Here is a 72,089-nt window from a genome sequence, read left to right on the forward strand (position 1 = left end):
ATATGGGACAAAATCTCAGGACCCAGGGATCATGACTTGAGCCAAAAGCAGACACTCAATTACTGAGCCAACCAGGTTCCCCTAAGTAAAATCTTTTTTAAAAAAGAAAAAGCCAGCAATTTTATCAGAGCATTAAATATATAGTGATGAATTGGAATAAGCTTTACCTCACAAATAGTATCTCTGGATTCAGTTACATTAAAGTGAAAATCGGGTGTGTAATTTTGGTTTAATACAGAGAAGTGATAGAAAATGCACTCTCATGTTAGCAGAAACTTGAGTCTCCCATTATTTCAGTGAATAGATTCTGGAAAATATTTTCCTACTCATCTAACCCAGAAAACCAACAAGTGCAACAATTCAAATGAATTAATCAGGATACGTTTTGGGGTATCCAACCCTCTATCTCCCAGGCCATTCTGAGTCAGTCATCAAACCAAGGAGCAGCCCTAAAGCTGAAGCAGTGTCCAGAGTGAGAAAGACATGGCCCTCTCGTATTGACCGGCAACCAGAGACTAAGGGAAAGGTTGTAAGACAGGACTGACTCATTGTGAAAATGTGGTAAAGGAAATACTGTTTCATTATATTATATTCTAGTGACTACATAGTTTGTAAAACCTATGTATTCAACTGGATAAGAATTATGTTGCCTTAAAATTTCTCTTCCTTATGATATATATTCTACTATCTTATTTTAATGGCTCTAAAGAACGTGATCTCATAACTCTGTGTTTAAATGTAGTTAAACAACACGATAAAAATGGAAAACAAAACTAAACAAATAAAAACAAAATAAGAAATAAAAAAGAAAAATACACTAAAAAAATGATGTGAGTACATGAAGGGAAAGGCCTATGTTATTACCTTAGCTATCCCAGCCCCCAAAGGGCCTAACCTAATGATTGGAACATATTAGGACTTCGAAACCTCTTTATTAAATTTAATGCAAATATTCAAAATAAAGTTAAAATCTGACTGGCTATTTCTGGAAAAGTTCCAAACTTAAGCATTTAGTTGTCTTTACATGTAACAAAAAATTAATCTGTTTATGGAATCTTGGTGACTCCAAGAAATCCAATGAATCTCTCAAGGAGCCGCAGATTACCTTAAAAGGATTGTCATCAGAGCCGTGCCATAGGTAGTCATTGTCGTTGATGCTTTCTTGCTTGGAATTGTTTCTGATGAAATGCAAGCTCATCCACCCTGCGTGACTAAAGGTATTAAAAGCAATGAAGAATATGGACAAGGCAAGCCATGATTAATTGCTTAGTAGGATGAAGTTAATCCAAAATGTATATGAATCTTAATTTAATGCTCATTATTAAAAAAGAGGATCTCTGATGTTTCAACATACCTTTGAAACCATTACCTTCCTAAAAATTTCCACTCATGAACTCTCAACTCATGACCAGCAATAATTCTAGAGAAATTAAACAGTCTAAATCCATTGGTTATAAACTTTCTCAGATTGTTACATTTATCTGGCATGAACAGTTTCAAAGAGCTCTAATTATATTGCTGTTTTTTATTTTGAGTTACCTATAAATTGATAGGTTAAAATATTTTTTTTGCTTCTCCTGAGCACACAAAACAAAACAAAACAAAACAAAAAAACACATTCCCATATATAAATCAAAATATCAGAGACCCTTGAGCCCAGAAGTTCCAGGGCAAAGCTGACCATCACTACAGAGTCAAGGTTGTGACAATAGTTTCTGACAAAACTGGGGATTATTTGAGGATAGAACTGGTAAAATTTGTAGCAAAGTTAATGACCTGGGTTGGCAGAAGACAGAAGACATTTTCAATCTAATTGTATTATTCAGGATAAGATAGGCTATATTGTAATAACAAGATGACCCCTGAACCCTTGTCTTCTTGCACTGGGGGAGCAGCTCCCCTGCCACAGCCCCTCACCCCCTGAAAATGGACAGTGGAATACAAAGTTTGCCTCTACTCCTTTCTTCGTCAGGAGTACCTCTCAGCTCTTGATCTGAAAACTGTCTGCAGTGGTGCTAAAACCATGGGAGACACTGACAGATGAGAGCCTCAGCGGCTTGACAGCTGCAAATCTCCTGACCTCATTTATTTCTAGCCACAGCTTCTGAACCAACACCATTTCAAGGAACATGGGCGCAGCAGCCAAGGGCATTGGGATGGGGCAGCCATGCATGGTAGGGGTGGCTGGCTTTGGGGCTGGAATTGGGACTATGTTTGGGAGCCTCATCATTTGCTACGCCGGGAACTCCTCTCTGAAGCAATAGCTAAAACGTCTAGAATGGCGTAGGATGTTACCCTCTTGGAGGCCATGGGGATTTTTGCCTGATGGTGGCCTTTCTCGTCCTCTTCACCACATGACAGAGCCATCTCCACCTCCCATGGGTCTTTCTCCTGTGTCTTGTCTGTTCCATATGTTCCATTTCCTATACCATCCCCAGGCAGCCTAGGGATAGTGATTGGCTCAGGCTTAACAGAAGAAAGACAAATAAATACTGTATTTTTAAGGAAAAAAAATCACTCCTGAAATCTCACCAGCTTAATATGTAAAAGTTGATTTCTTGTTCACCCAAGTCAGATATAATTTGGTAGCTTACTAGAGTCGAGTCCTTCCCAGGGATACCACAAATATTCAGGCTCTTTCTTTTTTTTTTTTTTTTTTTTTTTTTTTTTTTTTTTTTTTTTTTTTTTTTTTATTCAGGCTCTTTCTATCTTGTAGCTCCAACCATTGAAAATTCTTGGTTTCTAGGGTAGCTGGGTCAGGATGAAAGAGAGCTGGGTATTGTCTGGACTTTTCATTGATGAGACTCCAAAGTGGCATGTATACTGAAGCATAGACCATAGAATTTGTCAAATGTTGCATATGCTTTCCTGCATATCCCAGTCTCCATGTAGGCTACTTTTGGCCAGTGGGCTACAGAAATAGTATGTCAGCTCTGGATTGAAGCATGTAAGAGCCAGAGTGTGGGGTTTTTCAAGCTCTTTTTCCTTCTGTCATGTGACTGCAGTCCCAAATGGTAGAACTTTTTTCTTTCTCTTCCTTTCTCTCTTTCTTTCTTTCTTTCTTTCTTTCTTTCTTTCTTTCTTTCTTTCTTTCTTTCTTTCTTTCTTTTCTTTCTTTCTTTCTTTCTTTCTTTCTTTCTTTCTTTCTTTCTTTCTTTTTTCTTTCTTTCTTTTCTTTCTTCTTTCTTTCTTTCTTTCTTTCTTTCTTTCTTTCTTTCTTTCTTTTCTTTCTATATGATCCTCAAGTCATTGTTTGGAAGGGAGCTGCCCTAGGGAGCTCCTGGTCCCATAGATGGCTCTGTGCCTGCAAGAGAAGAGTCAAATTGCATATGCTAAATTTTGAGATTTGGAGTTTGTTTCTACAACATAACCCAGCCTATCTTTATTGATGCCCCAAGGAAGATGAGCACTTCAGAACCAAATCTTCGAATGGAGGGGGTTCTGTGGAGCTGTTTTCTAGAAACCTACTATTGCTAAAATGTGAGTACTATAACTCAAAGTAATAACATCACATAAACAGGGATAAACATTATGTGACTAGAAATGTGTCTATCCACTTTAGAAATTGCTATACATTTTAAATATAAAAAAGAGCTCTTTCTCCCAAGAACATATTTTATCTTACTCCTAATCATTTTTCCCCACTTTTCCTTCAGGATCTATAAAAATCTAGGTAACATTTTTAACTGATGGCCAATAGATATTTTCATAGAGGACCTGAGTGGCTATTTCCTCATGGAAAAGAATAATAAACCTTCACACACCCAGATCTTTTTATTAAAATAAGTCTTCCAATTGCCTTTCCTGACACACCAAAAATAAGTTCAAGCATAATTTTTAATGGAGCGTGATGTAGATTATAGAACTGTCGACTCATAATCTCATTCCCTATAGAAAAAGACCCTGTTAGTGTTTCTTAATGTATTGGCTTCAGGTGGGTTTTCAAATATACAGCAGCAGAAAGGTCCTGACCCTCTCTAACATTGGAAACATTCATGTTAGGTATTCCTAGGACAAATAAGGCTATAAAACTGTTTTTAATAACTGCAGATTTTAGTTTAAACATAAATTGCACATAGTTTGCAGTTACTTAATGAGACACAGACATCCTCGCCTCCGGAGAGTCAAACTTCATGATTTTCAAATATACATTCAGAGAAACCATCTATAATTTTGCTTTGAGCTTTGGATGCTTTGGTTTCAGTCAAGATCTATGAAGTCAGGTTTATGACTAAGAAAGCCACTTTTCCCCCTCTCATGAAATGGATGGTTAGCTCCAGCCGAGCATAGATTAACAGAGAGAATTGCTAAATTGCCAAATACTTTCCTTTTTGAGCCAATAGAAGAAAAAAACAGTATTCAAGGGTTACTCCAAGTTTATAGAACTGTCAAAAGCCTAGGGATTTTCAATGCCCAAAGCAATATAAGAGAGAAGACTTAAAGACATCTTTTATAGAAGAATATGGAAAACAATTATGTTACAAAGTGATGATAATAAAAATATTTCTCTCCCTGGTTGTGCTTCTTTAATAATTACTTTTAAACGTATTAGTCTTTTGGACATCTTCTCCTTTGTAATGGTCCAGGAAAAAAATGACAGGTCAATATTAAGAACCTCTTCCATTTTTCACATCCCCGAGAATTTATTTGTCTCCATAATATGGGGGCTTGGCTGTGCAGTCTGGACCAATGCGTGAGAAATGAAGCAATGAGAACAGGAAGCTGAAACCAACCTGACTGCTTTTTACTGCTAAGGGCCAGGAGTTATTTGTAGAAAAGGAAGTTATTTGTAGAAAGGACTTGCAGGCACAAGAGAGGTGAGAAATCGGGCTGGGTTGAAAGAAGAGATTTAAGAATATTTGAGAAACTGAGGGAGAAGATTAGGACTGAGTTGTCGAGCAATGATGAGTGAGTCTCTGCAGCAATGGGTGGGAAGGCAGAAAAGATTTTTCATGTTGGGCAACATGGTATGAATGGAAGTCTTCTCTTGGAGAGAAACCAATAAAGATTAAAGAATCTCTCTTTCTCTCGGGGCGTCTGGGTGCCTCAGTTGGTTTAGCTTCTGACCTTTGGTTTTGGCTCATGTCTTGATCTCAGAGTCATGAGATCAAGCCCCAAGTAGGGTGCTGTGCTGGGTGTGGAGCCTGCTTAAGATTCTTTCTTGCCCTCTTCATCTGCCCCCTCCTAAATCAATCAATCAATCAATCAATCAATCTCTCAATAAGAGATGATTTTTCTAAAGGTAATAAAATGTTGAAATAGGCCAAAGAATGATCATCTTTAAAGGTTATTCTGACTTATAAAAAGATATTTTAATTTTCTATAAAAATATAGTGAAGCACACATCACCATGCTCTACCAAGCCAATAGGAAAACACCACAGAGTAATGGATGGACATGATCACTCATTAGTGAAATTACCAAAATACCAGGGATAAGGATATGAATTTCAGTGAGGAATACTTCCATGTATGAGGAAGATAAAATTTGTCTAACAGGAGCCTTAGCAATAGAGAAACACTTTTCTTACATAATAAGAGGTCTGAAAATGGGCCTCTCTTGGCATTTGTTACTTTCCTTACCTTTCTCTCATGATTGAAGAGTGTCCCTGGCTCTTTACAGTGGCAGGTCCTTGAGATGAGAGTAAGTCAAGCTTAGTCCTTAGAGCTTATGGCAAAGGAAGAGAATGTATGGAATGTGGAGTGGCCTCAAGCCTTCAAGTAGAAAGGCTTCTGTGTAGTTCAGTATTACCTACTTCAAGTTTGGTTTCTAGGGGTATCCCACAGAGAGCAATATTTTTGGATTTTTATGATTTTCCTGTGAATATTCTCACTATTCAGATATTGGCAATTAGCCTTGTTAATACCAGGTCAAATACCAGGTCGAAAACCAGTCAGGGAACAAGAATGTATCTGGGCCCTGAGGGATAACTTATTCCTTCCATGCACTCTGTTCCCCAAATAAAAAGGTTTTCACAAACCAATATTGATATAAACTGTTTGTCATATATCAGTGCCATTAAAAAAATCAGGCTCTTTGATTCTCAGAATGAATGCCTCTTAGATAATAATAGAGAGGGAAGTCACCGCCTCTTGGTTTCTAACACCAAGAAATTTATTGGCAATATGAACTAGCTAGTATATTTTATGATTCTAAGATCTTTAACAACATAAAAAACCCAAAAAGTTCCATAGGCTCAGATTGAGCTTAATTTGGATCATGACTCAAATCTTTTGTATTTCTACCTAGATGATGGAGATCTGAAAGCCCAAGGGGTTTCCAACAAAACAGAGTGAAATCAACATAACCCATGCCACTTACTAATTAAATATGCTTTCAGGCATGTTTGCAACAAGGCAACAGATTATAGCTTCCAACATCTTTTCTTTGGTGCACAGCACTCTTTTCTATGCACTGTTCTAATAGAATTGCTTTGATCTGTCCCTGTTCAATAGAAACAAGGATCTTTCATCAGAGATATTAAGGTCTTGACCCATGGTGAGGAAGTGTTCATTGCAGGAGTATGTATTTTTGTCTTCATTACTGTGTGGCATTTATTACAACATCTCTTATTTAGAATTGGCTTGAAGTTAGACCTTAATTACTTCCAGATACACTCCTATGGATGTTTTGCACCTGAGTTCACTTGTCTCTTTTGAAGTGGAAGAGCTGGGAGTACCTGGATGAATAAATTTGGCATCAACAGAAAGTTAAGTTTTTTCAGGTGGCTCATTGGATGGAAAGAAAAGAATACAACTGTTGAAAAGGTATTTTTATTACACAACACACAAATATTTGTATTAACTTGAAGAACAAGTTTGATAAAACACACCCCAAAGGGAGATTAATAATGTACAGATAGCCTATTCTTCCTACTAATTCTAGCACAATAAAGAATGTTTTCAACTTCCTTATCATTACAGGGGATATTCAAGAAACAGTTTTGGTGCTATATTGATAAAATCTAAAGACAGAAATAAATGATATTATCTAAAGGCGATAAAAATAGGAATAAATCATATACAAAGAGGTGTTCTACTGACATAACTCAATCAAATAAAATCTGTTCTCTAAAAAAGTACATAATCTTTTATTTATTTTTGATAATGATGATAATAATAATGGCTACTTTTTAATTAATGGCTTAATAAATATCTGGTGACAAACAGATTTTATTTATAAATAATTTTTAAACTACTTTATTGAGGTATGATTGACATATAAAAATGATATATAGTTAATGCATACAACTGGTTTTGTGGAGATAAATATACATCCCAGTATACAGTGATGAAAGCATCACTGCCATCTATGGCATACACATATCCATCACCACCAAAACTTTCCTTATATATATTTTTTAATTTTACATTAGCCCATTTAATCCTCATACCAACCCTAAGCAGTCAGTAGGTAGTGGTGTGCTGTCATCACTTTACAAATGTGCGCTGAAGGGAATAATCATTGCCTGAGGTCAAACTGATTGGATGTTATAGAACTAGGAATGGAATACAGATTTTTAATACTGCAAAGATGATTTATTTAATTATTATTAAAATCATTGTTGTTATTGGCTTCTCAAGCTTTAGAATATATCTAAAGAAAATAGTGAAAAAGGATAAAATAATTATGTATATGAATCTGCTTATTGCAGCATTATTTAGAATAGGGAAATTTTCAATTAAACTCTGTGAAGCATGCATCAATAAGTAAAAATGCTTATGGTAGGATGGTAAGTGAAAAAAAAAACCTCATTGTACAAAGTATAGCTGATCCATAGCAATTAGTAATAATTCTACTTCTCTGGATAGAGATTGAGAGATACATAAGTAAAAGAAAAAATATTTCTGAAGGTGAGGTGTTTATAAGATTTAAGCATTTTAAGGTATCACAAAGTGCTTTCACTGTCTTGTATGTAGACCATGGAGCAAAAATAAAGACTCTTCATTTTAAAAATATGGTAATGAAAAAAAAATTAAAAAATAAAAATACAGGGATCCCTGGGTGGCTCAGCGGTTTAGTGCCTGTCTTTGGCTCAGGGCGAGATCCTGGAGACCCGGGATCAAATCCCATATCAGGGTCCTGGCATGGAGCCTGCTTCTCCCTCTGCCTGTGTCTCTGCCTCTTTCTCTGTGTGTCTTTCATGAATGACATGTGTCTTTAACAAATAAATAAAATCTTTAAAAAATAAAAATAAATAAAAATAGGAGATGCTCAGTCAAATGTGAATTTCAGAGAAACAACATTTAAAAAAAAATACAGTAATGACTTTTTATTTATAAATTCAAATTAAAGCAAAAGTTATGAAACAAAACAAGCCCCTCTCCTTTATCCTCTCCCTAGTGTCATGTTCCTTGTGGATTATCTTCTAAATTCCTAATGGTGGGAAACTCATAAACTGTGAGTTGCAATTTTAGAGCAGTGTTTTGGAAAGGGGCACTATAAAATGGGGTGGATTGCCCAAATAACACACTGAAGTGAGCAAGAGAAAGCATCCACATCCTGAGAACTTACAGAAACATCAAGATGGGATAGGCGAATATACACAACTTCTGAAAAATAGAAGAACCCTTGAAGGAACCAGATAAATAGCAAGAAAAGGAGGACCAAGGCCTTGGAAAGAAGAGAGAATACATATTTTCATTACCACTTGGCTAATTCATAAGCAGCAATGGAGAAGCTAAGATACCAAGCAGGTATCTTGTCTAAATATCTTTTGGGACTGATAGAGAAGAGAGATGAGATACAGTTCAGGTACCCTTAAAGAAGAGAGCTCTGGTAAATTACCCAGGTTTTAGCTTAAATTTTTCTTCCCAAGAGCTATTTCTGAGAAATTGAGGTGAACAGAAAAGTTATCAGTCCTCAGAGAGTCTGAAATTCAGCTTTCAATCATCTCAATCCTTGTTTGAAATGAGATGGTCTTCTACCCTAATTGCCTGCTCAGAGCAAAATAAACCCACCATGGAGGAGCTAATATTATCAAGAGGCTTAAATTGTCACCTAAATGTTTCATACTAAATTTCCAGAATTTAATAAATATTACCAGATATGCCAGGATCCAAGACCAAATAACTAAAAACCAAAAGAAAAAAGCCAGGCAATAGAGAGACACAGATGTTTTGGATTTTGGAATTTAAAATAGGTGAGAATAATAGTCTAAGAATCTAGATGGCATGAAAGAGGAATGGATAAAGAATATGTGGTCTATGTATACAATGGAATATTACTCAGCTATTAGAAACGACAAATACTCACCATTTGCTTCGACATGGATGGAACTGGAGGGTATTATGCTGAGTGAAATAACTCAATCGGAGAAGGACAAACATTATATGGTCTCATTCATTTGGGGAATATAAAAAATAGTGAAAGGGAATAAAGGAGAAAGGAGAGAAAATGAGGGAAAATATCAATGAGGGTGACAAAACATGAGAGACACCTAACTCTGGGAAACGAACAAGGGGTAGTGGAAAGGAAGGTGGGCTGGGGGTTGGGGTGACTGGGTGACAGGCACTGAGCGGGGGGCGCTTGGCGGGATGAGCATTGGGTGTTATGCTATATGTTGGCAAATTGAACTCCAATTTAAAAAAATAAAGATTGAATTCATCTGCAAAAAAAAATTAGATGGCAGATATTTTCAATAGAATACTAGAAACTAGAAAAAGAATCAAATGAATATCATAGAACAGAAAAAAATAGCTGAGATTAAGAAATCAATAATAGTTTAATAAGAGATTTTTACAAATGAAGAAAAGAGACAGGAACTGGGAAACAGGCCAAAAGAAAATATCCTAAGGGAGTAAAAATGGATAAAAAATATAAAAAATTGTGTAGAAAACATATGTAAGTGATGTGATGAAAAAGTCAAGTATATGTGAAATTACAGTCCCAGAAGAGGAGTGGGAAGATTGTTGCAATATTTGAGGAGATAGTAGGAAATAACTTATCAAAACTCTTCCATGAATTAGAAAAAGAAGGCATACATTTCAACTCATTTTATGAGGCTAGTCTAATTTTGATATCAAAACTCAAGAAGAAAGGTTACATGAAATGAACACAGACCCATCTCTTTTCTGAATATGTATGCAAAAATCCCAACCAAAACATAGACAAATTGAATACAGAGATATAAAAAAGATTATCTCTATCATAACCAATTTGGGGTTTTCCAGGAATCTAACAAAATAATGTCATGCACTGAATTAACAAGATGGAAAAGAAAAATGATCTGAAATAGATGCAAATACAATTTTATAGACTTTAACACATTTGTGACACACAAAACCTTTCAACAAAGTAGAAGTAGAAGGGAATTTATTTAATATAACAAAGTTTATGTGCTAAAACACTACAGCAACCAAACATAAGGGTAAAATATAGAAAATTTTCCCTGAAATGAATGAGACACAGAACAACGATGTCCAATATCACTACTGTTATTTAACATTGTCAGAGGTTCCAAGTAAATAAATGAAAGGCATATAAATTGCAAAGGAAGAGACAAAACATTATAATATGCAGCTGACATGATAGTGTACATTGGAATTTTCCCCCTTAAAAAAAAACTATGGTCACCTATTATGATTTGTAAATGTATTTTGCAGTGTTATTGAATATAAGATTAGTATTCTAATATTAATACATTCCTATTGGCCAATAAAATATATTGAAAATAAAGATAAAAACAAGCACATGTTACACTAAAATTTTGGGAGTGTTATCAAAGGTGAATCACACAATTGTTGAAAGAGTGGCACAATATAAATCACACACAGAAAAAAGTAAGGAACACAATACATCTTGAGACATAATTTTTTTTACAACATAGGAAACATTGTATTAACTAAGCCTTTGGTATGTTTTGGGCACTGTTTCTGACTTAAAAATAATATGAATAAAAAGTATGAAGTGAAGTAAAGAGCATTGGGGTAAAGGAAAGATGTAACCAATTTCTGCAACTAGACACATTAGTAACAAAGATGAAAAAACAAAGACCCTGGGGCACCTGGGTAGCTCAGTCGGTTGGGCATCTGACTCTTGACCTTAGGGTCATGAGTTCAGGTCCCATGCTGGGTTTTGCATTGGCATCCACGCTGTGTGTGTAGTCTACTTAAAAAGAAAAAAATTAAAGACCTTCAACTAGAGAATCATTTTATTTCATAAGGTGGAATTCAAGGGAGCCTATAATTATATAGATATAAGTAAAAACTTAAGGTAATCTTTGTTTTGTTCATGGATATAGCCTTTGTCTCTGGTATAACACCTAGCATGTAATAGTGCTCAAAGAATATCTGAGCTGCTCAGAATCTTATAAATTTTTAAACATTTGACTCAAATTAGATAAAAATAACAGGCACAAATAATAGATTTTATTTTGAGCCACACCAAATTTTAGGTGCCTTACCCATACTAACTCTTTTAAATCTGTTAACCTTATAAAGTAGGTGCTAATTTTATTCCCTTTTTATAGGTGAGAAAACAGAAACATTAAGCAACCTGCCCACGGTCACACCTGTACACGCTTCCTAGTAAGAAGCATAGGAGCTGGGGAGCTGGGATTTGTACTTAAGCCAGCTGCCTTTGAGCAATGTGATCTTAAGCAGTGTGCTGCACAGCCCCCGTAGGATTTGAAGAATTATCTAATCTAAATTCAAGCTTTACTTGAGATCTCAAAGCATTGTTGACACAGTTTGTTAGATTAGATCCTCATTCTTCTGATTCCCAGTCTCACATTCCTGCCCACTCTGTATTACACCCCCAGTCCTTTAAAGGAGACTTACGAGCCAATCATGGGAAAGAGGAAGAGGGAAGGATGATTAGAAATGTTTGTGCAGTTTTAAATAAATAATAGAATTAATAGGGTGATATTTCACTTTTTTTAAGAGATATAGAGAAAGAGAGTGGACATGTGAGCTGGGGAAGAGGGGGAGAGGGAGAGGGAGATAATCTTAAGCCAAGTGAGGAGTCCAACTCATGGCTCCATCTCATGATCCTGAGATCATGACCTGATCCAAAATCTTGCTTAACCAACTGAACTACCAGGCACCCCAATATTTCACTATTTTTAAGGAATTAGTCATTCAGCCTATTGGACATGATATGGGTCAGATTAAGCAAAAATTGTTGAGCAAAATCAAAATGGTAAAAATTTGGACATAACATGTTAAAATGAGAATAAGAACCCACGTCTAATAAATAAAATCAAAGTGTCAGAGTTGCCAATATAGATTATAGTATCTTTAAGATAAGTTCATGATGAGGGATCCCTGGGTGGCGCAGCGGTTTGGCGCCTGCCTTTGGCCCAGGGCGCGATCCTGGAGACCCGGGATCGAATCCCACGTCGGGCTCCCGGTGCATGGAGCCTGCTTCTCTCCCTCTGCCTATGTCTCTGCCTCTCTCTCTCTCTGTGACTATAATAAATAAATAAAAATTAAAAAAAAAAAAAAAAAAAGATAAGTTCATGATGAAATAATGAGTCCTGGCAAATCACTATATAAATACACACACAAAAATCTTATGAATCATAACTTCATTTAAACAGAGCTCGTGGGGGCACCTGGGTGGCTCAGTCAGTTAAGCGTCTGTCTTTAGCTCTAGTTATGATCTCCTGGTCCTGGAATTGAGCCCCGTGTTGGGCTCCCTGCTCAGCGTGGAATCTACTTCTCCCTCCTCTTCCCTCTGTCCCTCCCCACCACTCATTCTCTCTCTCAAATAAATAAAATAAAATAAAATATTTTTAAAAATAAACAAAACTTATGCTTCTGGTTTATGTTTCTTAAACATTAAAATGTGTTTCCTGTGCGAATTCTAAAAATTAAATGAAATTATTTAACAACTCGACTTCCATTTTGAGAACACAGTGTTATTATATAGGATCCACCTTAGCTTTTGAGTAACATACACTGATGATAATCTTGATTACTAAAAGATATGGATCGAGAACATCTTTCCTTAGCCCCCAAAATTCAATCACAAGGCATTTTGTGTTAGACGTTGTAGTAAATGCAGAATCAGTATCATTCACGAAGCCCTAGTTGAGATGGATTTGGTTTATTGTTCCCTACTCAGCTGCTTGAAATCTTAGCTTCTGTCAATTTCCCATTATTCTAGATGGGTGACAAGACCACTGACTGCCTCTGGTTCCCAGAACATTCTGCTGTAGGTCAAGCCAGCCAGAGCAGAGCAGAGCACAGGCTCTCTTTAGACTTAACATAAAGATCACATGTTCCTTGAGTGACATCAGTGGCTTTAACACATGGCGAAATTGGGCAAGATTTTGTTCTCATATGCAGAGCATGAGGATGAGATAAAGAAAATTTCTATTTGAAGAGAAAATAATCCCTATACTTGACACGTACCATGGGCTGGGTGAATAGCTGACTGAAGGAGTAATTTAGGAGAAGCTCTAATTACATGGGAAATGTAACAGTCAAGAGATTAAAGCTGATGTGTAAACTTAACCACTTCTTAGTCATGTGAGCCTTATTCTTCTACCTTCTCTGAGCAGTGATTCTTTCACCTGTAAATATGGTTAATAAAACCGAGTAGGAATATGATTTTTGAGAATTAAGATAATGTCTGGTAAGAGCCTATACACAGCAGATGATAAACCTTTTTGAGGTAAATCTTGAAAACATTATGTTACACTTTAAAAAGTTGGGTTTATAGGTCATATGGATTTTTCTCTTCCTGCTTTTTAATTTTTCTATTTTTCTCTGAGTTTTTGTGGATGGTAAGGATATGTACCAAACAGGAACACCTAGGTGGTTTAGTCAGTTAAGTGTCTACCTTCGGCTCAGGTCATGATCCCGGGGTCCTGGGATTGAGCCCTGCATCAGGCTCCCTGCTCAGTGGGGATCCTGCTTCTTCTTCTCCCTCTGTCCCTGCTCCTGCCCCTGCTCATGCTATTTCAAATAAACAAATACTTTAAAAAAAAAAAAAAAAGGATATGTACCAAATACAACATAAATACAAATAACCAAGCAAATGGAGTTTATGAGAAAAGAAGGTAAATGGTGCTAAACATTTGATACCATAAGAATGCTGTGATACACAAATGCTAATGATTTACCATTGATCAGTATTATAGCTGACTTGCTGTTAAAAAATTGTGATATGTACTATAAGCTGCCTTATGTTACTCATTTCTAAATCTCAATTTGGCCTATTGACATATTTGCTAATCAAAATCCACGTTTTTATTTTGATAGAAGTTACCACTGAGGTACCCGTCCTCCCCCAAAAGGAAATTTGCACCCACGGAGACGTGCCACAGTGACAGGTGACAGTTCCCCCTACTGGCCAGAAGTGTAGAGGACAGTATGCGTATTGTATCCTACCTCTGAAAGCATTAAGAACTTATCTCGAAGGTATATAGGTGGGACAGTATCTAGATGTACACACATACATATGGACACATACAAAAAACACCATTTGTTCGCATTTTCATTCCTGCTCCATGTATATAAGCTTGACAAATGCAGAGCATATGGTAAGTAAGTTGATACAATTGAAAGGCATCTTTTTTGTGTGAATACCAGGAGTACAATCCAGGTGGGCTAATTTACTAATAACCACATAAATCTGTGTTTCAAGCACTAAGACTAGATTTTAATTTTGACCAAGTATGACATACTCAGGAATCCATGTCCGCATTAAGTTTAAGCACAACTAATTTTTTTTCATGTTCTTTATGATTTTCTAACTATTCTAGACTATTTTTTTAATGTATTGAGCTTTTCACTGATGTTTCAATGGATGTCTCTGCTGGGCGAGGTAGTGTGCTAAGTGCTGAGGCTGGAGCAATGAACCAACCAAGCAAAATCTCTTCCTTCATGGAGATTAGATTCTAGTGGGGAGAAATAAATGTTCACATTAATGCACACTAACCTCCAAAGTCTTCAATGTATAACACATGTCAAATAAGTAAAAGCGAGTTTTAATTATTCCTTTAATGAAACTTGGAAATGTGAGTTTTAATTCTACCATTGCTTAGATGCTATAGTTGACCTGTTCCTTAGGAAATTGATAGATCTAGTTTTCTGCTGATGTTTTTAAATACGTTAAAAAATGCTAATATATATATATATATTTTTAAAGATTTTATTTATTTATTCATTAGAGACACACAGAGAGAGAGAGAGAGAGAGAGGCAGAGACACAGGCAGAGGGAGAAACAGGCTCCATGCAGGGAGCCCGACGGGGGACTCGATCCCAAGTCTTCAGGATCAGGCTCTGGGCTGAAGGAGGCGCTAAACCACTGAGCCACCCGGGCTGCCCTTTATAGCTTTATTTTTAAGCCACTCAGATTAGATTTTTTGCAGCTGAAAGGTTACCTTTCTAAGGCTACTATGTGAGCATATTAATTAATTAATATTAATTAAGTCAAGAACTGGCCACAGCACACTGTTATGTTACCATTGAATTGGAGGCTGGTGTTGATTACCCTTGGGCCAAAAAGTAACTTGCAGCCCGCAAGAGAGTACACGGGAGGTCTGAGATCCAGAGATCCCAGTTGCTCTTCTGTTTCGTGACAACAGCTCCATGAGAAATGGGTGACCTTAACAGTTGCTGTGTCTCTCTACCAAAAGGGGTTTGTGGTGATCTCATCCTATAGCATGTGCCCATGCAGTAAGGAGTAGAACTCATGCAGTTTTTAAGGATGCTCCAAACTTTTCTCATCTCTACAGATGACCATGAGAGGAAAATAAAGATACTAAAGAGACTTTTTGTTTGTTTTAAAGATTTTTATTTATTTATTCATGAGACACACACACACACACACACACACACGCGCACACACACACACACACACAGAGAGAGGCAGAGGGAGAAGCAGGCTCCATGCAGGGAGCCTGACTTGGGACTCGATCTCGGGATTCCAGGATCACACCCTGGGCTGAAGGAGGTGCTAAACCGCTGAGCCACCTGGGTTGCCCATAAAGAGATTTTTTTTAAAGATTTTATTTTTATTTATTCATGAGACACACACACACACACAGAGGCAGAGACACAGGCAGAGGGAGAGCAGGCTCCATACAGGGAGCCTGACACGGGACTAGATCCCAGGTCTCCAGGATCACACCCTGGGCTGAAGGCAGGCACTAAGCCGCTGGGGCTGCCCCCATAAAGAGATTTTTTGAAGCATATCATAGCCAAGTAATACACAAAAGAACCAACTGGCAAGATACAGCGAAAGTAATGTTGGGATGTAAACTGTTGGCCAGGTAATTCCATATAAAATACCACAGAGATAATTACAACCAGCACGGGAGAATAAACAGCTCCCTTTTAATATTAAATTTCATTATTCCAAAAAAAAAATAAATTTCATTATTCCTGTGTTTTCCACACATTCTCTTCTTCTGCTATTTTCATTCTCAGTTGGGAAGAGAGATGGTTCAAAACACTTAGCAGCAAACTTTTTTAAGTAAAGTAAAATATGCAGTGGATAAATGCTAGCTCCTTCTCGGCCTTCAAGATTCTTACCCTGGGGCTAAAGAGAAATGTCTCGTATGACCACCATGCCTTTATCCCAACCGCTTTTTCTCCTTTGCAGAAAACTACTGTTTCAATCAAGTACTTATATTCTTAAAAGTCTGCAACTGCATCTGCAGGTAATTTATAGAATTCCATATTGTTTTGAGTGTCATGATACTTGGTCTACTGGAAGAGGAAACAAAGAAGCTTCCACAGCTGGAAGTCACTTTTGAAACTTCTTCACTCTCTGAGATAGTCCCATGCTCTAAAACACAGGACTCACCCCAGATACACCTGTGGGAAGAATTGGGGTAGGCAAACAAGTGCCACAAAGATACCTGTGGGAAGAATTAGGGTAGGCTCAAATCAAGGTGTCCACAGAGTGGCATTCCTTCTAGAGGCTCTAGGGGAGAATTTGTGTCCTGCCCTTTTAAGCTTCTAGAGATTCCCAACTGCCTTGGTTTCTGATCTTCTCCCTCCCACTTCGAAGCCAGCAACATCACATCTTTCTGTGTCACATCCCTGTCCCTGACTCTCCTCTGTCTCCCTCTTTCACTTTTAAGGACCTTTGTGATTACATTAGGCTCACCCATGGAATCCAGGAGAATCCCCTTAATTGAAGATCAGCTGGTTAGCCACCTTCATTCTATCTATAATTTAGTCCCCCTTTGACAAGTGAAAGAACTCACAGGTTTTGGGGGTTTAGGACACCTGGTGGGACAACAGCTTTGGGATGCCACTATTCTGCCCACTACAGAGATAGTAGGTGAGAAGTACTTAAGCAAATTCAATAGTGTAAGGTCAGTTTATAAATCCACAGAGCAAACTTGAGTTAAAACCTTCAACCTCAAGTCACCTAGGTGGCTCAATGGTTGAGCATCTACCTTTGGCTCAGGTTGTGATCCCGGGGTCCTGGGATCGAGTCCCACATTGGGTTCCCCCCACAGGGAGCCTACTTCTCCCTCTGCCTGTGTCTCTGCCTCTCTCTTTGTGTCTCTCATGAATAAATAAATAAATCTTAAAAAACAAAACAAAAAAGAACCCTTCAACATCATCTCCAGATAATGAGGTGATGATTTAACAGCTCATTTTGCCTATTGCAAATCTGATGTTACATCTGAATCAATCATGTCAATGTTAATAATCACTCCATTTATACTCCAGCATGCAGACATGACATTAATATTAATCCCAAATAATTCACTTTAAAACTTCTTTAAACCAAACCATATTTGATTTTAAAGTATCTATTTTTCTATCATTTACAAAGATAATAAAAGTATTTGAATAGTGAAAAACCTTATTCTGCCCTTCTTTCACCTTCCAAAGTAAGTAGGCTCTGATGAAGGAAACAGTTAACTTATAGAAGAAGAGAAAACTCTCCTTCACCAAGCAAACAAACAAACAAACAAACAAAATGAGAACTAGGAGAGAGAAAAGGTAGGTTTTAAAAAAGTGTACTTTACTATTCATGGTTTGAGCCTGGCAGAGTTTCAGTTAGAAGCTTGTATCAGATCCTTGGTAGGCCATGGCTCAAAGTTTTATTTGCAGTTTTTGTGAATAATAACCCCTCATTTTTTCAACCGCCATTAATGAAGCAAAGTGCTAGCTCCTAGTATTATAAAGAGGAATGAAATGTGGTATAAGCCTAAGGATGTATAACTTCAGTGCTGTAATGGAAATGTGTTAAGAAAGATATTTATGGATTATTAAGGAAGCACTAAGAAAGGGGATCTAACACAGCTTGGAGAAGAAAAACAAAAATAGATTTAGGAATAACTTCCTAGCACGTAGATGCCTGAGGTAAGGACCAGCACATAAGCAAGTATGAGTCAGGCTTTAGGATAGAAGTAGAGCAGCCAAACTAGACTCCAGGAAAACCATGAACTGAAGAACAGAAAGTGATGGAGCACTCCAAGCTTCTCTTCCTCAGCATGGCCAACTTCTTCTCATTCTACAAGATTCACTTCAAAAACCACCTCCTCTGAGAAATCTTCCCTGACCAGCCTTACTGAACCACAACTCCCCAGTAATTCATGATCACAGCAACCTATTTACTGCTTTACCGGTATTTATTACAATCTTTACTTATGTTAATCCATATGTTTAGGTTTTTACTTCTCTTCTTCCTTACTAGAATGTAAACTATCAGGCACTATCACCACTGCATTTTTCTAGAATTTTTCATTAACGAAATATCCACAGTGATTTTTAATAATAATTTATTGGAAGGTTTCTTTTTTCCCCCAGTCTTCCTCTTATTTCAGCTGCTGATGAACTGCAAGAAATCATAGTGGAGCTGGAAAAAGTCCAGGAAAATTTGAAACTTGTACATGGTCATCCAAATGCAACAGTGTCCCCAGGGAAGATAATATCCTGGGATTTGTTTGTCAAGGCAGAACAAGAGAGAATAAATAGGCTTGGAAACATAATCCTTTCTCATAGCTTTAGAATAACTAAAATCATATTTAGCATTGTTAATCTGGTCACCCTCTGAGTAAATATCCTTCTGATATTTGTATTTGGAGGCAGGTTAAAAAATTGAAACCATCATATTACTCTACATTCATGAGGAATATATTTGAAGGCATTTATTTCATGGATACACAAATGAATATATGCCAACTTCTTTTACAGATCTATTTCTGTCCCTCTAAAAGGTCTTTAAAAAAATCACTTCACAATGTTGTGTTGAGATATAGGTTCTAGCTGTTAGGTAAAGCACATTCTCAAGAGACTTGTTAAATTTTGTATCACGGCTTGCGAATCTTCAAAACCCTATCTTTAAAATGTAAGATCTATTATTTCTGACTTTTGTAGGAAGTAGTCAGACATGTATTTTCCTATTTAGACTTCTACTGAATCACTGGCTATAACCAAGACAAAAACCTATCTTGGGTCACAATGATTTAGACCTGACTTAAGGTCACTAACAGCTGAGGAAAAAATACTTTGAAACAAATAAGATAACAAAATGATCATCATCTTCATAAAGGCTTTGAGTAGTATTTTAAAAGCAAAAACTTTGAAATCTAAAATAATTTTATACATATATGACTAGATAGGTGGATATAAAATATTATGTGTATTTGTGTGATTTGTGTGTGTGCTCTATTTTTTTGTGTTAAGAAAGAATTATTATGTTACTTTATAGATACTCTTTCTTCAACCATCCCCTCTTAACGTACACACATCATACATTCTTTTTTTTTTTTTTTTTTTTTTGAGAGAGAGAGAGAGAGAGAGAGGGAGAGAACACACATGCACATGACCAGGGGAGGGGGAGGCAAAGAGAGGGGAGAGACAGAGCACAGAGCCTGACATGGAACTCGATCCCACAACCCTGAGATTATGACCTGAGGCAAATTGAGAGTTGCATGCTTAACTGATTGAGCCACCCAGGTGCCCTTACAAATACACATTCTTTTTTTTTTTTTTTTTTAAAGATTTATTTATTCATGAGAAACACAGAGAGAAAGGCAGAGACATAGGCAGAGGGAGAAGCAGGCTCCCGGCGGGGAGCCTGATGTGGATCTCGATCCTGGATCCTGGGATCAGGCCCTGAGCCGAAGGCAAATGCTCAACCACTGAGCCACCCAGGTGTCCCCAGATACACATTCTTAAATAAGTAATCTGCTGTTTTGGACTTTTAAATGGCTGACACCCCTTCCACACTGAGTTATGGCCAGTGAAACTGGCTAAGGAAAGCAAAACCCAAACTCAGAGATGATATGGGGTTACTCCAGCTCATGCTGACTCAGTTTATGATCCTCTGCTTATCTCACTCAGGCTTCATGTTCCATGTTTTCAATGCTTGCTTTTACTGGAAGAGACCAATCCTGAAGCAACTCCACACATGGGTGGCCACCTTTAGCCACCAATCCTATCATGTCTTTCTTGTTGGTCTTTGGCTTCTCACTTGGCTCTTAGAATGTTCATCCTCTGAGGGTAAAAAAACTACCCTAGCCTGAGCCACTCTTTTGTCACAAGTTGAGCTAATACCTGTCCATGTTCCCCATCCCCTTCAGACCCCACACCAGTTTTCCCTAAAACATACTCACACACACATGCTTTCTTAGGCGGGAAATAAGGATTTAGTTTTCCAGGACAATATTTTTTCTTTTCTTTTCTTTTTTTTTTTTTTAAGGATTTTATTTATTCATTCATGAGAAACACAGAGAGAGAGAGAGGCAGAGACACAGGCAGAGGGAGAAGCAGGCTCCATGCAGGGAGCCTGATGTGGGACTCGATCCCAGAACCCTAGGATCACATCCTGGGCTGAAGGCAGGCCCCAAACCACTGAGCCACCCAGGGATCCCCTTATTTTCTTTCCTGTAGCTGGTAGCTCAGAGTCAGACACACAGAAGTTACACAAAACACACCTGGTGAAGACTCAGCCATCACGTACGAAGAGGCATACAACCACAACATTTAAAGGTAAGACAAACTGTTCCCTCTGTCTAGTTTCACATGAGAGATATCCTCTCTCATTTTTTTTATCTAGAAAAAATTAGTAAAATTACTCTAAGACACATATACCTCAAACAGATTTTTTAAATTTAAAGCCAAAAAACCCCACAAAACAAACAACCAAAAAACACCAGAAAATTCCCTTTTTATTTTAATATGATGCTTAGTTCAAAGACAGAGGACTCATTGGCAAGAAACAGGGAAAGAAGAAAGAAAGAAAGAAAGAATTATTTCTATTTCTGGTTAGCCCAGACAAAATCAGAATGATGGAGGTGGCCAAGCCAGAGGCAGTCACCTCCTTCATCAGGATTACCCTATAAGAGTCTAGAAAAACTGGAGGACATTATAGTTGCACTTTTTCCCCTCATCAGAGCCTTTTCCTTTCAATTACCAGTATTACAACTGATCTTCAATTACTAATAGAATTACTGATTTTCAGGGGTGCAGTGTGATCATCCACTGTCTCACATAATGCATTAATTCTCTGGCTAATTTGCATTTTTATTTATTTTTTAAAAGATTTTATTTATTTATTTATTTATGTATTTATGTATTTATTTATTTAAGAGAGAGAGAGATTGAGAGAGAGAGAGAGAGCATGAGCAGGTGCGGGGGGAGAGGAAGAAGCAGATTTCTCACCAGCCCTCAACAAGGAAGCCCCATGTAGCTGGATTCCAGGACTCAGATCATGACCTGAACCTAAGGCAGATGCTTAACTGACTGAACCACCCAGGCGCCCGTATATTTGCATTTTTAAAATTCACTCCAGTATAATAAACATCTAACCTCCTCTTATGATATGACCTCAGATTTACTTCACTGTTTACAAAATTCTTGTCTGTAAGTAGTATCCTTGTTGTCTTAACTGTTCTGTTCCATACACCTCATGTGATAGTGGATGAATCCTGGCAGAGACCACCATAGATATTATGGAGAAAGAATGTTTCCAGTCCTGGAACTGTCAATACTTATCTCTGATACAAGAGAGAACAGGAAAAAAACTTTAATAGAGGAAAAGGTATTGTGAAAACAACCACATTATAACTGAATAGTATTTCCAAAAATGTGTAGAATATCCTCAAAATTCATCTTGAAATGAATTAAATAGTTCTCTGTTTTTTCAATTTCATAGCAGCTGATAAATTACCATAGATTCCATAGGAAATATTTCAAGATGACTTGCAAGTTAACGAGTCACTATAAGCTAAGTTCAAAGCTCAAGAGGCCCATGAAAATGTTCTGAGAAACACTTAACTTTTGACTTTACAAACCTTAGAAGAGAATTAATTTTACGACAAGAATTACATTAAAGTGTGCAATTATAAATACAAATGTTATTTTAACTTACTTTTATCCCCCCAATCCCATAACTCTTACTCCACACTTCTTTTAAAGTACTGATTTTCATAGCATCATAGCAAATTAAACATGAGAACAGTTGGCTAAAATCATTTAAACTTACCAGAACAAAATATTAACTGTACATGTAAAGTGTGACTTAGAGAATATATAAAAAAATATGGCTCCCACTGGCTATAAAAATAATTACTGAAAATATTCCCGCTGTAGAACTTTTAAGAATCTATGCCTCTAAAGCTTATAATGATATAGTGATGTTTCTCTGACATTTAGATCATTAATTAAACATAATTAATTGTGTTTCTTTATGGGAGAATAATTTTATTTTTAGAAGACAAGTGGATAACTCAGAGGTAGAGGTGGTGTATATTTTACTTTCATAATATTTGTAGATAGCCACAATCCAGGGAAAGAACACAATGGAAAATGTCTTAGGATTATGATGGAAGACGATACAAAGATGCCTCGTGGACACTGGGTTGCAGCAGCTGGAAGTCTAGAGGGGCAAATATTTGAAAATCCTAGAAAACCTAGCCCTCCAGGGCACAGTTTGCATAATGCTCTCATTCTGTTCCAGGAACAATGAGGAGTCAATGTGACGTATAGCTAGTGAATGATGAGCTGGCGTCCCTCAACTTCTCATCTGATGCTTTTTGAGTATATTTTACTTCAGCGCATCTCTTCAGAATAGACAGATATTGCGATGAGACATTTAACAGATGTACAGGCAGCCCTATATTGCCTTCCCTAACGTAAATTTAATTTATGGCAAGAAAAATGGATCAAGTTTGCATGCTTTTCTTATCTTTTATAGGAGAAAAGCACAGCTAATATAATGTATTTATTTGAAAGGGGGACACCTGGGTGGCTCAGAGGTTGAGCATCTGCCTTTGGCTCAGGGCATGATCCTGGGGTCCTGGGATTGAGTCCTGCATTGGGCTCTGAACATAGAGCCTGCTTCTCCCTCTTCCTGTGCCTCTGCCTTCCTCTCTGTGTCTCTCATGAATAAATATATAAAAATCTCTAAAAAAAAAAAAAAAGAATAGATTTTAAAGGATGCTCAGTAACTTGGTACAAGGTGACATGGTGATATTTTAATATACACTTTTTCCTGTGTTCTTTTCCATCATCAAGACTGTAGTTAATGTGTGTAGCACAGTTGATTAGAACATGGGGCTAATCATAGGTTTGATTTCTGTGTGGGCTGCATGGTATACATCCCTCACTGGGCCTTTAATTAAAGCAACTAATTATGTTTCAAATGCTAAGGGCAAGAAAATGTTGATGGATTGGTATCTTAAATCTTGACAGCCTACTAAAAACAGATGTGGAGTTATAATGGCCCCTATCAACTTTATCTATAAAGTTTAAAGTATCCTATTGTTAATATCAATGTCTTAATAAACATGTAGATGTCATGATTCTGTTTCAAGTTTTATACCTGTTTTACCTTTCCACTGGTTAAAGGTTAAAGTTGAGCAGGTTAGTGCCAGGTTAATGATGAAGTTTGCTCTCAAACGTTAGTGTACATAACTCTGATTACCTAAGTATAGGAGTGGTAAGGTCTTAGATGGATAATTTAAGTGGTTGGAGCATAGTGAACATCCACTGGCAAAAAATGAAACATTTAATGAAAGATCTAAAACAGCAGGTTTTATTTTATCTTAAAATAAAACAATGGAATACTTTGTTAAAATGTGATATGTCTATATGCATTTTCACAAATCATATCATAACAGACAATGCAGGCAGTGTTAGCGTACAAACCTTTTTTCAGCCTCAAAAAGAGATAGCATTAAATCTGAGAAACGATTTTAACTATTTCCAAACTTTAAACAATAATTTGCTAAAAAAAAGAAGTCAGGAAATCAAAGTTATGTTACAACAGTGCAGAACTAAACCAGAACAAAACACAATTCCCTCAAGTTACATGGGATGAGTTGGTGTTTCTACAGCACAGGGAGATGCAAAGACGAGGGTGTAGCAAAAAACATGGTCCCAGCTCGCTTGTTTGAATTTATTTTAAAATTTGGAAACTGGGACACCGGGGTGGCTCAGCGCTTGAGCGCCTTCCTTAGACCCGTCATGATCCTGGAGTCCCGGGGTTGAGTCCCACATCGGGCTCCCTGCATGGAGCCTGCTTCTCCCTCTGCCTGTGTCTCTGCCTCTGTCTCTCCATGTTTCTCATGAACAAATAAATAAATTCTTTAAAAAATAAAATAAAATTTGGAAACCAACATTTAACTGTTATGTCAGTATAAAGCACAGTTAGCCAGTGTCATACGCATATCTGATCCAATGACTCTCCTGACTCGAATTCTTATAATTTCCCAGCCTATTAACCATTTACATGTTGCCCAAAGAAGGATGCCTGGGTAGCTCAGTCCATTAAGCTGCTGGCTCTTGATTTTGGGTCAAGTCATGGTCTCTGGCTCCCCACTGAGCAGGGAGCTTGCTCCTTGCTCCAGGACTCTTTCTCTCTCTCTCCCTCTGCCCCTCCCTCTGTTCACATGCTCACTCTCTCAAATTATTAAATAAATCTTTAAAAAAAATAAAAAATAAACTTTGTCCACAGATCTAATGGTGTAAGAGAATCTGAATAGTGGCTAAGGAGAAAGTTCAAAGCTTCTGTCAAAAATGATCTAATTAGTTTTAGCCAGTCCACATTATATACTGTGAAATCTCAGCTGCTCAGCAAAGAATCCATTAACTGTTCACAAAATGATGCAGAGATGTTTGAGCACACACACAAAAAAAGGGTAATAGTAGGTTGGCAAACATTCAGTTTCATGAAGATTTTGGAAGGATGTACTAGAGGATCATGAAAAATACTTTGAAGAGTTATGAATTTCTGAGGCATAATTCTTGAATTTTATTTTTTATCTCATTCACTAGTTAATGAAATTATTGCCTTCAAGGTAGAGTCGTAGTTTTTAATGAAACCTACCTCATTGGAGATTTGCATAAAGAAGACAATTTCATGAAATATCTGAAAGCAAAGCAAGGAGAGGAATAATAGTGTGAGACCTCAGTTATATTCCTCTGCCTTTTTATATGCGTGACCAAGTTTCCTACAAATATCTTACTTGATTTTCATTTTCTGTGAATACTTTTCAAGGTCGTGATTTTATCTTTAAAAATCCAACAACTTAAACTCATGGCTAGTAAAGGAATACCCTATCCTAATAAATCCAAAGATATGAAACTATTGTTTTCTAAGGAATAATGGGGTCCCAAACTTTTAAAGCAGCCTTACTTAATGTCATAAGTTACCTGTTACTCTGAATGCATCAGTTCCAGTATTAAAATGTACTGTTAGGATCCTCAAAGTCTTTGTAGCTTTCTAATCTGTATTGTTGATGAGTTTGTGGCCCATTCTTTCAAAAATCTTATGATAACTGAAATTCACTTGAATCCTCAAGACCTAGAGAAATTAACACTAGATTGCATTAGAAATGGCAAACTCCCTAAATTAATTATTGTCGGTACCCAACAATTGCTGACAAGTGAGATAATTTGTGACCTTCCTTCTGCACTTTCCAAATCTGTAATAGGTGTTCTGACTCTATGTGGGCTATAATGTAAAATAGATTTTTCCTAAAATTACAAGTTATTTAATGAATAAAACTGATTTTAAGTAAATTAACAAATATTTATTGAATGTTTTACTATGTACCAGATGCTGTTTAGTTAATCAGCTTTATAATGGTATAATTTCAATGAACTAATGAACACCAAAATGAACTCTTCATGAAGATCAACTTTTTTTCTACTAAAATGACCCCTTTGAGTGTATCACTCAATGAGTTTTAACAAATGTATATATCCGTGTAACAAACACCATGATCAATTTACAAACATTTCATTACTCGAAAATAAACATTCCTTATTTCCACTCCCTCCTCTAGACACCATTGATCTTTTCTAGAATTTCATGTAATTGGAATTAGTAGATACTATTTTATACTTGGATTTTCCATTTTTACTTCAGCATAATAATTTTGAGAATCACCCATATTTTTGTATTTCAGAAGGTCATTCCTTTCTATTGCTGAATATTCCTGCTGTATGGATAGACCAGAATTTGTTTTCTCATTCACCTGTTGTTAGGCTATTGTGAACAAGCGTTATGAATATTTATGAATACATCTTTGTAGAGACATATGTTCTTACTCCTTTTGAGCAAATATCTATGAGTAGAATTGCTGGGTCATATGAGAAACTTGTGCTTAACTTCCAAATGCAATTTTAAACTAAAAATGCTATTGTAAGAAAAAAAGAATAGGTTTTTTTCTCTCATCAAACTGACATGCAAACCTAATTGGATTTACATTAAAAAATCATAGAGCCTTGGTTTTCAAAAATTGAACTGAAATACAAGGTATTTTCTATTGCTTTATAACAAATTACTACAAATTCAATGTCTTAAAACCACATGCATTTAACATCTGTCTCTGTGATTCATGAGTCTGGGTATAACTTAATTGGCTCTCTGTTCAGGATCCCACAACGTTGTAATCAAAATGTTGGTCAGGTAGTGGTATTTCTAGAGTTTGGGATCCTCTTCCTAGTTCACACCCAAGAAATCAGGGGTCCTTATGGTTGGAAGACTGAAGTTCTTATTTTCTTGCTAGCTATATCAAGGAGCTGAGCTCAACTGCGAGATGTGGATCAGTTCCCATGTGGTCCTCTCAGAGACCTTTCACAATACAGACCTCACTTCCTGGAGGCTAGTATGATAATCTTTGACTTCGAGGAGGGCCACAGTCCATCTTTTAGAGGGCTCACCTAATTAGGCCGGGCCCATGCAAGATAGTCTCCCCTTAACTTAATTCAAAGTCAACCGATTATGGACCTTAATTATATCTGAAAAACTCCTTTTGCTATAAAATGTAACATAATCATGGAAGTAGTACCTCATATTCACGATCTTACCTATACTCAAGGATAGGAGGATATACAGGGCATATATTAAGGGTCAGGTACCTGGGGTGTTATCTTAGAATTCTGTCTATACTCAAGGCAATACCTTGGATTTATTCAAGCTTATTGACTTTATCTTCATACCTCTCTTAATTTGGAAGGTTATTTTTCTGAGCAAAAGAGAGGAGTAATTTTGCCACACAGGGGAAAGACTTGAATTTCCAATGCCTTAGAAAAATCATGCCACATGTTTTTTTGTTCGGTTTATAGTGTCTACTTTAATCATTTTAAAACAAGCACTTTAAGAAAAAAATCTCGTTTTTTGAATCTGAGTAATTTTCTGGCTAGAATAATAGTTTTTTTGAGATTAATTTCTTTGATTTTGGATGCCTTTGTCTCCTTTGAGTTATCATCTGAAAGCTGAAAGCTGTTTAAATGAGTATAAGTCTACTCTTAGATATATCTCACATTAATAGCACTGTTCTTCTTTAGAATGGGACAAATATCAAGATACCACTCACAGCAGATGGCCCATAAAGCTGCAGAAGAAATAGCAGAGGAGCTAAAGGAAAATTAGAAGGCTAAACCAATAAAGAATGCTCCCTCTCAAAATTAAATGTAAACCAGGTGAAATTCTTCTTAATTTGGAAGAGAATGAGATGGTGTAGTATAGATAGAATTGATAATAACATCTGGATAAACATATACAGAAAACTCAAAAGTGTGTCGAAATCCATCTCCATCAGACACAAGAGACACAATTTATTCCAATCAAATTCTGCAGATTTGTCGAGATTTGGGAATTGTCTTTTTAATCTGTTCAACTAATCCTAAGTGCTGTGCCATGTCTTAATTTTAGATTTTTGGACTACAACATTGAACTCTTCAACACTGAATTAAATGCTACTTTATAACTTTCTGTGCTAAATTTATAAGGGGGAAGGATATGTATTTCTTTTCCTAGCATTCATTTTTAAAGAAACTTTTGTTGATTGATTAATTTATGGGCGTAGGGGCTTAGGGAGAGAGAGAGAGAGAGAGAGAGAGAGAGAGAGAGAGAATCTCAAGCAGACTCCACACTGAACTTGAAGCCCAACACAGGGCTGGATCCCAGTACCCAGAGACCATGACCTGAGCCAAAATCAAGTCTGACTCTTAACTGACTGAGCTATCCAATCGCCCTCTAAAAAAACCTTTAATGTATTTTAATGAAGTTGCCATTTCTTTTTTATTTTATTGGAAAATATTTCATCTTATCCCAAGGAGAAAATATAAAGTCAGAACTTCAAATTAATGCATTTCTAGAAAATTCCATTTTCTATATTAATAAAAGAAAATAATTTTACAAATTACTGAACAAAATATTTCACAAAGAAAGCATTTATGTTTGATTTTACAATATTCTTAAATTATATTACTATGATCGAATCTCCCTGGTTAAAAAAATACAATTAAAACAGCAATAGAAGACTACAAATTTGTTTAACCTTTTGGAAAGTCAACTATAAAATAAATTAGCCAAGGCTAAAAGAATCCACTATGGTGAAGTGATAAGAAAATTGGCTTCCCCATTCTGCAGACCTGTTCCATAGGACTCCCTGCATTATCCTGTCTTTTCTAATCTCTGGAACGTCATCAGAAAGGCGCTTTCTCCACTTTATAAATCTGATCCAAGCTTAGGCAAAGAAAAACAAGTTTTCTAATATTTATTTTTATCCTTTCTGAAGACTATGAAGTATAGTAAATGGGCAAACTGAGCCATCATAATAAAGTTAAACAAAAGAAAACAAAATGAAGGAACCAGCAACACCTGAAATCAAAGAAAGATTATCCAACTGAACTGGCAAGGTCTTAGAGGATCATCAAGGGTATGTCAATGCGTGGTTGAAATTTAATTTGATTTATCAAATTTATCAACTATCCCAATTGTCAAATATTGAGAAATTATAATATATAAATTTATATATTTGTACATATATAATTACAAACTGCATTAAAAACATTATAAAAATAGGTAATAATGGTTTTTCTACTCAACTATACATAATGCATTTTATGCCCTGTATTGAAACAGGAAATACTGATTAAATGTTTTCAAATATCTTTTTTTAAGAAAAATATTGGAATGTCAAAGATGGAAATACTAACACTGTTTATTTGCAAATATTTTCATGTTTTCTAAATATTTAACTGGAAAGGAGTTAAACCCCTACCTTGTATAAACCCCGTTCTCTGCACTCTAAGGCCATAGAGGTAAATGAGAACACAGACGGTGTCCTCAGTCAGAGTTGTAATAATAACAGAAAACATTTATTGCATATTTATTTACTGCATGAGAAGGTGCTCTGCCAAAGAGTTTAGGTGCCTGTGTATCATTCAGTCCTCATGACAGTACTGTGAGTTATGTGATGTTAGGACTGCCTTTTTCAAAGTCAGAATACAGAGACATGGAAGACTGTGCTGGCTCACAGCTAGCTCGTGGGAAATCGGGATTCAGTGGGGTCCAGGCGGGGAAATACTAAACCTTCATATTAAGTATTAATATTTAATATATAAAACAATGCCTTTCTGAATCCAGTTAGCCATAAGGCATCATTTTCAAGGTGAAGACACACCATCTGACATGGACCTCTTCTTTCCCCATCAACAACCTGTCCACATGTCATCAAAAGGCATGTTTTAGATAAATGTACACGATTGTGCATGAGAATTATGTTAAAGAAGTTAGAGTATTTCTAGTAGACAAATGAGAATAAAGAGAATTAATAGAAAAGCAACAAGAGGTAGGAAAGAGAAGATAAATGAAACTTTTGGGGAAAGAATCAGGTTTGGGGTTTTGGTTTATTAGAATTTGGGGCACTGTAAGCTAAGAGCCAGCAGGTGGCGCTAGAGCACGCATATTCCAACATCCAAAAAGGTTGGCCTGGTCCCCTTAGTCCCACTCACAAAAACCAAACAAAAGCAAGAAAAACTCCACAACTGATCAAATACTGGGAGTTGAAGCACTGAGTATATGTTAGTGATACCAGCTGTAAACTATATTTTCAACCATTTTATGAAAAAAGGGACTATTTGAAATGAGGTGCTGTTGTGAGGAAATGTTGGAATGCCAACATGCACAGTAATATTTTATCCAGTTTTCTTCCTTTCTGGTTCCTTTTCAGTATTCACCAGAGACGTTTTCCGTGGCCACTTCCTAAGTACAAAGTCACTTGCAGCTTCCTGGATCCACTTAATAAATGCAATGCCAGGAGGCTAAAAATGCTCACGTCCCCCAATTATTTCTCAGACAGAAATAAAGATTGAGAAAATAAAATCTCTGTCTAATATGATTTTAATTAAGAGCACACTGACAAGTAAAAAAAAAAAAAAAGAAAAAGAACTTTGAAATTCTCAACCAATTAACACAGTCCTACTTTCCCAAGAAACTAAAGACCTGACAAAACTTATAGCCATTTCTTTCCTGGTCCAGGTTTGTCTCCAACAAACATATATTCATTGAAGTGTCATCTGTTTGTGACCCATGATGCTTCTGAGTAGACTTTCTGGTTTGTTGAGGAATGATCGCTTGCCATTTTCAGTACAACAGTATCTTTAATTTAATTATATATGAATATTTGACAAAGCATTTATAAAAAGGAAATTCATTGATTTCTTATCAAAAGCAACATTCATCTGCTTATTATTCCTGTAAGATCTTTCCACCATAGTCCCACCTGCTCATAGAGGCAAGAGATGATTTCATTTCTTTAACACACTAAAGGATACTGCTAATACAAAGGGTTTGGAACAATTGCAATAGAGTATGAAGCATCTGCATATTCAGCATGTCGTAATTTTTAAATAAATGAGTGATGACATTTGTAATCTAAGTTTCCTTCCTCCTTCTGGCTTCAGATTTCAGGAATAAAAAAAAATATGATTGTAATGATTATAGTTCAGGCCACTGATGGATGCTTACGGCACTTCCTTAACACACCCACAAATTGGACAGTGTGTTAGTGATGGATCTTGCCCTCCTTTACCAGCCATTTCAGGTTTTGAGGGGAGGATACTCTTGCAAAAGTTGTGGAAGAGTATAACTGAGAGATTAGTTTTTTCTTTGCTTTTAAAAAAGGATTTAATTTATTTATTCAGGAGAGACACACAGAGAGAGGCAGACACATAGGCACAGGGAGAAGCAGGCTCCCTGGGGAGAGCCTCATGTAGGACTCAATCCCAGGACCCTGGGATCACGCCCTGAACCAAAGCCAGATGCTCAACTGCTGAGCCACCCAGGTGTCCCCAAAGCTTTCAGTATAAGCCTGTATGAGCTTAAATAAGGCATCTTAGAGGTAACCAAATGGGTGCAAATTCAAAGGGCTTCTCCCCAGACACCTTATTTTTCATAAGATGGGTGCTCACTGACACCAAAATAGATTCAGGCTGAATGGAAGTTTATTTTAAACATCAATACTCTCTCTGAGATTTGAACTAAGATTTATATTTTACTTCTAGTTTAGTTTCTCATGCTGAGTTTTTCTTCCCTTAAAATTATTAATCTAGCTAACTTTCTATCTCCGCAAAGGAAAATAAAGTTTATTTAAAAGAAAAGAAAATACGTGAGGAAAGGGGAGGAGAATTATATGAGAACAACTCTTTTTCTTTTTCAATGGTCTTGCCTGGGTAAACAGATTAATTGGTGGATCAAATGGCAAAATAAAAATTTAAGTAAATATCATTATTATGCAACCAACCAATTCTTGGGAGTCAAGAATCAGAGAAGGATGGAATCTGGAGATTTTAATGTCCTTGTTACCTGTATGTGTGCCCTGCAGGTCTTGTGCCAAACAAGGATCATGTTGGGGCTTTTGTAAGCCAGGGTGAAGCAAGAGACGCCCTTCCAGCTGACTTATGCAGTGGAATAAAGTCATGGTTTGCAACATTCCATGGCAGGGTAGCATGAAGGTAACAGGCAAGAACCTAGGCAAGAATTTATCTTAGGTCACACCACTACTCCTCTAGATTACTATGTTCTCTCTAAACCTACCTTATTTGAGTTCCTCACACATTCATGATGCGGGCTAATTTGTGGTTAGGAATTCTCAGCAAGTAAAGCTTCTTTTATTGCCTTGACTAGGCTGGAGCCAAAATGGGCAAGGACTTTCACATCTCCATTTTTAAGGGAAAGCAAGTCTTGCCCTTGAGAATTGGCCTTTTGAAGAATCCCAGGATTATTCGAGGGGTCCTACCTCCTACTCAGCTCTGGTTCCCACATTTGTTTCTGGTTCCAAGGGCACATCTAGTACTCATTCACCCTTATAGATTGCTCTTATTATTCAAGCATCTATTTTCCTAAGAAAATAGACGCTTGAAGAAGCATCTACGCTTTAAGAAGTCATCGGTAAATTCTATTGAAAATTGTCAGTGTGCCTTACCAAAAAAGATTTTGCTGAGTATCAAACCAACTATCTGAACCCCATTTCCCCTTAAACAGCTTGAGTCAGTCTTCAGCCCACATCCCTACACCGAAACTCACGTTCCAAGATAATTTTCAGAAAAAGGTAAAATTGTGACTCTCATACAAATATAAAATGAACATGTGTGAAAGGATTCCTTTGATTCCTATTCTGTGAGAGAACCAGGCAGGTGTTAAAACCAGTTCAAAGGAAAAGTCAGAATGGCACAAATTTGCATGGAGTAAAGGAATGTTGAGATGAACTGCGGTATAGAGACCAAACTCTGGTTTTCTCACCTCCAGTTAGGTTATTACCAAACTGGACAGGAAGTGTCAACTAAATACTACCAGACAGGCCAGCATTTCCCTATCACTTACTTATGCTCATGAAGAGTTGCAAAAGTGGCTCAGAGATAATGAACTGAGCTAGAACCTGATCACCTGGAAAGGTTTCCACGAAATGCCACCAAAGGTTTTCCTGTTAAAACACAATTTTTTTTCAATACCGATCATATGAAGATCATTAATGATTCCCAAGCTGAAGAAAATGTAATGTCACTTCTCAATAATCATCCCACTGCCACTGTTAACAGCTTTTGACATAACTAATGACTTCCTCTTTTTCTTTTTTTTTTTTTTGACTCCCTCTTTTTTGAAAAAAATTCTTTGCTTTCCCCTTTGCTTTTCATGAGCTCTTCTCCACCAATACTCACTGACTACATGGTTTCAACCAGCTCTGAGGGTTTTCACATCAACTACATGCTTAAAGTTCCTCATATTATATCTTCAATCCCAATGACTCTGGGTACTCCTGACTAAAAATCACATCTACTGGGCGGTCTGGGTGGCTCAGCGGTTTAGCGCCACCTCCGGTCCAGGGCGTGATCCTGGAGTCCCGGGATTGAGTCCCACGTCGGGCTCCCTGCATGGAGCCTGCTTCTCCCTCTGCCTGTGTCTCTGCCTCTCTCTCTGTGTGTGTCTTTCTCATGAGTAAATAAATTAAAGACATCTTTTTAAAAAAATCACATCTACTGTCAAATTGCCAAATAAAACTGTGTTATCTGAACTTGAACTTTGATTTCTTTTTATCTAACTGTTTTTCAAGGTACACACACACGCAGACCAACCTCATGCAGTTCTATATATTCAAGCCAAGACAGCAATCATCTACGTGTTTTCCACATGTCCTTCAGGTTCATTCTCTACCTTCTCCACCTTGATTCGTGACAACCAAAGCTGACCTGTAGGAATTAAATCAAGCTTCTCTCTTGCTCCTTGTTTAGCAAATGGTTTCAGTCCAATGAGGAACCTGTGTGGTCGATTGGAGGGAGGGGAGGGGGGAGGTCAAAACATTGACTCCCTTCTCTACACTTTTATGAGGCAGCTCTAGGCTGGATGTTTTCCTTAAGGCTGGTCTGTCCTGTCTCCCCTTTACACAGGTTTTTTTACTGGACTTTCAACTTCCAAGATTAAATAACCACATCTTCTCTTCATTTGTCAGGGCATCACACTATCCCTTGGGTTTCCTATACCCTACTGATATCTTCCTAAATAACTCCTTTATTAAACACACCTCTGATTATCTTAATTTAATGAACCATATCTTTTCTGATGGAACACTAAGATACGAGCCTTGTTTCACATCCAGCAAATTCTCTGCACCTGTTTTCAAAATATATCTGGAGTTTGACCCCTTCTCACTTGGAGTTCCCTGGTCCAAGCACCCTCATCTCTCTACTGCATTCTCAGAAGAGCCACTTCACTGGTTTTGCCCCTAGAATCAGAAAACCCAGAAAAGCAAGCTGTGGAAAATGCGTAATTCCCTGTCAAAACAAAAAAAAATTATTTTTTCCACACTGCTCTTGTCAAGGTCACTATTGACCTCCACGTTGCAAAATTCAGTGTCACTTCTCATTTTCCTATCTTGCAAGTACTGTAGAGGCTGCTTTGAGACAACAGGCTAGAGCAATGGAAACTTAAACAAGGCAAAAAGGAGCCCACAGTGACCCCTTGGTTGAATCTGGCCAGCCCATCAAGTGACCCATCTCAGAATATCCATAGGCCTAAGTGACCACTGGGCTACTTACAACCAGGCTCAGTTACCAAAAGAGGGAACGTTTCATACTTCCTCATACCTCCCCCTTTTCTTTTTTTTTTTTTAACATTTTATTTATTTATTAGAGAGAATGAGCATGAGAGAGAGAGACAGACAGACAGTAGCGGCAGAGGGAGAGAGAGAAGCAGATACCCCCACTGAGCAGGGAGCCCAATATGGGGCTCGATCCCAGGACCCTGGGATCATGACCTGAGCTGAATGCAGACCCTTAACTCACTGAGCTACCAGGTGCATCCCCTTCCACCTTTAAATGCAGCCCCCACTCACCGCCTCCTTGCAGACAGTTTCCTTTGCTGTCCTTCTCCCTGCTCCCTTGGGGTGTATTCAATACACTTCCTCTCTTTTGTTCTGTCTCTGGTGAATCCTTTCACTGTCCATGCCACCAGCTTCCACCAAATGGTCATCCCACATTTGGGGGCCCCCATCTAATCAGGAGGTCAGAGCCCTTTATCTTTGGCCTTCTATAGTCTATTCATAGGCACAAACAGAGCAGTCTTTTAAAACAAGTATGTCCCTCATGATCAAGCCCCTGAGCACCTGTGTTCCGTCCTCCAGCTTCCTTGTCCTACTCCAGCTCTGGAGGCATTCTTGCTACTCCTTGGGTACACTACAGCATATTCTCATGGATCTCTTTCCTTGTCTGCTATGTGTATCCCTTAGATGTCCATTTAGTCTCTAACTCACTACATCCCTCTGCATAAAAGTCACCTCGTGAGAGGGCACCCGCCCCCCCTCTATCCTCCCCTCTACATATTATGTCACAGGGCTCAGTGTCACTTGATGCAATTTATATTTTGTTTCTGTATTCATTGTTAATTTGTTAATTTGTTCCTTCCTCTTTGAAATCTAAGTGTCAGGAGACTAAGACCTTTGTCTGGTTTTGTCCTGCAATGTCCCTGCTGTGTGTGGATCATAGTCACACCTAAATAAACATGTTGGGTGTAATGAAAGAACATATAAGTGCATTATCAAATGATACAGAAATTCTGTTCTGAAACTCTTAGGCATAAACGGTCAGCCCTAATCCTATTGGAGTCTCAGCTAGTTTCAAACAGGAAACAAAGGAGCCTCTTGAATAGAATCTCAAATATAATTAAATATTTGCAAACTGTTGATTGGTCTGGATGTGACTTTAAAGCTGAAAAACAAATAAATTCAGAGTTGTGCAATGATCTTTCAGAAAGCTAATGATAAAGAAACCATTCTTCTGGATAAATAAGATGGATATAAAGGAGATATCAGTATGTCATTGTGGGTTCAAGCTATATGTTTTTGAGTGAAAGAACATAATTATGCTATTAATATTATATTTTTTTAAACTTTCTTTTTTAAATTTTTATTTATTTATGATAGTCACACACACACAGAGAGAGAGAGAGAGAGAGAGAGAGAGAGAGGCAGAGACACAGGCAGAGGGAGAAGCAGGCTCCATGCAGGGAGCCCAATGCGGAACTTGATCACAGGACCCCAGGATCCCTACCTGAGCCCAAGGCAGATGCTCAACCACTGAGCCACCCAGGTGCCCCTACAGTTTGTTTCTTTAATTAATAAAATTGCCTTGAATAAAATCGTGATTGCCAAGTGAATTTCTAACCTCTCCATTAGAAGGGAAATATTAATATATCAAATTTATGTTGCACAGGCACTGGAAGTACCCTTCGTGATCCTTTCATACAATGGATTTATTTTAGTTTTACAGTTTTGCATTTAGAAAACTCCATATATTTTATTATGTCAGTATCTTTTGAAGTCAACTCTCTAATAAAGCAATTTTGATTTGATCCTGACATCTTGGATGACATTTCAGCAATCATCTTTTCTTCAACTCTACTTCATTAAATTATTCTCTCCATGATAGTAGTAGAGTGCATTTTCCTGAAGAATCCACCACTTGAATTTTCCAAAAGAGTCAATTTCAAATTTCCATATCCACCTTATTTGACAAAGAAAAATAAACTCTGCTAAAATCAAACAGAAATAAGAGAAGTTTATTGGCTTGAGTAATTGAAAAGAACAAATGATAATGGCTTCAGATAGTGCTTGTTCCAGAAATTCAAATAATAGCTCTAGGATCTGCTAGGTCTCCATCTCTAGATTCTGTTTTCCTTCATGTTGAGTTGATTCTCAGGTTTCTTATGACAAGGTGTTTATCAAATTTCTTGCTTAGGAGGAAAGGTGAGTCTCTCTTCCCAGTAGCTCCTGAAAAAGTCCTGAGATTAACTCTGATTGGACACTTTATGAAAATCAATAGCTTCTTTTCTGACTTAACAATGTTTGAAACTAAAGTGGGAAAATATAATCCATTTATAATACAGACAAAACCAAAAAATTCTTAGACCTAAATATAGTACAAATAGTAGAAGGCACAAAAATTAAATTATGAAATACATAAAATAACCTGAATAAGAAGTAACTATAGAAATGTCAGTACTTCCAAAATTAACATAAAATGTTATGCAACTCAAATTATAAGCTCAGTGAGCTTTTCTATGGAAGCATATAAAATGACTCTAGAATGTATGTAGAAGAAAAAATCTTGAAGAGTAGTCAAGAAAAGTATGAATACTGAACAAGAACAATTAAGAAAGCGAAAGTGGAAGACTTCCAGATACTAAGATGACTATAAATCACTGCAGTCAATAGTGAGTGATATTGGCACAGAAATACATAAATATATTAGTCACATATAATTCAGTATCCACAAAAAGATCAGTATATATGTGGTTTTAATCTAACTTAGAAAGAGTAGCTAATTTAATAAATGAGTGCTAATGTGTTTATTATCCAAAAAGAGATAGAACTGGATCCCTGTAGAACTGTAGGAGGCTATTTGTATAAATCTGGAGTAGGGAATTAGGCTTTTCTAAGTATAGTAGGAATCTCAAAAATCATAAAGGAAACACTTGATGTATTTGATTATTTTTAAATTACATATTTTTGTGGTAAGAGATAACCAACCAAACAAAATGAAGAGGCAAATTCAAAGACATATTTATAAATTAAGTGTGGAAAAGTTCCTTTTTTTTTTTTTTTAAGAGACTGGTTATTGAGGGATCATTGCATATAAAATCCACAATGAAATTCATAGGGTCACCTTAGTGTTTTTACAACAGCAGGAGAAATTTCAAACTTTCTTAATCAAATTATTAGATGAATTTCAAAGTTAAAATTTAAGCTTGTATTACCAAAAACCAAACCAAAACAAAAAGCAAATAAAAAACAACCTTTCTAATGAAATGACAGAAAATATTAAATTTAATTCAAGTCTTTATTTTAAAATAAATAAATGCTAAACAGAATGCTATTAGTTGGAAAATAATATGGAGTGAAATAGAGCAAAAGCAGCACAGAGGCAATGGAAAATAATGAGATCTCAAAATGTTCTTGCCCTGATTTTCTTTTCCTGTCGGAAAGACAAAAGTTTGGAAGCGTCAACAGACTTACATTTTGGACCAAGAAGGAATTTTAGAAATTTTTTAGTTGAATCAATTAAAAGAACATCTTTTTTTGCAGCTTCAACTGTTGTGGTGAAAAGTAGCATCCTGAAAAATTCAAAAGGCATATGACACAAGATCAACAGGTATAAATAACCATTTTTACCCTACCTCGAAATTATGAACAAAACATAGACATTATGATAACTGAGATATATTTTGAAGGCAGAAACTGTTTTGATTAATGGAGAAAACCCTGTAGCATCTCTTCCCAAGGAAATTGAAAAAATATAGTGTTGGCAAAACCTACTTTCTCAGGAGGCCATGGTAACTGTGAGCTCTGATCATTTGTATTTGAGGGGAAGTGGCAGAGGGTTGGGAGATCATCCACTTTTGAAGGACTTTAGTGGATGAATGCACTCGATCTGCCCTAGATTCATTTCATTAAGAGAGAATGAACCAGCTCACATTGCCAAAATCAAGTTCATTGAAGGTAACAGGCCAGGGATGTTTCTGACCATCTGCCTCTTTAATAAGGGTATGTTTGCCATCATGATGGCTAAAAGAAAAATATAGAAAACAGCAATTGTTGAAGAGGACATGGAAAAATCAGAGAACTCTTTTAACCCTGCTGGTGGGAGTCCAGATTGATAACGACCCAATGTGCTAAAAAATTAGCTGGCAGTTCTCAAGGTAAACGTAGGAATGCTTTATGACTCAGCAATTTCAGTCCTATGTTTGTATGGCCAACAGAACTGTTCACCAACAAAGGTCCACCAAAATGTTCATAGCAGCACCCAAACTAAAAACTACCCAAGTGGCTTCTATCAACAGAGAAAAATAATAAATTGTTATGTATTCACCTAATGGAATACTATAACAATGAGAATGAATGAAATTAAACTGCACAAGCATGGGTAGGACTTGCAAGTACAGTGTGTCATGAAAGGAGTCAAGTCCAAAAGAGTACATGCCCTTTGATTCCCTTATACACAATCAAAACCAGGTAAACCAAACAACGGCATTAGAGGTCAGGGTAGTGGTCATCATTGAGGCACAGAGATTGAAACCTGGAAAAAGGCACAAAATGATGGGGGAGGGGTTCCAGGATGCTGGTGGTGCTCAGTTTGCAAACATTCAATAAACCTTAAATGCATACTCTGTGCAGCTTTCAGTAGGTAGAGTTTAATAAAAAGTTTCCCAACAAGTTGGTAGTACAAAGCAGAAAAAGTTGGGGAGAGGAAGGGAGCAAGTTGGCTTCTTTAATTGGAGAGAGTAGTTGAGAAACATTTTTAGCCAAAAACACAAACCTCAGCTTCCCATGTATAGAGTAATTGGTTCATATTACCTCACCCAACAGCCTGGGAAAAACAACATCTTTGATTCTTAATTCAAAGCCAAAGGCAAGGGGCACCTGGGTGGCTCAGTGGTTGAGCGTTTGCTTTAGGCTCAGGTCATGATTCCAGGGTCCTGGGATCCAGTCCTAGATCAGGCTCCCCACAGGGAGCCTGCTTTTTCCACTGCCTATGTCTCTGCTTCTCTCTTTGTGTCTCTCATGAATAAATTTTAAAAATCTTAAAACAAAAACCAAAGGCAATTGTTGTTCCTGCTCTAAAGAACAGTTCTGATATACTAAGCTCCATTTCTCAATTTTCTGAAATATGCAGAGTAAGAATATTGTTAACTAAATGCAGATCATCTTATAAAATCGCTTCAACACCCACAACAATTTTAACTTTGAAAGCCTTTTCACACAATATTTTTCCATTGCTTGTCAATGCCCAATGAAGTGGATTGCCAATAAATACTTTGACAATGATTCATCTGAGTGCATGCTGAGTGACTTTATATTCCAGATACTAAGCTAAGCCCTGCTAAGACAGCAGCCAATGTTCTGCCCTCCAAAGGGGTTGAAACTCTCTTCACAATGTGGTGGATTCTAAAGTGCCCTGTACTCACCTGCTCTAAAGTGGCAAAACTCCTTGGCAATTCTAAACAGACAGATGAAGGTCAAAATGCGGGTGGAACAGTTAGAGACACCCCAAGACCCAGCGAGGACCACAAAGTATGGAATGTTTGAAAATGGCATAAAATAGGCCAAGTTAGCAGAGAGATGTGAATGAATAAAAACTTAGGGGGAACCTGGGTGGCTCAGTGGTTGAGCATCTGCCTTTGGCTCAGGTCATGATTCTGGGATCCTGGGATTGAGTCTCGCATCAGGCTCCCCAGAGGGGGTCTGCTTTGCCCTCTGCCTATGTTTCTACCTCTCTCCGTGTATCTCTCATGAATAAATAAAATCTTAAAAAAAAAAAAAAAAAGAATAAAGATTTATGAGAGTGACCAGCTGTGCAAAGAAGTAAATTGCAGAACTATGCAAATACACTTCATCGAAAAAGGACATTCACCCTCTCATAGACTGTTACAAAAAGGAAATTGCAAAGGAATTTTCAAAGGCACGCCCATTGTATTTGCATGAGAAGGGAGAAGAGGAAACTTGAATTTTTACAACCAGTCTTAGAACAATTAAAAATATGTATACATAACTATATATATATATATATATATATATATATATACTCACACATATACACAATTACCAGTATTTGCCTCTCCCCTAAAGAGCTTCTGAAGTTCGGAATATATTTTAGTCATCTATTTTATGCCTGGCATCTAAAGTGTCTGGCTTAGAATAAACACCTGAAAACACTTATTAAGAGCTAAACAAGTGGTATGTCAGTGTGGAGAGCTTCTTGATCAATGAATGACCCTTGACTTTTAAGATTTTATGTGAACAGATTTTGTTTCTTATTCTCAGTTTCCAGATTTTGTTTTAATTTAATTAATGCCAAACTTCTATAATCTGGTGTTTTAAGTCAAAGTTCATTTTGTCTAGTTGGCAAGTCTAAGAGCAACCCCCTCTCTAGACCAAATCCATGAATTTTATGACAGATACTTGCCATCCTTAAACCTTTCTTCACCCTTGACGTGAGTTAAAGGTGAAGTAGAGTAGGAGACGTGAGAAGTAGAGGGAATTTGTAATCTCAAATAAGTGCAATTCCATATTCAGAGCAAAAGCCTAAACAGAAGTAGAGAAAGAAAGTATTTTTAAAAATTTAAGATTTTATTTATTTATTTCAGAAAGAGAGAGAACACATGCACACAAGTACAGGGGAGACAGGGAGGAAGAGGGACAAGCAGAGTCTACGCTGAGCACAGAGCTCAAGGTGAGGCTCAGATCCCAGGAGCCAAGGATCATGACCTGAGCTGAAACCAAGAGCTGGATGCTCAACCAACTGAGCCACCCAGGTACCCCCAAAATTGTGTATTTGTCAGCATTCTATCCACATCACAGCTTACTCTTCCCATTTTACAACAAAAAACTAAATCAATAAAAATATACATACACAATCCACAAGATACTGAATTTTGTGCTTATTATCTCTATGCATGATTCATGGAATGCTACTATACTGGTTTATGCTGCTGTGTTCTATTATATAACTACAACATAATAACATTTGTCTAGCATCTCATTTATAAGCATTAAGTTCTTTCCTATTTTTCAGTAGTTGAAGAAAGAAAGCTGGAGTGGATGATGCATGTCTTCTTGTGCATGCGTGTGACCATTTCTCTAATGGAATTGCTGACTATCAAGTAAGTGTATGTTCAAATTTATTAACAATTTCCAAGTTTCTTATTGGTTGTTCCCTTTACATCCTGAACAAGAGGGAATGCAAATTCTCACTTCTCCAAATAGTCACCACCATTGAACTGTCAGGCTTGTAAATTGTGACCAGTCTACTAAGTGAGAACTTGTCATTTAGGGTGTTTTAATATGTATTTCACTGATTATTACTGAGGTGAGTGACTTTTTCATGTTTCTTGAGTTTTCCTTTTCCTTTTTGATTTTCTTTACTATAAACTTTACTCATTTGTGGGGGAGGGAAAGGGGGGTACTGATGATCTTTTTCATACAGATTCAAATAAATTCTTTTTAATTCTGGATACAGTTCCTCTTTCTGTTATACGCGTTGCCAACACTCTGTGGCTTGTTTTTGCTTTTTGTTTTTTGAGACTTTTGTTGAGCAGAAATTCTAAATTTCAATGTAATAAATGAAGTAGTCATTTTTCTTATGGATTGCATTTTCTGTACCTGGTTTAGGAATATTTTCCTTCTTTTTCTAAGTATATTTTCTTCTAAACATTTCAGAGTTTGGCTTTTTAAATTTAAGCTTTAATCTACCTGAAATCGATTTTCTAGATGATGTAACTTTGGGATGTTTTTCAATTATTTTGTATACACTTAGACGATTTCCCTAAACCCATCCTATATATTACCCCTAGATTTCTTGCACTCTGGTGGTGGGATGAGAGACTAAGAAGCCAAATTCTAAGCTCTTTATCCTTATTTTGACTAGAAACATGATTTTATATATTAAGATGCTGCGAAATTTTTATGTGAATTAAAGAATGTACGCTTCAAACCTCTACCAGCATGGAAACTATACAAGTTTTGAAATGACTTTGATAGAGCTCTTCATCCTGGATTAAATTCTTATCAGCAGAGTGATCTTATATATATTACTTCATCTTTCTGAGCCTCCTTTTCTACAAAAAGATACTATCAGTAACTATTCCATCATTTGTGTTAAATTAACAATCTAAAAATGCTTACTACATTGCCTGACACAGAAGATATTCAAAGACTATTAGAGCTTTTGTCTTTGGCAGTGCAACAGCAGTAGCTTGAGAAAAGTAGAGCAAATCAAGATGAATGCTTCTTTCTCTAATTTTAACAAAACATGGTGACGAGAATGAGAATAAATACCCTAGATTTTGGAAAGCAACAAAGTGAATATCTGTTGAGGTTATATGACCAGCTTTCTTCTGTGGGATCTAAGATTGGTCTTGAATAAAATAAGCATTTTTACTTTAGTCCTCCCTGGCAGGGGTTTATCCTAGGGTAGAAAATTCAGAGGTTATTCCTGGGGCAAGGGTCAGAAAGTAAACCCCCTCCCTCTCCCTAGGACTGAGAGAAGGCTAATTTGTTTCTTTGTTTTACTAGCCTCAGAATGTGCAAAAGCTGAAGTGAACAGTTCTAACTGGGATGGGGGCTGGGGGCACTGCATCTGTCCATCCGGAGCAGAGAGAGCAGGGAATTGGTTCAGGATGAGGTCCTGGGCATAGTCTGGGCTTAAGCAGCAGGTGACAGGACTTGATTTTTTTTGCAGGCAGGGTGGGGAGTGGTGGGTGCTGTTATTTCCAATATTCTCAAACCTTCAAGTAAGCATTCTTTAGAATTACCAGTAACTCTTGGCTGTGCCATTGAAAAATAAGTAAATCCCAACACTTATCCTTGGACATGAACATTACTGGAAGAAAATAGTGATCACTTCTCTCTATCAAAGTGGGCAGGAGAAGAGACAGATGCTACTAGAAAGACCAATGTTTCAGTGAAGTCAACAACATGGTCAGCTACCAATAAGTATGTGCGTTGACAAGACAACGAAGTTGGAGTGGGAGAAACACAGTGACTTTCTGGAACACATTTGAGTTGTTACCCTTGGACAGTTTCCTAGATGCCTAGGACATACTTTGACACTGGTTCTGGGGAGAGTGATAGTGGGGCTAATGTCTAGGTGGGGTTTGGGGCCATAAAAATGTAAGGGAAAAAAAGGCTTATTTGAGGAGACCTGCGTTATCTTATAGCTTAGACAAGTGTGGGAAGACTGAGCAGATTTTCAGACTGAGACGTAGGGTACAAAGTAGAGATTAAACTGTGAACAGACAAGCCAGAAATAATATCCAAACTAGAAAATCTCAGACACTTCCTTTCACTAACACTTTTCCAACTAGATCCATGAGTCAAGGAAACACTTATTGTCTACTACATGCCTAAAGTAGTACTGGACATTGTGGATACAACGGGAAGCCAAGCAGACTTGTATTTGTGGAGCTTGCAGGGGATTTGGGGAGGTGGGCATTAAAAGGATGAATAAAACCAAGTATTGGGACAGGGAAGGAAATATGACCATGAGAGCACAAAATGACCCCAGCCCGGTGCAATACCCACCTGATAGAAATAAATGTCACTATAAAGTCTGGAAAATAGGGAATTCTGTTTAGTAAGCACACTTTAAACATTGAAAACCCAGAAAGGCTTTTATTAAGATTCATTATAATATACTTTTTGGAACTTGGTTTTCTCTCTTAGCTGGAAAATCCATTCATGCAACACGCTTCTGTCCACAGGGGTAACGGCAATGGTATGATGTGTATGTGTGTAGCTTCCTAGTGGGACGGCCTTCTAGGCATAGTGAGTTGAGGTAAACAATAATACTTGAAGGAAAGAAGACCTATAAAGTTTTATGATTTTTATTTATTTTGTCTCTCTTAGTGTTAAAAATGCATGCGATAGAGAATCAACTGCCTGCATCCTGAATTTTTACGCTTATGTTAAGAGAAAGCCAATGGTGTCCTCCCTATAGAACATTTGTTTCATAGCCTGTGAGGCCATAAAACAACTCCCCTTAGCAATTTCTGATTTAAGATGTACCTACTCTGGTGCTTTTTTTGTTTGCTTAAAGTATGAATCTTGGATTTTGTGGGGAAAGTCCTGTGTGAATCTGAAACATCAAGGTGTATATCCACATGGTTTGAGGCCTAGAAGCATCTGTAGATTTTACAGCCCAATTAATAATTACGTAGGTAGTAAAATCCCCTTCTGCCTCTCAAAAGTGGTTCTGATTTCTGATCCTGTTTTGTGGATTGATATTATACTTTAATTATTGGCTTAAATGAGATAAAATTAGAGAATTGCAATATAGGAATATATAAATGCCTTCCTAAATTTTGGTGCAAGATTTCTTCTTTGAAAATCACTTGAGAATGGACACATTCTGTGCCTGCTCACATCAAGCAGTGGATAATGTTTCTAGGCTGATCTTCATCTTCATAATGTGACGAAGAGCCCTGAAGGGGTGTAGCTACAACAAGAAAGGCAAGAAGTTATCTATATAAACTTGGGTGTAGCAGGATATCTAATTCTTATAATTCTGCCTTTTTACTTCATATATAATGACTTCTGGGTCTTCACTCATCTTGGATTATCACTGATGCATATACCCATATACTATCAACTACTCTATAGTCATAAAGAAATCTGTATTTGGTTTCCAGATGATTAAAGTGTTGATGTTAATATAAGTTATTTCAATATAAAATTTTGGTACACTGCGCTTGTCACTTCTGATTACAATGTATAAAATATATTACTTCCAGGTAAATACATATAATTAAAAGTAACTCATTTTTACATATTAAATGACCAAGAAAAGTTATTGCTATTTTGCTTTTAAACTTTCTGCTCCTTGTTTTATGTTTCTAAAAATAGATAAAATGCAAATGTATGAATTATACAAAAAAACTCAATAATACACTATTTAATTACACCTTAGGAGCACAGTAAAAGTGAAAATTAGCATTTTACAATACAATGTGTTAAAAGTATAGAATCATATTTGCTTTATTGCTGAGAAAAAAACAACACAAACAAGAGGTTAGAGAAAAACAATTCTTTAAAGAGAATACCAGATAAATAGATTCCTGTAGTGTTTTAGTCATCCCTATTATTGTTGAGTATACAGAAGATTTGACAGTTTTTTTACAGAAAAAAATGTAAGAATAGTCTCAATTTGACATGCTGTCATGGGAATAATATAAATAATTTCAAAAGCTTTTACAAGAAAGGACAAGCAATCCAATTTATTTATTTCCAAGGATAATGCTGGATTTATATATATTTGGAATGAAAGACCCAGTCCTGACACTAATTCTCAATGTCTCTGAATTGTTTTAATTTCTCTGCTTCCCTTGCTATGTCCTAGTCCAGAGGCCATTATCTAGAGCCACTCTTCCTCCATAGCCCTCTGTATTTGCATTAGATCTCAGATAAGCTCCTTTCTTTCAGGTTGATTCCAATCAAGTCCATTATAATACAGCTCTCCTTAACACTTCATCTGAAATACATTGTCTTTCAAACTGTCCATTTTTTGTTCCTTATATGCCTTAGCTCACTATCAAATTCAGTTAAAAGGCCACATACTTGGTGTGGGGTCCTACTGAAAAATATTTTTTAGTTGCTTTTTTTTTTCTTTACCCATAACATGTTACGGACTGAATTGTGCCCCCCCCCCCCAATATTGAAGTTCCAACTCCTGGTATCTCAGAATGAAATTATACTTGGAGATGAGGTCCTTAAAGATATAGTTACGTTAAAATGAGGCTCTTAAGGGGAGGCTGTAATCCAATATGACTGCTGTCCTATTAAGACAAAGGAGACACACCAGGATTGTGTGCATATAGAGAAAAGATCACATGAGAAAACAATGAGAAGGTAGCCATCTACAATCCAAGAAGAGCAGCCTTGAGAGAGACTAACCTACTGACACCTTGGTCTTGAACTTCCAGCTTCCAGAACTGTGAGAAAATAAATGTCTGTTGTTGATGCCACCCAGACTATGGTATTTTGTTATGGCAGCCCTAACAAAGCAATACACATGTGCATTTAGCAGGTGAGAAGAAATCAGTAACATTGTAAAAAAAAAAAATACACCAATTTGCCCTGAAGCTAAATTATTAATACAGAAAACATGGGAGCCAATATAAAAAAAAGGATTTTGAAGAAATCTGCCCTCATGCCCTTTTCTCTACCTTTCTAGATCTAGCGCAGCTCATTTCTTATCACCATTAAATGTTCTTTGCTGCTCTAAGAGACTCTAGGTCCCTTCTCTGAACCTCTCTGATCATCATTTTCTAGACCAGTGAAAATAAATATATTTAATACCAGAACCTTGTTCTTATTCTGAACTCTATACTTAAAACAAATATAAGTGCACCTCTCCACTGGAAGCTGTAGACAGAGCCCCATACAGGCTGTCCCAATTCACCATCCATCTTTCCCTTTTCTGCTCACAGTGACTCAGTGACATCTGGTTGACCACCACATGAGACATGTGCTTAAAACCCCTGAATTACATCAGATTTCATTATTTTTCTTAGAATGTTCTCATGAAACAAGGTCTCATATTAGTACTGAGGCTATGCTACACACTTCAAAAAAACACTTCCTATATTAGGACAATAGACAAGGACAGGAACTAATAGAACAGTTTAGCGGGATAGGGTCTTCAAATTGCTTGTCAAATGAATTTCAACCCCATGAATTTTTCTGAGTTAGACAAGAAATCTTCCACCCAGTCTGATAATCTAAGAACACAAACAGAATGGAGTTCTGTTTGAAGTTGATACGTTTTGGCATCATGGGTAAGTTGCATGTGGGTGTTCAATCAAGTTAAGATCTGGGACATGAGAAAATGCTCTGCATCACTTGCCATCAGGGAAATACAAATCAAAACCACAATGAGATACCACCTCACACCAGTGAGAATGGAGAAAATTAACAAGGCAGGAAACCACAAATGTTGGAGAGGATGCAGAGAAAAGGGAACACTTTTACACTGTTGGTGGGAATGTGAAATGGTGCAGCCACTCTGGAAAACTGTGTGGAGGTTCCTCAAAGAGTTAAAAATAGATCTGCCCTAGGACCTAGCAATTGCACTGCTGGGGATTTACCCCAAAGATACAGATGCAATGAAATGCCGGGACACCTGCACCCCGATGTTTCTAGCAGCAATGTCCACAATAGCCAAACTGTGGAAGGAGCCTCGGTGTCCATCGAAAGATGAATGGATAAAGAAGATGTGGTTTATGTATACAATGGAATATTACTCAGCCATTAGAAACGACAAATACCCACCATTTGCTTCGACGTGGATGGAACTGGAGGGTATTATGCTGAGTGAAATAAGTCAATCGGAGAAGGACAGACATTATATGGTCTCATTCATTTGGGGAATAAATAGTGAAAGGGAATAGAAGGGAAGGGAGAAGAAATGGGTAGGAAATATCAGAAAGGGAGACAGAACATGAAGACTCCTAACTCTGGGAAATGAACTAGGGGGTGGAAGGGGAGGAGGGCAGGGGGTGGGGGTGACTGGGTGAGGGCGCTGAGGGGGGCACTTGATGGGATGAGCACTGGGTGTTATCCTGTATGTTGGCAAATTGAACACCAATAAAAAATAAATTTATTATTAAAAAAAAAAGTTAAGCTCCGGGATATTACTTCAGCCTAAGCCACTGAAGTGATGAAAATACATATCTCATTTCATCATTATCTTCTGCGAGATACTTCCAGAGCCCCGTTCCAAATATCAACATTTTGTTCTCAAGACTTTCATTCCCTATTTTCATTTATAAATCTCTGAGATCTGAATAACTTGGGATTATCCCAAATTATTCTGTATAAAATAGACAGAAGTAAAATTTTAAAAGGAAGTTATTTTGATCCCTTTTACCTTTGCTGCCAATTTCACAATAATACTGTTTTGTTCAAGTTTGGCATATCTGTTATAGATTTTATACACACATGCACACAATATGTATGTACACATTATATATGTAATATGTATATATGCAATTATGGAGATATATAATTATACATATATAATTATTATGGATATAAAGTCATTTTTTCTCTTAGTTTATTGACGAGTTTAGTTACTATAAAGATTTAGTATTTCACTAAAATTTTCACTAAAATGACTTTTGAATCATTAGTGAATGAAATATTTGAATATTTATTTCAATTAAAAAAAATGCTATGTTAAGACTTCCACAAAATTCTCATAAGCATATTCCAAAATTGTGGTATAAATAAAAAGTATCTCCTCAATCTTCTTTGTTCTAAGCAAATTGAGCCAGAATCATGAGACTGAGCCACACTGTGGTGCAAACATATTTAAGAAATGACCTTTCTACATCATCACAGTGAGGAGCCAGGTTTCTAGAAAGCAGTCATATTGAGGGAGTTCCCCACATCTCCCAAAGTGGTGTGCATCTGGTTCTCTCTTTTCCCTCCACCTTTTGTTAAAGGCACCATATTTAGCTTATCTACGACAACTAATGCTAGCATGTTTCCTAATACATCCCAAGCCATACATTGGGGACCCACTGGACTTTACAAAGTTACCGGCCTCTTGGTGTACAGATATTACTCTTCTGTCTAGGAGAAAAAAAATGTTTCTCTTTGCACTGGATACCACAGATCTAGAGACCTGCAAATCATGCTCAATCCTCCCTGGGTGGCGCAGCGGTTTGGCGCCTGCCTTTGGCCCAGGGTGCGATCCTGGAGACCCGGGATCGAATCCCACATCGGGCTCCCAGTGCATGGAGCCTGCTTCTCCCTCTGCCTATGTCTCTGCTTCTCTCTCTCTCTGTGACTATCATAAATTAAAAAAAAAAAATTAAAAAAAAATTTCATTATACTCTCATAATCTTTTAAATGTAGATCATTGTTGCTAACATTTAAAAATCAGAAGATTCAGGCAGCCTGGGTGTCTCAGCTATTTAGTGCCTCCTTCAGCCCAAGGCCTGATACTAGAGACCCGGGATCAAGTCCCACATCAGGCTCTCTGCACGGAGCTTGATACTGTTCCCTCTGCCTATGTCTCTCTCTCTCTCTCTCTCTCTCTCTGTGTCTCTCATAAATAAATAAAATCTTTAAAAAAATAAATAAAAATCAGAAGATTCCACATGAAAATCTACATTTCCAAGTTCTGTTTTTTAAAGATTTTATTTATTTATTCATAAGACACACACACACACACACACACACACACGCAGAGGCAGAGGCAGAGGCAGAGGCAGAGGCAGAGGCAGAGGCAGAGGCAGAGGCAGAGGGAGAAGCAGGCTCCATGCAGGGAGCCTGATGTGGGATTGGATCCCAGGACTCCAGGATCAGACGCTGGGCCAAAGGCAGGTGCTAAACTGCTGAGCCACCCAGGGATCTCCCCAAGTTCTGTTTTATAATGGAAAGAGCTGATAACATAGGGATGATGGCCTGCTCATTAGCAGTTTATTAGGCTGGATTAGAGAGAACAGACGACTTCTTCCCAATGTTTCAACGAGTACAATTCTCTCATTTTGGGTATTTTCCACTGCTCAGTAGGTGCTTGAGTTTGTGACATCTGTTTTAGGTTAAATATGAATACTTTCTCCATTAATATCCAGCCTTCAGTTACATACTTATTTAGCTTAAACAAGTGACTCCATGCAAACAGCATTTCTTTATCAGCACCTGTGTTAGCTCCGTTTGTTTGAACATGACTTAATACTCAATATAGTCACAAGTGCTTGGAATCCTAGAGCCCTTGGGATACTTGAGCTTGTACTCACTGAGAATCAATGCCATTAAATTTATACTTACTGTATTTCTTCTTATATTGGGTTTAAAAACGCTTAATTTTATTTAGTACAGTCACCAGGTCTAGAGAATGGAGGTATCATTCTCACTTATGGTAAGTTTTGCAGTGGGACAGTCCATGCAGTATGTTCCACTGTTTTGTTGGTTAGAGAGATTGTGAAGATGTGCTTAATAGCACTGAATAAAATTACCTGCCTCTCTAACAGCTTGGAGCATGAGACATTAGTAAGATGAGATCTTGGATGAAGATGGAGTTGCTGTACAGGGAAGGAGCTGTATATAGAGCCTGCTGGGTACCTAAGAATGCAGGCTCTACTAGTTTACTAGAAACATCAAGCCCAGACCACATGGAACATCTATTTTCCATTAAACAGGATTTAAGCACCTAGATGTGAGTCCTGCTTCTGCTGTCTGCTGAACATAGGATGTTAAGCAAGTTGTTTAGCTTGGTTGAAAGTTTCTTCATCTACAAAATTGGGATGATGATAGTACCACTGTATGGAGTTATTGTTGAAAGTCAGAGAAGGTACTTCAGGATCTGGTGCCCAGCACATAGTAGGGGTCCATGAGTATTATCTGCCAATCTCATAATCCCCAACCCGCCCCATCAGCACCTCATCATCCTTGCTTACACTATGTGAGGTACTTTCAACTCAGCCTGCCTGTTAGTAGTTGATATGAGTGAGACTCTATGACATATTTTTCACAAATATTTATTGAGTGCCTACTATGTGCCAGGCATGGACTTAGATTTGTCTACGGGGTAGACAAAAAAGCAAACAAAAACAGAAAAAAAAATCCCTGCATAATAACTTACGTTCCAGTGGGGGATTTCAGGCTACATTTTCAAATACCAGCGGGCCATACTTGCAGAGAATGAGCCCATGACATCTTTGGTTTGCACTTCTGGCAGTGAGCCATTTTTGAAATTAGATTGCCCTGAATGAATTTATATTAAGACTTTCTCTTTCCCAATATCAATGTAGGGAAGAAAACTGAATTTCTTTCCAGTTTATTTTAAGAGAAACAGAAGGAATGAAGTTTGATTAAGAAGAATGTAAATCTTTCCCAGATTAATAAAGAGTAAATAAACAACCAAAAAAGTTTTGTCTCAAGAAATAATTTTGGTGACTTATTGATCATGATTTATTTAACACATGTTAATAAAGGTACAAGACTTCCTGGGAATGAAATAGCCATTCCGAATGGTGTCTTCTGTGGTACTACAGGAAAGCAAAATACAACATTACAACACATCCCATAAATTCAAACAACTCATCTCTAAACTGCCTCCCACAGCTCACAGACTATTTTTAATGTCTTTTTCTTACTATAATAATGATATGACATCTGTATAAATCTCCATTCTTTCATTAACTGATATATATATATATGTATCCACCTGTTGTCAAATTAGTAATTTATTCTTTTTCTCATACTTATCAAACATATTGAGCATTTAATATATTCAAGGTATTGCTATGAGCTAAAATCTCAGTGGAAAATTATCTCAATGTTTCTATGACAGAATTGGCCATAGAGGATACGTCAAATCACATTAGGGCACTATTAAGAACATTATAAAGCACTTTCTGTGTACCCCATGGGTTTTTGGCTTTTAAGAACAGATTAGAAAAATAACACATAACATCTTTTAGCACTTGATAGGAGGAGCAGTGGAATTGAAACTATGATATCTGCACTCTAGACACTGCTTACACTGAGATATTGGGAAAATGTCATATCTACTCTATGATTTCATCTTCTACCTGTGAAATGATGTAGATTATGTTGGGTGATCTCTAAGTTGCCCCTAGAACAAATATTCTATTTGTTCATCTCATACTCAGACTTCTTTATGTAGACTGTACACTTTTCCCTTTATACCTCTGCAATTATACATGAATTAGATTAGATCTGCTTGTTTCCATCTGGGACTCCATAACTTCCTGACTGGCCCTCACACTCACTTCTCAGAAGAGAAGCAGTGATATTTCCATTTGATGAATTTGAGGAAAGGCACTGGACCCATTTGGCTCAGCCACTTCTGAGTTCTTTCTTTTGATTAGCTAACTGTAGAGAAGGTACATTTCATCTATAATCACTAATGGGCTGTGCTTGGAGGATCAGATTTTATACTCCCAGGGGAGATTGAGTGGACAAGTATGTCTGATTCAGGTGAGAACTATGAGCAAGCTTACTTGCTCTGGCCCTATGATAAATTGTGCAAACTAGCTCTGATTATTAAAATGCTAATATTTGAATCTTTATCTAATCTATGTTCAACCTACAGCTAGTACTGATCTTGGCCAAACAATATGGACATGATTCATTGGGTGCCCTCAAAACACAACAAAGAGGCAGGCCAAATAGATCTATTTTTTGGAAGGATTACCTCCTCCTCTGCACAGTGACTTCCCTATCTCAGTATATTCCTGTCCACATACCCTCTGTGGATTCAGCTGCTCAAATTCTATTTTACATAAAAAACCTCATGCTCCTATTTTATGGAAACCTGGCATGTAAAATTTGATTTCACCAATATTAAAATATAAAAGTGACTACTTATTGTAAAGAATGATTCAATATATAAATGCATTAAGTATAGGGTTTTTCTCTCTATTTATATAATCCTGGTTAAAGATGACATTTGTTTCAGCCAGAAAGATGATCTGAAAGAAAGGGATGCTGTGGACAGAGAGCATTGTGTGTGAACATGGAGAGAGAGCAGCTACAAACACCAAATAAGGGGCTGTGCTGCTCATTGTCTGGCCTTGACTCTGCTCAGCTTGTGGTCCAGTGGACACCTCGGCTGAGGGCTGAGGACACTATACACCTTTGTGCCCATTAGCACATAATTACAGAAGCTTCCTGGATTGAAAAACATTCCTACTCCTTCACTGTTTAAAGAAGCAAAGGGGAAAAGCCCCAAGGATTCATTTTTTAACTTTAATCATGTGAAGTGGAAAGAAATTCAAACTACCAGAACTTTGCTTCTCTGCATTAAGATTCAATAAAGCCTATCTCTGTGCTGTCATGCATTTGCGAGCTGGAGAGCCTGGCATGTTTTAGCCAACTTTAAGATGTCTACAAGTGGATGCTCTGTTTATTCTATTTGCGGCAACACTGTCTCCCTTAGTCTATCACCCAGCAAAATTCTAAGCTACTGAATATAAAGCTACATCAACAGGTGGCTATAACCACTCATAAGAGGAAGTAAAGTGAATTCACTTATGGTGTGAGTTCACACTTTGTAGCCAAATATATATTATTGCTAGATTATCTATTGTTTGAAATTTCTGTATCTTTCTCTTCTCTTACTTAGTTCATTTATGATGAAAGTTAGTGGTGGGGATCCCTGGGTGGCGCAGCGGTTTAGCGCCTGCCTTTGGCCGGGGGCGTGATCCTGGATACCCGGGATCGAATCCCACGTCGGGCTCCCGGTGCATGGAGCCTGCTTCTCCCTCCGTCTATGTCTCTGCCTCTCTCTCTCTCTCTCTCTCTGTGACTATCATAAACAAATAAAAAAAAATTAAAAAAAAAGAAAGTTAGTGGTATCATAGTTTAGTTATGAAAAATATTCACACACACAAAAAGAAAAATATTCACAAGTTTGCCTTCATTCTATATAAATACTTCAGTAAAGGGTTTCAAAATAAAGTGAAATTAGATTAAAATAATATTATAATGATGTTAAATAATATTAAAGTAATGTAACAGATTTTTAAAGCATTTGAAGTATTCTAATGCCTTAGATTCCTCATGCCCCTACCTCACCATCAGTTGCTATTTCAGGAGACTCAAATGCTTACCAGTGTGGAATAGCCAAAGGAAGAAAAGAGGCATATCTGAATATTTCATTTATGGAAGCTTCTGTGTAGGGTATAATTTTCCTGTGTTCAAATCTTACTAACTCCCAGCCCCAAGTTTTCACCTGAAAGAAATGTATTATCTTAATTTAATAAGAAAAATCATTATAAGAATTACATTTGTAATCTGAAAACATTTTACCTATTTCTTCTTGAATTTTGGCTTGAATTTCTGGATAGTACATCAAAAAAAGAAAACCCCAGAATAGAAATATTGCTATTGTTTCAAACCCTGAAAAAGAAATGAGACAAAGTCTCTCTTAGCAAATTGCTATCTTCAATTTACTTTATATTCAAGCATTTAGAAGTAGGGGAAAGTGATATCAATATAACCACACACTAATATGATCACAATAAAATAATTATTATACATTAGAGTTTCGTTCTAAATACAGGCATAACTTCTCACCGATTGGGGTAGCCACTATCAAGAGAACAGAAAACAAGTGATGGTTGGGATGTGGAGAAACTGTAGCCTTTATGTACTCCTCCTGGGATGGTAAAATGGTACAGTCACTATGGAAAATAGTAGGCAGATTCTTCAAACAATTAAAAAAAAAAAAGAATTACTATGTGGATCCAACAATCCCACTGCTGGTTACAGATCCAAAAGAATCAAAAGTGAGGTCTGGAGGAGGTATTTGCACACCCATGTTCATTGCAACATTATTCACAATCCAGGGGGTAGAGACAACTCAAATGTCTATTTACAGATGAATGGATAAACAAAGTGTGGTCTACACTTACTGTGGGATATTATGCAGCCTACAAAGGATGGGAATTTTGTCACTTGCTGCTACACAGATGAACCTTGAGGACACTCTGCTAATTGAAATAAACCAGTCACAAAATGACAAATACTGGATGTTTGCACTCATGAATTGTCTAAAGTGGTCAAAGTTATAGAAACAGAAAATAGAAAGGTGGTGGCCAAGGGGTAGGAGTGGAGTAGGAGAATTGAGGTTTAATAGTCAAAACTGAGTTTCAGTTTTGCAAAAAGAAAAAGTTCTAGACATGAATAGACATTTCTCCAAAGAAGACCTATACATGGCCAACAAGCACATGAAAAAATGTGCTTGCCCTCAGGGAAATGCAAATCACTTGCCATCAGGGAAATGCAGATCAAAACCACAATGAGATACCACCTCCTACCAGTGAGAATGGGGAAAATTAGCAAGACAGGAAACAAATGTTGGTGAGGATGTGGAGAAAGGGGAACCCTCTTGCGCTGTTGGTGGGAATGCAAACTGGTGCAGCCACTCTGGAAAACAGTGTGGGGGTTCCTCAAGAAGTTAAAAGCAGAGCTACCCTATGACCCAGCAATGGCACTACTGGGTATTTACCTCAAAGATGCAGATGTAGTGAAACGCTGGGACACCTGCACCCCCCATGTTCATTGCAGCAATGTCCACAATAGCCAAACTGTAGAAGCAGCCCGATGTCCTTTGACAGATGAAAGGATAAAGAAGATGTGGTATATGTATACAATGGAATATTAGTCATCAGAAAGGACGACAAATACCCACCATTTGCTTCGGCATGGATGGAACTGGAGGGTATTATTATGCTGAGTGAAATAAGCCAGTTGGAAAAGGACAATCATCTTATGGTTTCACTCATATGTGGAATATAATAGTGAAAGGGACTCTAAGGGAAAGGAGTGAAACTGAGTGGGGAAAAATTAGAGAGACCATGAGACTCCTAACTCCGGGGAAACAAACACAGGCTTGCGGAAAGGGAGGAAGGTGGGGGATAGGGTGACTGAACGACTGGCCCTAAGGAGGGCACGCGATGGGATGAGCACTGGGTGTTATACTATATGTTGTTGGCAAATTGAACTTATTTATTTATTTTTTAAAGATTTATTTATTTATTTATTTATTTATTTATTTATTCATGAGAGATACACAGAGAGAGGCACAGACACAGGCAGAGAAAAGCAGGCTCTTCGCAGGGAGCCTGATGTGGGACTCGATCCCGGGACGGGATCACACCCTGAGCCAAAGGCAGACGCTCAACCGCTGAGCCACCCAGGTGTCGCCAGCAAATTTAATTTCAATACAAAAATTTTTAAAGAAAGAAAAAGTTCTAGAGATCTATGGCACAATAATATGCGTACACTTATCACTACTGAGCTGTACACTTTAAAAAGTTTAAGATTGTATATTTAATATTATGTGTTTATAATAGTTAAAAATAAAATTAAAAAATAAAAATATATAGCCGTTACTTATAAGACAAATGAAAATATTGGGAATATATTAGATTTTGTTAATACTAATTTGTAATGTCCTTTTAAAGGTTTCAAATTTATCCTTTAAACAGAGTATCTTCATTTTTGAGATGATCTATACATCAGCTAGATGTTTTTTTCTTTGTTGAAAACCAAAGCAAGTAACTCTGTACATCAGACTTCATCTTTTTCTCAAGAGTAGCTTTAACATAACATCAAGGAATGGGATCAGTTCCCAGAAACTTGACATTCAGCAATGCCACATTAAAAAGCCTTTTTAGATTGCTCAAATTGTACATTCACCTCTAAGAGGAACTAATATCAAAATTAATAATGTTATCAGTGTTCAGACACTTGAGTGGCTCAACGGTTAAGCGTCTGCCTTTAGCTCAGGGCATGATCCTGGGTTTCTGGGATTGAGTCCCACGTTGGGCTCCCTGCATGGAGCCTGCTTCTCCCTCTGCCACTGTCTCTGCCTCTCTCTCTGTGTGTCTTTCATGAATAAATAAATCAAATCTTTTTAAAAATGTTATTAGTGTTTTCTACTATATCTTACAAAATTTAGTAGGAAAAATGAGGTTCGATATTTTATTTCTAGGTTTTTATGATGGTGATGGCCACATGGATGAGGATGGAGATATAGATATTGACCACTTCTTTGCCCTGGCGTCTGGGTGTGTGTGTGGGGGGGGGGGGTAGGGTGATGGGGGGAGATGTAATTAACCTCACTTTAGAGAAGAGATGATAGTTAAATATTTTACCAGGGTCACACAAGAGACCATACCAATGCCTGAATCCATGTTTGAGGCTCCACAGCATTGGGACTTAACCCTTTGCTCTCTACACAACATGCATCAGGACCTGCAAGAGGAATACAGCTGGATACAGTTGGAAGGTGGAGTTCAACTCCTTCCAAGCTTCCCTTATCACACCTGGTTTCACATCTTTGAAACATAGTGATCTCTCATAGTGAGCTGGTAACTTCTAATGCTTCCAGCTTGCAAAATTTCAAGTATGACTTCATACTGCAAGGAATTATCCTAAAAGTAAGTTGCCTGAACAAATTTGCTGACTATATTGTCTATATTATAGTGTGAAAAGTTGGACTTCTATGCAGAATAGATTGACTCCATTCTCTACTAAAAGAGAAAAGAACAAGTCATGAATACCATATGAAGAGCACTGACGCTGCACATCAGAGAGCCATGAACATCACATCCAAGACTAGGACTATCTGGATAAATAACAGATATATTATATATTGATTACTGTAAATTTTTCTTTTTATATCATATACTAGGTGACCTATTATTTATCTTGGTAGAGTATCTAAAAGTTGAGCCCATAGTAGATGATTTTGGGAGGGTCTGAGTATATCCAAGGGAAATGAAATTATCTCTGTGATCAATTTGAAAAGTCAAATATGGAAATATAAATGCTAATAATACAGTAGATCTGATGAAACAGATGTGTACTTGCAAATTTTATCCACTAAAATATGTGTTTTAGAGCTCAGTATTTTCTTCTAATAAAGTATTCTATTTCATGTCATTAGTGAAGTAGCAGGCATGTGGAAGTTTATGTTTTATTAATTTTCATTATGACTCTTATTTCAATTCAAAATACAAATTCTGTCAGATATGTTTGTTGAGGAAATAAATGGTATACACAGTAATGCATTATGCTGAATACATTTCGACACATTTCAACCAAGTCATTTTAGCTATGTTGTGTACATCTAGTGGTATTCTATATTCACTATTCTGTATCCTAGTCATTCTTTTCATCTGCTACAATTTTATATTTGTTGATTACCTCAGAATCTTGGTAGTATTTTTTGTTTCTGAAATATATTCAGGTATTATCTCATCAGATCAGGATGAAAATAAAGCCAGCTTGATGTGCTGTTCACACCCATACACACTGAGCTTATAGTATTCAGTGGTGTTCAAACTTAAAAAAAAAATGTCCCTACAAATGCTAACCTTAGTATTTAGCTTTAGATAGCTGGCAGAAGAAATGCTAAGGTTAGAATGATCACATTTATGTAATAAATAATTAGCAGATCTTTCAAATTTAAGTCAAGACCAACATAATAAATATTATACGGGTGTGTAGGGAGGAGGAGCAAGTCTGTTTACATGAAGAAAAATAATGCACATCAAAACAAGTGCTTATGTTTGTAAAGAATATTCAGGAACACAAATACATCAATCCCAGAAAAAAAAACTAACCCAATTGCCAAAATATATAAGAAGAAAGGAAAAAATGAATTTGAAGTTACACCTAAAATGAAACTGCTAAAGCATCTTTAGTATTTTTTGTGGTTGTAAATGATAAGAGAATTTGCTTCCTGCAGTCTAATATCTAATATAAATTCTAAGAAATTTGGTAGGCAAAAATTATTTTAAAAACTAATTGTGAAATTTGAGAATGACAGTAGTATGGTAACAGTATAAACTGGTACAGTCCTTCTAAAAAAGATTTTGGTAATCCATATGAAAAACTCGAGAGAAAAAAGAAAAAAAAAAGAAAAACTCAAGAATCATTTTATTAGATGACCCAGAAATGTGCTTCTTAGCATAGGGCTATAATTCAAAAGGAAGTGAAACTGATGTATAAAGATGGCCACCTTGGCATTAGCAAGATATTCAATATCAGTATGATCTGTGCAGGCTGAAGGTGACAAATAATGCTAGTGTCCACCCCCAAGACAGAAGCTGGGTAAAATGTGTGTGGGGGGTGCACACCATGAAGTATTATGCAGTCATTTGAAGCAACAAATTAGAAACACACTTGGCAATCACACTTGGATCTAAAAAATATAGGGCTTCATGAAAAAGTTAGAAATGAATCGATATGTAAAATAACAAGGGCATTTACATAAATTGAAATTCATGATAATATAAGAATACATGGTAATGCATGGCAATAGAAAGCCAGTTTTATAAGAATGCGTAAAACAAAAACAGTACTTTAAACAGATTAAGAATAAATGTCAATGAGTTGGAGAAGGTCCTGGGAATGGGATGTGGGGATACGAAATAATAAACCAACCGGCAAACACGGCCAGGCATTGCATGAACAGTGTTAATGCACATGAATAGGAGACTATGTTCACTCAAATCTCTACTCCTGAGATAAAAATATAGTTTTCTGAATGACTTGGGTAAAAGCAGAATATTGAATTGTGTATACAGAGTGAGATCAACGATCTGCAATGGCCAATATTGAAAGAGGACTCTAAACTGTAAACTGTGGTTAACAAAAAAAATCACAATTAATCTTTATATGCCTTTCATATTGACAAATACTCCTACCTACTAGCTCCAAAGAGGCCATTCATGGTGCTTATGATTTCATCATCATTTATGGTGGCTGCTTCCGTGGTACCATATTTGTTGTGGCATGCATTTATCAGAGCATCAGCAATAGCTCGGATGTGATCCTGAGGAGTCAGACCTTAGCATGATTATCCATCTTCAACTATGCCTCACATCACATATGCATCGCATGCAAGAAGAGTGATAACACCATATAACTTGAATGAACCCAATTAGCTTAGGAATATAAGGAATAGGAGTATATCATTTTCAACCTGCAACCAATTTTGCTTGTCAACAGTAATGCTCAATCTTAAGAATGTAGAATTAAAAAGTTACCAAACTCAATTTTCTCCTGGAAGTTTCTCTCAATCAGTAAAAAAAAGAGTGTCTACGTCTAGAAGCACACTTTTAAAAATTAGAGGTTAGCTTGTTATAGGGAAATTGCTAGATAGTGAATTATAATAAGAGGCTTCTAAATCTATTGTAAGGATTTTACTGATATCACTGCACAGAGATGGAGCTGCAGCATATTAGGAAATAGGAAACAAATTTATGAACTTCAGAAATTCTTTTACTTATTGTACCTGATCTAGAACTCTGGCTGGCACCTGGAAACAGATTTTTTCTGCCCGTCCTTTTATTTATTTTTTTCTGTCCCTTCTTTTAATTGGAGGGGATTTAACTCCTCACACCTCTTCATTTGCTGAATTATCTACCTATTTTATGTGGGCTTTTTTTTTTTTTTTCCCTGATGCTCTCATCTTAGCAAATTGGACCCTGGGAACTAGGATTCTTTCTAATATACAGACATTTTTAAGAGAAATTTTACTCTTCTGTGGATCTTCAGATTGGGCCAAAAATATTTCACTGGTTCTTAAGAAAAGGTCCACTTCAGCCACCTAGAGAACTTTCTACATGTGTTATGATCTCAAAATTTGTTTCTATGTAGTCAGGAAACTCAAGTAGGGTATGAGGGTAATTTGAAGCTTCCTATAGAATAATCTTTGTAACTATTCAAATCACCTTCTGAAAAAATATGCTGATATTTTTAAGTTTGAGACCTCATAGTTTCAGATATAAAATGGGAGATATTAAATCACTGTTTCATTTCTCCAGGAAACTCATCTCCATGTTGGTCATCATTATATAAATGATGACCAATTATAGATTCATTATGCAAGTGCCTGCTTTATCCACCCAACTGGGGAAATTTCCAAGGTCTCAAAGAATTCAGAACTCTTTTTAAGGTCCCTATGTGAGAACTCAGTAATACTGCTCTATAATCTCACTGAGCAAACATCACATTTACTCATAGTTTGGGTAAGGTTCAATGTGGCAAAATTATAGTGGAAGCATACATAAAATTTTCTGGGTACTCAGTGCATCTCAGCATTATCATTTATTTCTCACCCAAACCCTTGTCCTGGTGTGAATTTAAATCCTTACATTATCATATGTAGTTAGATGATCATGCAGTGCAATAAATCAGTTTGGGGCCTGATAAAACTCCTGGTATGCATTTATAATTCATAGTGGAAGGTAAAGGAAACATGGCATGAAATCAGCAGGATTAGCTTCACTGGAGGTCTCCAGTAAGTGAGCATTCATTTTATGTATTCTAAGAAACTCCTCAGCAGGGGGTCATATCTCATGCTAAAGCAAAGGACACAGACGACATTGGCCACCACCACCACACATGTGATAACACTTCTGAGGCCAAAGTTGCCATTCTTGGAGATCAATTCTGCAATGATGAATTACCAGCTCAGAAACTTCATCTTGTCACTTAGCCTAAGTGCTTCTCAGTTGTTGCATCTAAGTATCCCTCATCACAGATTTAGTCATACTTTCTTTGAACAAATATTTGTCAAACCTCTACCTCCTGTGTCAGCCACTAAAAATATAAAACTAAAAATAAGATTATAAAGAGTAAGGTGCTATAGAGAATTGCATATGGAGCAATCTGTCATTGTTTGAGAATCAAATTAAATTATTATTAAAATGTTCTTGGTGAATTATAAGCCTTGTAGTGGATGATATCTAATTGGTTGTTGTCTAGCCTGTCCTTGCACTTCTCAGCTTGCTTGTGAAGGTGACTTTCTGAAGCTATCTTTCTGCCTCACTACCTGTGACATAGACAAGGGTGATTGAACCAAGAATGAGCTACTGACCCAAGATGAACTTTCCTTAGGAATATGGAACTGAGACCGTGAAAGCTCACTCTCTCTTTGGGCAGCTAGATCTATAAAGTCCAAATCCAAAGATACAATTTGGGGACCTTTCACCCACTGGGAGGCCCTGAGAATCTGTGAAAGCAGGTCTGAAAAAACGAATGGCTTCATGACCTTGTATATACTGCCTCCAGTACTTTCATCAGACCTTGTCCTTGTATTGAATTCATTCCTGCTTAAACTAGCTGGGGGTTATTTCTGTTCCTTGCAACCAAGAGGGTCCTAACAAAAGAGAAGTTTCATAAACATGCAAAATATTTGTATTAGTTATTGCATTTTATGGTAACTATAGAGAGAGTACAAAACTTCCTCTCACTTGAAAGAATGTGGCTAAACTGTTGACACTCCTCAAATTACTGAGACAGCATCCATGGCCATTATACTCATTGGCCAGTGTAAATATCCATTTCTGTTTGATTTTTGAGTACAACACTTGATTTCTTCTAGACTTAAAAAATTGCCTTAATAAAAAAAAAAATTGCCTTAATAAACTGAGAAGCATTTTTGCAAACAGCAGTGAATTTGTCATCCAGTTTAGAGGAGAGTCATAAGGTGGTAAAAACCAGTACATTTATGTTCTACTTAAAAAAAAAAAAATGTGCCAAGTATCAAAGAAATATTTATGTTAAAGTTCCCACCCTAAATATGCAAGCAAACTCTTTGTGCCCTATCTTATCTGATCATTTCATCTTTCCAAGTTCACAGATAAAATGTGGCTAATGACTCCAGCCTGGTTGGCGCTGTTCCCTAAGGCATGAACCGGATGGCATTAAAAGCAGGAGCTCAGCTTCATTTTCATGAGGTATGGAGGTGGGGTAAAGAACCCAAAATGTGCATTTAAACGAGAAAGAAAAAACTGAGTCCCTGATCAATGCAACAGCTACAATTTGCAAAACTTCTTTTTTTTTCTCTCCGTTCAGATAGGAAACAGTGACATCTTCATTGCTGTTCTGCTTTGCAACGGGCTGAATTTGCAAAACCTCTCCTGTTACTACAACCATTTATTGGCCTCTTCCCATGTGACAGGTCCAGAACCAAGCACTAAATCTGTACGGTCTTTTCCAATTAATATCTCTGTGAGGTAATGTATCATCCTGCTACAGAGAGGCTTGGGGAGACATTTTTTCCCATCTATCTTCCATGTTTTTTGAGTTTAATAATGAATCACTGATTACGGTCAGCACTTGTTTTTTTGCAAAATTCAATTTCTCTTCGGCATTCACCAAACCACCAATTTTTACATTGCCAATTATCAGCCACATTTCTAAAGCAGAGTACTAAATGGTGAGGAGTGGGTGTGGCTGGAGGAATGTTGGACTGTCAGATGACTGTTTCCTCCTTTCCTACCCTCCCCCCCACTTAGCTGCATATCTTATGTTAAATTACCTTATTTCTCTTGGCCTCAGTTTTCTCATCTGTGAAATGGTCCCTTTAGACTAGAAGACTTCAAAGAACAGTTCTAGCCTTCAGAAATCAAACGTAGGGAAACTTGGGTAGCTCAGTGATTGAGCGTCTGCCTTTGGCTCAGAGAGTAATCCCGGGGTCTGGGGGATTGAGTCCCATATTGGGCTCCCTGCAGGGGGCCTGCTTCTCCCTCTGCCTGTGTCTCAGCCTCTCTCTCTCTCTCTCTCTTTCTCTCTCTGTGCCTCATGAACAAATAAATAAAATCTTAAAAAAAAAAAAAAATCAAACCTAGTAGGGAAGAGGAGACAGAAGTTCAGGTGTGATGCACAGGGTTACCTGCCCAGCACTGTTGTTTTGCCAGAGTTTCCAGAGCAGTACACAGTTCATCGAAAAATGTAAGTAACTGTTGTGTGATCACCCTGAATTCCTTTTCAGCCAGGGCCCTTCTAGTTTCTTTTATTAAATCCTCTTTGGCAGTTTACCAGACCCAGATGCATTGCCAACTTTCCCTGCAACTTTCTTGGAAAGCTCTGAAGGCACATTCTGTTCTTATTGTTTGGGGGTGAGTTGAGGCCGAGGAGCGGGGGGAGCTTCTTAAAGGTGGGCTGCTCTGCCATCAAAAGTGCAAGGTGAACTCTCACATCCTTAGAGAAGAGCCAAGTGAGATCAGCATGTGTAGGTTGAAGTTTCTGTATGGATCCTCAAACCTAGACACACATGCTAGACCTCCTTCGAGAGCTGTGACACTATAGCAGCGTCCACATCCCACACATCATGGGGTGAATGTACAATTTAAAAAGCTCCTCAACATGACTAAAGGGCATTTTAGGTTGAGAACCTCTTTTAGGGGAAAACAACCTGCTAAAGAGATCAACAAATCCATTCAGCCAAACTACAATGAAGTTTGGAAGGCTCACACCTGTGCCCAGAAATTTCACCCATGAGTGTAAGGAATCTGGCAGAGGAATCAAAGGACAGAGAAGGTTTGGGGAAAGCCCTGTGTATCCTAGGAAACAGGAACAGTCTGGTCCCAGCAGCAGCAGCTGGCCTGAGAAAGTCTGAGGGAGAATGTTCCAGAAAGAGAGAGTGAGAGGTGGACCTTGGATCCATGCAGAGAGGGTCCAGAGCTGGATTAGGATGATTAAGACATTGGAGATCTAGGGCGAGGGATGGGAGGCCTCTGCAGCCAGACTTGGGTCGGGGAAGCTGGGAGAATTCTGTGATGAATTCTGTGAGAGAGACCACATCTGGAACAATGGGCTCTGATGAAGTGGGTAGGGTGAAAAAGCAGGGCAGGACAGGCAGGATGGAAAGACTCATCATTTCTAAATTGCTGGTGACAAGCAGGGTTGGTTGAAAGGTCTGTAACAGAGAGGCAAGGGGCAAGGAGGAAAAAAAGAAGAGGGACAGAGGCATTACTTTTCTGTGAGCTTCCAAAAACCAGGAAAATGCACCAGCACAGAGGTGGGAAGATGGATGAAATACAAAATCCAGGACATTTAGGCTCTCTTTCTCAGGTGGGCTGGGTAGGCTCTTAGGAGTCTTCACCTACCAGACAACTGTATTTCCATGACTGGAACAGTTACCTTGTGAGTATTATATTTGTAACTCTGGTTCAAGAAAATATTCCTGTGTTAAGGCACTTTTCCCCAACCTGGATAAACACCAGGTTTTCTACCTCTGCTTGTGACTAGGTAAACAACCTGTGGTTTATGGACATCTTTCTGCCAAGATGTCTGCAACTTAATACATAATAGAGATTTCTTTTTTCTTAAAGCTTTGCAATTTGGGGCTGAGTAAATATTAGAGGCCTCAAATTCACTTCCCCCTCCCAGGTCAGCTTTCAATTAGAATGTCCAAGAATGATCATTGGTAGCCAGTACTTTCTCACATAGGGAAGAAAGCAAGGCTCCAAATTGATTGGGAAACCTGACATATCCCCTCAAGAGTAATCATCAGGCTCTGAGCTCCATATTCATACTCAGAAAATACCATAGATTTCTAAATATCTAAAGTCTGAAAGTCATATGGCCAAAAAAATCTGACAAGGACTTACAAACCATAGGGTTTCTGACCAGCCAGCAGAAGTTGTGTTAATTGGCATTTAGCCACATCATACTTAGCTACTGCAAAAACAAAGCAAAATATTTTTACTCCTAATGTTTCTCCAGGAAGCATCACCTTCTCTAATATAATTAAGCCCACATTGGATTCACGTATAGGCATTATGTAGCCGTATTGAATTCCTTGCACAAGTACCTGTATTACAGACAGTTGAAAATAATTGCTTAACAATCTGTTAATTCAAAGATTTGTTAAGAAAGGATAATGAGAATTACCTTATATTCCCATTGGTTGAGAGGAAAAATCTTAAAAGAATTGTGTCAGTTAATGTTTGTGGTGAGCGTACAAGAAATAGGCACTTTAAAGTACTTTATTTTATTCCAGTTATTTCTCATAGCCAAAATCTGACAGAACTGCTATTTTTTTTTCTCTATTTTGACATGTGATGAATTCTGAGGCACCGCGATGCTATAAAACTTGCTCAAGCTAACAGTGCGTAGGTGGTAGAAATAGAGATTTGAACCCAGTTAGTGTAGCTCCAGTGTCTGTGCCCAGAGCCTCTGATTATTACACCGAACACTGCAGAAATCTTCGGCTGAAACCTGATGCTTCAGCTGCTAAGGACAGCCGACAGCCGTGCTTGCTGATGTGACTTCATAATGCAAGAGATGATCACTGAGGATCACATGGCTACTCCCCCAAATTAGGTTGTAGGGTATGGATCCCACCCTTGCACTAAATAGCCAGGGATTGTATATTAGGTGCCTGGGGATGCTGTCCCAAATTACCAGGAATGCTCCCCCCCAAACAGAAAGTCGCTAACTCAAAGCCTGGAGGCCAGGAGCCTGAAATCACGGTGTTAGCAGGACCTGGCTCCTTCTAAAGGCTGTCAGAGGGAGTTTTACTTTGCCTCTTCCAGCCTCTGGTGGCTCTGGGTGCTCTTAGTTCATGATTGGATCGCTCCAACCTCTGTCTCTGTCCTCATGTGGTCTTTTCATTCCTTGGTTTCTCTTCTTGTGTCTCTTAAAGGACACGTGTCATTGGATGTAGGGCTCAGGTGGGAAACCAGAATGATCTCAGCTTGAGATCCTCAACCTAACTATACTTCCAGAGATCAGTTTTCCAAATGAGGCCCTTGATTTGAGGGAATTCCCTGGCTCTAGGCCTCCCTCCCTTCCAGGGGGTTGCAGCTAGCTGATGTAGAGAAACAGAGGCCCTGCTGCTTTGACTCATTTCAGGACAGCTGCAAAGGCTCATTCCTGCTCGGTCACTCCCCAGAGGATCCACTGAGATGTTGGTCACAGCTGTATCTACATTGCTCCTTTTCTGTCCAAATCTGCTTTCCTCACTTCCTTGCCAGTGTATCTTCTGATAGCCCCCCTCTACAAGACTTCTATATAGAAGTTTCCATCCGGAATCTGTTTCCTGAGAATCCAACTGAAAATAGCTATATTGGAATTTATGACAAACTGCATGTAATCTTTTGGCTAACTCTGGCCACATAGGGATATTTAGCATTTTTATAAACTGTTCTCTGAAGTCAGCTCTGCTACAGAAGTCTGGACTTGTACCCTATTACGAAGATTATTCATCTTGCATTCAAGATTTAAAATACAAAGAAGTTTTCTAGAGAAATTACTAGTAAAAAGACTTACCACTTCCTCCTTAAAAAAACTAGAACCTTTATTTAAACCTTCTCTTTTTGTTGTACCAAAATTACAATCTTAAGAGCCACAATTCTACAAGCACAAATACCTGTTATCAATACAGAAGACTTAGGTTACTTTTTAACATCGCCCCTCTGATTACACCCTTGTGCACCCGAGCCCACCCCACCACCATCACCTGCATCCACACCTCCCACATACATACAGCAGTGTTCTTGACAGTGAGGAGGTGGTATATAAGAAGTCTTAATACAGGCAGCCTACATTGGCTCCTTGTCAGAAAAGTAGCTTAAATTTCTTTGCCAGGTATGCATATAATATAGAATAAAACCAATTTGCTATCCATTTTGATAAATGGAGCCGAGTTTGATGCAAGAGCTGAAGGTAATCATCTGTGGATGAAGCTTAGCAGATGTTGCCTGCCTGTGTTCCTTTGCTCCTGCCAAGATCCAACCATTTCCTTACTGGTAAGAGTCAGCACAGGGGATAATGAAAGATTAACTTAATGATAACCATTTGGGGGCTACCAGATACAGGAAAAAGAAGCAGTAAAATATGAGCTCTATTCCTTTATTTTGATGCCCTCCCCAGATTCCTTGGAATGACACCTTCTTGGAGGCAGTGCAGATGTCTTCTGAAGGGTATTTCAAGCTAAGTCTGAGATTAGGAACTGAGGAATCCACAAATCATTCTATTAGCCTACAATCTCTGTTTGGATCTGAGATGCTTAATTGAGCAAGTATTTACAGTATACTGGTAGGTTACTGTACCCTTATCAGGGACCTCTGAGGCTAGTTGATGGTTGTGGCTTGTAAAGGCAGTTGTAATTGGTACCTGTGTTAGACAACCAAGTGTCATCAGCAAAAAGGACCACGTAGTGTTAGAGAGCCTCATTTTACTCATTAACATTCAATAACTATTCAATAATATATCATAGAAAAATAAGAGTGGGCTTATATGTTGCATTTTACACGCATTTGCGTATAAAGTTTGACAAGCAGTAAAAAGTAGCTAATAACACATTTTTACTCTTCTAAGAGTGGCTATGATTGTGTACTGCAACATCACACTTCTAGTCTTGGACCCAGACAGCCAATTTCCTTGGATTTGTCATAAAGAGGTAATCAGCCAAGAACTTAAAATGTGTGCACAAAAATGCTAATCATAATATTATGACAGTGAAAATTTTGAAATCACCTAATTTTTTTTCAGTATAACATTTCATATAAGGAATACTTTGCATCCCTAGAAAGTATAGTAGTAACTCGGTATTTATAACCATGGAAGATGTCAATGCCATATTGCTCAGTACAAACAAGATACCACACCCGTGCATGGGAAGAAACCATCTCTAAAATTATATGTACCAAACCACGCACACACACATATTCATAAAGACATCATATCTGGAAGCATATTCTTATCTGTCTGTACAAGAATTGCAGAAAATATTTACTTCTTTATACTCGGCTATACTGATTAAACTTGTTTACAATGAGCATGTGTCATTTCATTAAGTTAAAAAGTCCAAATCTACTTTTGAATTTTAAAGCATGCTTTTACAAGTCCTGCTTTCTTATCAGTATGTCCATATCTATACTTACTATACTTATTTACTTGTTTTTACCTATTCTACTACAATTTGTGTTGTTCTGATTGTTAATGATACCAACCTTACTTAATGTTACTTGAAGACACAATGTTTGTGGGTTGCAAACCTTTCAGGAAATGGGACTGACAGAGAGCATGGGGTCTGACCTGACCAGGGAGGAAAGTAAGGTCCCCTGTCCTCCAGGGCATACAGACTAGTGGTACACGTACAGATGTCATCAATGAGCCTGTCCAGTCATGGTGAGGTATGGGCATCTGGCACCAAAAAACAAAACAACAAAACAAAAACAACCCCACAAAATTTTGAATGTCAAAGGCTGTAGAAGAGGAAATAGAGCACTGTCCTAACTGAGATCCTGAACTTGCATTCCTTTTCTCATTTGCAGTTTGCTGTGGTGACTAGAAAAGTGTGAATTGGGGCCTGGGTGACTCCGTGGGTTAAGTGTCTGCCTTCAGCTCAGGTCATGATCTTGGGGTCCTGGGGATCAAGTCCCATCTTGGGCTCCCTGCTCAGTGAGAAGCCTGCTTCTCCCTCTGCCTCTGCTGCTCCCCCTGCTCATGCTCTCTCTCAAATAAATAAATAAAATATTAAAAAAAAATAAAAATGTGTGTCAAATGCCTGGTTGATTATAGTTGTGATGTTAATTGATAATAGTTGTGATTGCTATTACTGTTACTATTGTGGTTACTGTGTGCTATGAAGAGATGTTGTTAATGAAGAAATATAATATTGAAAATCATGTGCTGAATTCCATCACATGGACATTCAAAACAGATAAATCATGGAGGGGAGGAGGGGGATGTTTATCCCACAACACAAGAAATTTTTTTCTTTTCTTAAAACTATCAAATATTACCAAATTTCTACACTTCTTTACTTATAATGATTCAGCCTAAAAGGCAGAACTGTTTCTTCCATATCTCACTTGGATGTGATAAAATATAAATTTTAATTTAATAGCACCTACTTCATTCCTAGAAAATCCAATTTTCTGTGCAGGAATCAGACAATTTTTCCCTCAGATAGACAACACTTAGTCAGTTCATGGCATATTCTGCACTGTGATAAACTTTTTCCTCAGTCTCAATTTCCACAAAGCACAAGTAGTTTCCTTCAAATACTGCAGTATATTTTTCATTCTGATAAATTTCATATCACCAGTGTGAGAAATTACTAATAAAAATTGCTTGCATTGAAAGTGAAGGCTGCATTAATGAGTTCCCCTTTAATTCCTCATTTGTGTGTGTTCAAGCTTGACAAATAAATCACAATCACATATATTGGACTGTGATACAGTTTATTAGCCTAATATATCCTATATCTAATACACAGTACCATGGCAAAGAAAGAAAATCGATCAGCTAGTAAGTTTTTGTCATCACAGCAATATTCAATAGGAAATAGTTCACATAAGATAAACTTTAGAATCCAATATTCAGAATTCCAGAATACTGATTTTAACACATGACAATGTCTCAAGTAGTTTAGAAATATGACTTTCTGGTTAACTTAGTATTTTGATTAACTGTATGGGCAAAACCAATTAACTATATGGAATTAATTAATGGGAGAAAATATTTGCAAATCACATGTCTGACAAGGGCTTAATATCCGGAATATATATTATACAACTCAACAATGACAACCCAAGAGAAAAAGATGGGTAAAGGACTTAGATGAGCTTTTTTCCAAAGGAGACACACAAATGGCCAAGAAGCACATGAAAGATGCTTAATATCACTAATCAGCAGAGAAATTAAAATCAAAACAATAAGATACGACTTTAAACTCGTTAGGGTGGCTATTACAAAAACAAAAATCCCAAGAAGTAACAGGTGTGGTTAAGGTTGTGAGGAAATTAGAACTTCTGTGCACTGTTGTGGGAATATAAAACTGTGCCAACAGCTGTGGAGGACACTATGGCAGTTTCTAAAGAAATTAAACATATGATTGAAAAAGACTCTTTCAAACCAAACAATAATTAATCTTCTCTGAACCTTCTCTCTTTTTTTATTATAGAGTTGAAACAATAATTCTTGTGTGGTTAACATACAGTGCTATACTAGTTTCAGGTGTACAGCATAGTGATTCAACAATTCTATGCATTATCAATGCTCATCATGAAAACTGTACTCTTCATCCCAGTCACCTATTTCACCCATCTGCCCTCAACCACTTCCCCACTGGTAACCATTAGTTTGTTCTCTATATTAAGATTCTGTTTTTCGGTTTGTCTCTGTTTTTTAGTTTGTTCTTTTATTTTGTTTCTTACCAAATTCCACACGTGAGTGAAATCATATGGTATTTTTCTTTCTCTAACTCACTTACTTCACTTAACATTATATCCTCTACATCCACTCATGTTGTTGCAAATGGCAAGTTTTCATTGTTTTTGATGGCTGAGTACTATTCTATAGTATATATATACATACACCACAGCTTCTTTATCCAGTTAATCTATCCATGGACGCTTGGGTTGTTTTTGCAATTTGGCTATTAAGAATAATGCTGCAATAAAGAGAGGGGTGCCTCTAGCATTCCGAAGTAATGTTTTCATATTCTTTGGGTAAATCCCCCATAATGGAATTACTGGATCATATATAGTTTTATTTTTAATTTTTTGAAGAACCTCCAGACCGTTTTCCACAGTGGCTGTACCAGTTTGCATTCCCACCAACAGTGCAAAAGGGTTCCTTTTTCTCCACTTGCTCCCTGAGCCTTCTTTTTGACAAGGCCTAGTCCTCAGCCCCATCTTCATTTAGCTTAGTACAGCTGTAGCAAGAATCCTGCTAACTCATAATCTTTCACCCTTGATATCTATTAAAATTCTTCCTCCTCTTCCTTTGATAACTGATCACGCTGGTCAGCCTTCTACAAGAATCCTAAGTCAGTTTAGCATGAATCCCCCTGTTCCTGATGCCATCCATGGACCCCCTCAATCTGGTCATTGCCTATAAATCTCTATCTCTCCTTGCTGTATTTAGAGTCAAACCGATCTCTCTTGCCTGCTATGATAGTCTTGATAACTGCTACAGTAATCCTGAATAAAGTATTTCTTACTGGCTTAAGATGTGTCAGAATAATTTTATCTTTAACATGGTCCAGAAATTCACTTCTGGGTATATACTCAAATAATCAAAAGT

The sequence above is a fragment of the Vulpes lagopus genome, chromosome 2 (genome assembly GCF_018345385.1).
Source record: "Vulpes lagopus strain Blue_001 chromosome 2, ASM1834538v1, whole genome shotgun sequence".
NCBI lineage: Eukaryota > Metazoa > Chordata > Mammalia > Carnivora > Canidae > Vulpes > Vulpes lagopus.